This window comes from Sus scrofa, chromosome 2 (assembly GCF_000003025.6).
Source record: "Sus scrofa isolate TJ Tabasco breed Duroc chromosome 2, Sscrofa11.1, whole genome shotgun sequence".
Classification (NCBI taxonomy): Eukaryota; Metazoa; Chordata; class Mammalia; order Artiodactyla; family Suidae; genus Sus; species Sus scrofa.
The window spans coordinates 74,119,547-74,184,835 of NC_010444.4; the positions used below are offsets into that span (position 1 = coordinate 74,119,547).

The window sequence follows — 65,289 nt, forward strand, 5'->3', positions numbered from 1 at the left end:
GCAGACCAATCTCCCGTGCTCGGTGCACTGAGAGAGATCATATGTGTGTACCCATTATCCAGCTGTTTGTATGGAACATTCCAGGCTCCCAGAGGGCTCCAAGGACATCTTTCAAAATGGTAAGTCTGTCCTCTCACCTAAAATCTTAACACGAGTCCCATCACCAAGAAGATCAAACTCATAATAATTAGATTGAGGACAACGGCGAGGTGAGCGCTCACTGTATACCAGGCATTCAGGCTACTCCAAAGAGCCTGTCTGTATGGACTGCCTCTCCCTCCTGACATCCTTTAGATGCAGGAACTCTTTTTTTTTTTTTTTTTTTTTTTCTTTTTAGGGCCAGACCTGAAGCATATGGAAGTTCCCAGGCTAGAGGTTGAATCGGAGCTATAGCTGCCAGCCTACACCACAGCCACAGCAACACTGGATCTGAGCTGCGTCTATGACCTATCCTGTACCTTGCAGCAACACCAGATTCTTAACCCACTGAGCAAGGCCAGGGATCGAACCTACTTCTTCACAGAGAAGACGTCATGTCCTTAACTTGCTGAGTCATGACAGGAATTCCAGGTACTCTTATTATACCCATTTTATAGATGGGGAAGAAAAGGCATGGAGCATTGAGGCCATTTGGGCTAAATTTGAAGCCAGGGCATCTGGCTCCAACCCCACCTCCCGATAGTCATGCGGCTGCTGCTTGTTACACAAGTGTGTGCTTGAATGTCACCTCCTGTGACCACTGGCTCCCACAATCTGAAGTCAGGGGCTCAGGACAGGGGGCCAGAGATGGGGAAAGACAGAGACAGGGTGGGAGTAAAAAGAGCCACAGAGAGCGCAGAGAAAGAGAAACAGAGATAAAGATCATTGGAGGCAGATGGAGACAAACTGATGATGGTCCCAGCGGGTGCTCTGTAAGCGCACAGCCGGGGGACCACTTTTGAGAGTGTGGAATCCCAATATGGATCGGGGCAGGGGAGAAAGCTGCAAGACCCCAAACCCAGGCACACCTGGGCAAACGCGTGGGCAAGGCACTGTGATGCACCAGCGTCTGTGTACATGCGCGTAAGCTGCATGGGTGCAGCTCTCTGGCCCTAGGGCAAATCCTAGCATCCTCCCTCCTCTCCCCTCACCCCCAACTCTGGGTCCCCCAGCTTTTTCCCAGGTCTCTCTGTCTCCTGTCACTGAGTCTCCATCTCTGTGTCTCCCTGGCAGCAGGTGCTGTGGGGGAAAGGATGAGCGTGGGTACAGAAGGCAGCTCCTGGGGGCAGGGTCCCCATGGCAGCAGCTTATGCTTCACACACTCATTCACATCAGAGTTCCCCCCCCCGCCGCTGCCCCACACACAAAATGAATCCCAGAAGGACCACCTACTCCATGGCTGACAGCCACAGCGTATTCCCAATTGGCAGCCCCCACCCCATCTCACCCAAGCGTGGACAGCAGACCCATAAGCAGCTGCTCTGATGCTGGGAAGGGGCCCCAAAAACCTGGTGGAGGAAGAATCATAGGGCCTCTCCAGCCAGGCCCATCTGAGGATGCCCACTCCCAGGTCCCCAGGGAAGGAGGCTGGGGCAGGGGAGCTCAAGAGGAGGTGGGGGAAAGGGGCTCAGGGAGGAGAGGGGACTCAGAGTGGGGAAGGGGGCTCAAGCAGAGGGAGGGGAGATCAGAGAGTGGCTCAGAAAAGGGGAGGGGGCTCTTCAGAGGTGGGGCTCACTGAGGGGAGGGGGGTTGAGGGGCAGTCAGAGAAGGGAGGAGGGGAGTGCGCAGAAGTTGAGGAATCCCCAGAGAGGGGCCTGCAGCAATCCTGGAGGGCTTCCAGGAGGCCTGGCCTGCCTACCTGTGTGAGGGTCTTTCCTACCCCCACCTCTCCACTTGGAGTGGACATCATGAGTGGCCGACGAGGGAAAGCCAGCTACCTGTTCAGGTTCCAGAGGTGGGGGTGGGGGGAGCCAGCCATTGGGGGGTGTGTGTGTGTGTGTGTGTGTGTGTGTGTGTGTGTAGCCCTTCCTTAGGGGTAAAGTGTCTGTGTACCTTACCCCTAAGAGGCCTGTTGCCCCTCTGGATCCCTTAGGCATCTCTGTCTTCCTAATCAGGCCTGGGAGGGGAGGGGACGGACAGATGTGGCTAAGGACAAAACTTTGTCCCTCCTGTGCTTTGCGGGGGTAAGGGGGGCCCAGCTGCCCCCACAGCAGCACGTCTATCCACACAAGTCTCCGTGGGCTTGACAACCCCAGCTCAGGTGCCCCCCACTCCTCTCTCCCCTCCCCCTCCCTTCTTCCTCCGCCCTCCCCCCCATTCCCCTGCAGCCCACTTGGGCCCCCTGCGGTCTTTAATTGGCTTTCGTGGAGCTGAATTCATTGGGACGCTGCACAGCCCTGCGGTGGGGCTGGGCCGAAGCTCTCTCGTCTCCCGCCTGGCTAATTGGGGGGCCGCATTGTGGAGAGCCGGCCCCCCCAGCCGCCTGCACTCCCGCAGACAATGCTGGGAGCCCGCTGTCCTTAAGGATGGGCTGCTGTAATTTGGTCTAATTCAGCCCGGGAGACAGTGATTAGAGCTAATAAACAGACCCCAACCCTGCTTTGTCTCATCAGCCTGCATCCTGCTTCCACCCTTCCCCAGCCAGCGGCTTCTTTCTCTTCCCCGAGCCAGGAAAGGGCAGGAAAACAGAAAGGCCTGCCAAGCCTCAGTTTTACCATCTAGGAAATGGTTATGGCAGTGGCCCCTGCTATAGGAACTGGTGCCTACCTGTTTCCTCTACACTGTGGGGATGGGGGTAGGGGCAGCAGCCTGCTCAAATCATCCTCCTCCCCTCCAGTGTCCTAGAGACACAGCCTTGTTAACCCAGCCACACTCTTCCTGTCTTTCTCTTTACTCCCCGCCCCCCAGTTCAAGGTCAAGGTTTGTGACTCTTGCAAGGGACTGTGGACCTCCTAGATGGGCAGCCCTCCCAGCCCTCCCCTCCCTGTGGGTCAGTCAAGTTAACACATAAATTAACACTGACCCTGACATTAAACCACCCTGGCCTCGCTCAGTGGGTTAAGGATCCAGAGTTGCTATGAGCTGCCGTGTAGGTCCCAGAGGAGCTTGGGTTCCTCATTGCTGTGGCTGTGGTGTGGGCCGACAGCTGCAGCTCTGATTCATCCCCTAGCCTGGGAACTTCCATATGCCGTGGGTACAGCCCTAAAAAGACAAAACAAACAAACAAACAAACAAAAAAACCCTCTTCATGTTTCCCTGAAGCACGGAGGGGGTCACTAGCATATCTGATGTCACACAGCAACTAAGTGGCAAGGCTGAGATTATAACCGAGGCCTCTGGGTCCAATGCTGTGTGGCTAACCACTAGGCAATCATAATTTAGGGGAATGAGCTTGGTTGAGGGGGTGAACTTAGCTTAGGGGATGAACTTTGAGTGAATATGAGAGACTCTTGGGCAAGTTGATCATCCTCAAAGGAAAGAAATTTCTAGAAGAAAGACATGACCTTTTCCTTCCTTCCTTCCTTCATTCACACAATTTATGTCTTTTCCCAAACACCACAGGTAGTGTGCTGTGGACAGACCAGTGGTGGAAATGGTAGACCAAGCTTGGAGAAAAGCAGAAACAGCAAGGTGTTCGAAGGGACAGTCTGAAAACCAAAGTATTTCTTTACCTGAGTGGGGACAGGTCAGAGGACAACTGGGGAGGGGGCCAGGCTGAGCAGGAGGAGAAAGGGCAACGCTGACTCACTCAAGGACCAGGGACCGGAGAGGAGGAACCCTTTCTGTGCATTACTGCTGTGAGCCATTTAAGACTCAGAACAGGAGTTCCCACCGCGGTGCAGCAGAAACTAATCCGACTAGGAACCATGAGGTTGCAGGTTCCATCCCTGGCCTTGTGATCAGGTTAAGGATCCCGAGTTGCCATGAACTGTGGTGTAGGTCTCAGAGGCAGCTCAGATCTAGCATTGCTGTGGCTGTGGCATAGGCTGGCGGCTATAGCTCTGATTCGACTCTTAGCCTGGGAACCTCCATATGCCACAGGTGTGACCCTAAAAAGACAAAAGACAAAAAAAAAAAAAAAGACTCAGAACAACCCCAGGAGGCAGGTGCTATTATAACCCCCATTATTTTTTATTTATTTATTTTTTTTTGCCTGTACCCAAGGCATGCAGGAGTCCCAGGGCCAGGGATTGAACTCACACTGTAGCAGTGGCCGGAACCACAGCAGTGACAATGCTGGATTCTTAACCTGCTGAGCCACCAGGAAACTCTGGCCCTTATTTTATTTAATCCTCCCATTACCTTCCACGAGATATCACTATGCTTATCATCCCCATTTCACAGATGAGGAAGTTGAGGCTCAGAAAGGGAAAGCTACCTGCCCCATGTCACAGAGTGGGGCTGAGTTCATCAGGCTGCCTAAGAGAGAATGAGAGAGAAACCCAGTCCTGGGGAAATTCCAGCAGGCCCCTTGTGTGTGTGTGTGTGTCTGTGTGTCTGTGTGTCTGTGTGTGTCTGTGTGTGTTGGGGGAGAGAGAGTTACATCAGCCATGTCCCATCCCCTCCTACATTTAGCCTTCAGACAGTGCAGGTCTGTTGTGCAGAGCTAAGAATATCCCTCAACTGCAAAGGGCCCTGGAGATGCAGGGAAGTGGGCGGCAGAGATGGAACTAAGAGGTGAGGGGGGAGGCAGATCTCATCCAAGCGGGGCCCCTGCCCCCGCGCCAAGACTCCCCCTCCTGCAGCTTCTGCCAACAGCCCAGGGCTTCTGCTGCTTTTCTCTACCATTCCTGCATGCCCGAGATAAAAATAACAAGCCGACTTTGTCATCATCTCTTGATTGAGAACGCCCTTTTCTACATTTATAGGTTAGTTGTGGAAAGGTTTAGAGATGTGTCTTCCGGAGTCAAAATGCCAGGGTTAAAATGCCCATGCCCCAGCTGGCTTCATTCCTTCTAGCCTCAGTTTCCCTGTCTATAAAACAGAATTAAGATCACACTGCACAGTGTAGTTGTTCGGGTGAAATACATGAGCAGGGCACCCAGCGCCCAGGTGGTCTTTCATTAGTGTTGTCTATTGTTACAGTCGTGGTGATGGTGGTGTGTGCGATAGAATTGTAGGACCCCCTGCCGAATGCCAGGAGTTGTGTGTATGTTGATGAGGAACTCCAGCATGGGCTGCAGACAAAGGCATTATTTTATAAATCAATGGAGATCGCAAAGATAGGGAGTTCCCATTGTGGCTCAGGCGTAAGGAACCCAACTAGCATCCATGAGGAGGTGGGTTCCATCCCTGGCCTCACTCAGTGGGTTACAGATCCTGCTTTGCTGTGGCTGTGATGTGGGCTGGCAGCTCCTCTGATGAGACCCCTGGACGGAGAATTTCCATATGCCACGGACGTGGCCCTAAAAAGACCAAAATAGGCAAACCAAAAAAGATTGCAAAGATAAAGCAGACGGGAGTTCCCAACCACTGAAAACCTCCCCAGGTAATCAATCACAGAATTGATTCATTCAAACACGATTATTGTGGTTCTGACACCAAGGGAATAAACAGTTTAACTTAAAAGTATTTCTCAATAGCAAAAATTCTTTGTGTTGGAATTCCCATCGTGGCGCAGCAGAAACAAATCTGACTAGGAACCGTGAGATTATAGGTTCAATCCCTGGCCTCACTCAGTGGGTTAAGGATCCAGTGTTGCCGTGAGCTGTGGTGTAGATCACAGATGCAGCTCTGGATATGGCGTTGCTGTGGCTGTGGTGTAGGCTGGCAGCCACAACTCCAATTAGACCCCTAGCCTGGGAACCTCCATATGCCGTGGGTGTGGCCCTAAGAAGACAAAAGACAAAAATAAAATTAAAAAATTATTTGTATTGAAATAGCTGTGCTTCAGGAGACCAGAATGGGAATGGAGTGAGTGAGGTTTTTTATGAAATGAATCTCTCTCTCTCTCCCCCCATACTTCTCCACTACACAGCTTCTTATGTAACTTAAATCACCAAGCCTTAGTTTTCCCATCTATAAAATGGGCATGATAGGAATCTTGACTCCCCCAATAAAAGTGGGTTATGATAAAGAAGAAATTAAAAGACCTAGTGCAGGACTCAGCAACCTAACTATTATTATTTAACTACTAGTTAACTGGTAGTTCACTATCAAATTTTTAGTATTGCCTCCACAGCATATGGAAATTCTCGGGCTAGGGGTCGAATCGGAGCTACAGCTGCCGGCCTGCCCCACAGACAGAGCAATGCAGGATCTGAGCCACGTCTGTGACCAAAACTACAGCTCACGGCAATGCCTGATCCCAGACCCACTGTGTTAGGCCAGGGGTTGAACTCACATCCTCATGGAAACTAGGTGGATTCGTTTCTGCTGTGCCACAGCAGGAACTCTGAAAATGCCATATTCCTAACCCAGTGAGCCACCAGGGAACTCCGTCAAGTAATGTTTAACTGAAAAGATGATATCATTCACAGAAGAAATCAACTGTATCAGAAATGACTTATTGCTTTGAAGAGACTGAAAGCAAATATCCTATATTCTTACCATGTTGAATCGGTTTTAATTATGACAATGGCTCATCCAAATTCAGCAGTGCACAAGGGAATGCTGTAAAAAACGAAGCTCTCTCTCACCCTCTGAAAAAGATCCGAAGGTTTTTCTTTTATTTTTAGCTTATCTTGATGACCTTGAATGTCATCTATGTGGAAGGCAGTCTAGTCTAGTTACTACCAGAAACTACCTTTGCCTATTTGATTCTAGCGGTTTCTGAAGCAGGTCTGTTTTCACTTATCTGCCCAAGCAGAAACCCACCTGTCGTTAGCTCTTTTTAACTTTACTTTTTTTGGTCTTTTAAGGGCCAAACCCGTGGCATGTGGAGGTTCCCAGGCTCCACATGCCTGGGATTGAATCGGAGCTGTAGCTGCCGGTCTAGGCCAGAGCCACAGCAACATGGGATCTGAGCCGCATCTGTGAGCTACACCACAGCTCACAGCAACGCCGGATCCTTAACCCACTGAGCAAGGGCAGGGATCAAACCTGCATCCTTATGGATACTAGTCAGATTCGTTTCCACTGAGCCACAGCGGGAACTCCAGCTCTTTTGAACTTTAAATGTTTTTTCCTCATCAACACATCTGCTCTGCTCTCTCCCTAACTCCCCTGAGATCAGGGGGCTCCATTCTTTTAATGAGCTGTAATAGAAAAGAGGTTTGGTATTAGAGCCTTGATTGTACTGTCTCGTAAGCTTCTCTGTATGTTTGGAATGGTTTCCAAAATAGAAGCTCAGGGAGTTCCCGTCGTGGCGCAGTGGTTAACGAATCCGACTAGGAACCATGAGGTTGTGGGTTCGATCCCTGGCCTTGCTCAGTGGGTTAAAGTTGCAGGTTCAATCCCTGGCCTTGCTCAGTGAGTTAAGGCTTTGGCGTTGCCGTGAGCTGTGGTGTAGGTTGCAGACGCGGCTTGGATCCCGAGTTGCTGTGGCTCTGGTATAGGCTGGTGGCTACAGCTCCTATTCAACCCCAAGCCTGGGAACCTCCATATGCCGTGGGAGCGGCCCTAGAAAAGGCAAAACGACAAAAAAAAAAAAAAAAAAAAAAAAGTTCATCTTGTATACAGGGTGAGGAAAAAAAGTCAGTCTTGCCCATGGGTGCTTCACCCAAAGGTCATGGCCAGCCACCCTGCTGCCCAGGGCATAGGATCCTTCCAGCGATATACCAACCCTGTTTGTATATATTTGTATCCTTTCTGGGCTGTGATCATGTATTTATTTATTTAGGTCTTTTTAGGGCCAAACTGGCGGCTTATGGAAGTTCTCTGGCCAGGGTGTCGAATCGGAGCTGCAGCTGCTGGCCTAGGCCACAGCCACAGCAACACCAGATCCAAATTGTGTCTGTCCCAGCTTATGGCAACACCGAATCACTTAACCCACTGAGCAAGGTCAGGAATCAACTAGCATATTCATGGATACTAGTTGGGTTTGTTACCACTGAGCCACATGGGGAACTCCTGGATTGTGATTATGTGATAGATGGTGGCCTAGGACATACCCCTCTCTAAACTGCCCCCACTTAGAACACAAAGGCTAGACACCCTGCCAGCCAGCAACTCTGCCTGCTGAGGCCACCTGTCTGGGGACAAGGACACTTCTGGGGGGGTGACGGGTGGGGGGGTTCCTGAGAGAGGAAAGTGTCTGACTTTGCGATGCTAGAGCTCAGAGTGGTGCCAGAAGGGAGGATGGGGTGGGTGGCAGGCTAGGCTGGGGATCTGGCAGGGGTGGGGTGGGGGGCTTGGAAGACAGTGAGATACCCATCATCTGGACTCCTGCTGACACCTAGTGGAAAGACAGAATGATCGTCATTTTCATCCCATGCCCCTGTGTGAGTTTGTAGCCTCTGCCCTCAGACACAGACTAAGAAAAGGGGAGTAACTTGCTGGGTGTCACACAGCATGTTGGCTGCTTTGAGTGGGTTTGAAGGAAACAAGAAATAATTTTAAAGGAGGGTATTTTCATGTAATTTTTGTTTGCAAATGTGAGTTCTCAGTCTTGATGGGGCTCATGGGGGATAAAACACATTTTCTGAAGTTCTCCGCCTCCCTCAGGAAGCCCACCGGTATTACTCCATTCCTAGTGCCAGGCATTTTCTCTCCTCTGATCAGCTGTTCATTTGCTCAAAATTTCAACAAATCTTTACTGAACCCATAGTGACACATGGGGAACAAAATAAATTCAAACAAATAGCAAAAAACCCTGATCCCTGGAGTTCGTTGGTGGCTCAGTGAGTTAAGGACCTAGTGTTGTCACTGCTTTGGTGCGGGTTCAATCCTTGGCCTGGGAACTTCTGTATGACTTGTGGACAGAAGAGAAACAGGGGGGAAAATCTACAAATGGGATTATTTTAGAGACTGATAAGCCATTGAAAGAACATGGTGAAGTGATACAGTCTGCATGTGTGGGTGCCAAGGTTAGGGGAGATTAAGGTTAGGTGGGCTCAGAGAAGCCCTCTCTAAGGAGGTAACATTGAAACCAAGACTTGGAGGAGAGTGAGCCCTGGACATAACTCAGAGAAGACAGAGGGCACAGCATGTGCAAAGGGCCTGGGGCAGGACCATACCTGGTGTGTTGGAGGAACAGCCAGGAGGCCCACATGTGTGGAGCAGAGTGGATGGGGGTAGGGAGGAGGTGCAGGGCCTTGTGGGCCATGGGGAGGATTTGAGCTTTTACCCCAAAGGAGGTGGGATCCCTGAAGGGCTGTGGTCACAGGAGGGACAGGATCAGATTCAGGTGCTTACAGGTGCAGTGGCTGCCTCAGGAATACCAGGCTGTGGGTGTTGAGAGGATGTAGGTGACTGCTGTGATCCAACTGGGCCATGATGGGGAGGACCAGAGAGATGGCATCAAAGAGGGAAGAAGTGATCAGATTCTGGGTGTGTTTTGAAAGCGGCGCTCATTGGATTTGCTAAGGGATTGCATGTGGGTGGGAGGGCAGGTGCTGGCTGAGCACCTGGAAGGAAGGAGCTGTCTTCTGCTGAGGCAGAAGATGGAGGGAGAGGCGGTTTCTTAGTCTGGGCCACTACTACAAACTGCCATACCTTGTGGCTTATACACAAGGGATATTTATTTCTCACAATTCTGGATGGCTAGACATCCAAGATCAAGCTCATGGCAGATTTGGTCTCTGGTGAGGATGTGCTTTCTGATTCCATGATGTCTTTTGGGTTTTTTTTCTTCTTCTTCCTTTTAGGGCCACACCTGCAGCATATGGAAGTTCTCTGAATTGGTGCTGCAGCTGCTGACCTACACCATAGCCACAGCAATGAAGGATCCAAGCTGCTTCTGCAGCCTACACCATAGCTCACGGCAACGCCAGATCTGTAACCCAATGAGCAAGGCCAGGGGGATCGAACCTGTATACTCATGGATACTGAGCCACAACGGGAACTCCCATACATGATGTCTTCTTGCTGTGCCCCCATTGGAGGAAGGGGCGAGGGACCTTTGGGGGTCTCTCTTCTAAGGGCACCAATCCCATTCATGAGGACTCCACCCTCATGTCTGAATCACCTCCCAAAGGCCTCGCCTCCTAATACATCACACTGAGGGGTAGGTTGAACATATGAACTTTGGGGAGACATAGACAGTCAGTGCTTAGCAAGCAGGGTGGGGAAGATAGGGAGCTCAGTTAGGGCCACAATAAGTGGGAGAGCCCCATGAGCCCTTCAGGTGGAGACTTCCAAGGGCAGTTGGACCCAAGTCTGGTGCTCAGGGGAGGCCTGGGCTAGAGACGGGACTGTAGTCATCATTGGGGTGTAGATGGGGTTAGAGACCTCAGAGTCAGGAGGCCACCGGGAGAGTGGGGAGGGGAAAGGCCTGAGAACCTTGAAAAGTTCCCAGCGGGAGGCAGTGGTTGGATCACATGCTGCCAAGGGGGAGGAGGACAGAGAAGTGACCTCTGGACTTAACATGAAGTCACCAATACATTTTCCCTTTTTATGGCTGAATAATATTCCATTGTCTGGTTGGACCACACTGTATGTAACCATCCATCCATTAGTGGACACTTGGGTTGTTTCCAGATTTGGCTATTGTGAACCCTGCTGCTATGGATGTATGTGTACAGGGTTTTTTTTTTAATATGGATGTATGGTTTCAGTTCTCTTGGGTTGATACCTAGGGGTAGAATTGCAGCCTCAGACAATCCATTTAACCATTTGAGGGACTTCCTGATGGCTTTCCACAGCACCTGCCTCATTTTTCCCTCCTACATGCAAAGTCTGAGGGTTCCAGTTTCTCCACACTCTCCTCAACAGTTGTTATTGTTTTTCTTGATTACGGCTCTTTTAGTGGCGGCAAAGTGGTAGGTCTGGCCAACACTGGGTTCTAAATATTCCTCAGATCAGCTCACTCATGGCCAGCTCCAGGCCGGCCTGACTTCTGCCTCATCATTCCCCTTGCCTGTTCACAGAGTAAGGGGTCAGTAAATACTTATTGTGTGTGGAATAATATACAGTTGTCAAAAAGAATATCACATAAGAATGTTTAATGACAGAGGAAGGTGTGGTCAGCAGAATAATGGCCCCCACAATGTCTACATCCTAACACCTAAAATCTGGGGAGATGCTCCCTTCCATGGCACAAGGGACTTTGCAGGTGGGATTCAGTTAAGGATTTTGAGATGGGAGCTTATTTTGCATTATCTGGGTGGGGTTGATGTATAATCAAAGGAGTCCTCGTGAGAAGAAGGCAAGAAAATCAAAATCAAAGAAGGAAATGTGAAGACAGAACCAGAAGCTGAAGTGATATGCGGCCGTGAGCCAAGGAGTGTGGGCAGCCTTTAGAAGCTGGAAAAGGCCGGGAACCGTTTCTCTTGGATTCCCAAGGATCAAAGCCTCTGGAAGGAATGCAGCCCAGTCAAAACTTTGACTTTAGCTCTCTAGCACCAATTTTTGGACTTCCGACCTCTAGAAGTGAAGATGATAAAATTGTGTTCTTTTCAGCCAATGTTGGTGGTAATTTGTCACAGCAGTAGTAGGAAACTGATACAGAAGATCTTCAAGATAGATTACAGTGTCACAGTGCCCTGCTGAGCTGTGTTGGGACCTGAGGCAAAAGGAAAACTGTCTCCTTCTTAATGTTTTATGTAATTAAAAATTTTTAATCCCCCAAAGCATTTACTGAAAATATTATTGATATTTCTGCTTCCATTAAACACAGAAAAGTAAAAAGCTTGTGAATTTTAATTACCTACTTTTTTTTTCTTTTTTTTTTCTTTTTAGGGCTGCACTTGCGGTATATGAAAGTTCCCAGGCTAGGGGTCCAATCAGAGCTTCAGCTGCCAGCCTCCTGCCACAACCACAGCCATGTTGGATCCGAGCCACAGTGGCAACATACACCACAGCTCATGGCAACACTGGAATCTTAACCCACTGAGCAAGGCCAGGGACCGAACCCTCATCCTCGTGGATCCTAGTTGGGCTTGTTAACCACTGAGCCATGAAGGGAACTCCTAATATATCTACTTTTAAGTGTCAATATTTTCAACAATGTTCTGGGCGGGGGGGGGGGGGGGGGATTGCCATTAAAAATACATAGAGGGCGGTGTTCCTGTGTGGCTCAGCGGTAAAGAATCCGACTGGTAGTCAGTGCTGTGGCTCTGGTTACTGCTATGGAATGGGGTTTGATCCCTGCCCCTGGCCTGGGAACTTCCCCACGACAAATGCTTGACAAACACAAATAAACCAAAAAACAAAACGTAAAAACGGACACATAGGGACATTTTTGCTTTTGCCTCAGATTCCAACATGACTCAGTAAGACCTTGTCAAAACCTGTCCTGATTGAAGATTTTAGTATTTTGTTCGCTATGGGGTTGCTTTTTGCCATTAGCCTGATTTTTTTTTTCTTTTTTTTTTTTAACAGCCGCACCTGCAGAATATGGAAGTTCCTGGGCTAGGGGGTAGAATTCCAGCCACAGGTGCAACCTATACCAGCTACTGCTGGATCCTTAACCCACTGCCCTGGTCTGGGATTGCTTGATATTTTAGAATAGTGCGTTCAAATATCATTCATTTTGATTATTGAAGGTTTTTTTTGGAGCCACCCTAATTTTTGAGGTGAAGTCAGTGTCTCACTCTCTTCACCCTAATACTGACCCTGTAGGGGAAAAAAGCGGACTTTACAGCAATCCAATCCTAATTTTTTTTTAGGGCAGCAGCTGTGCCATATGGAAGTTCCCAGGCTGGGGTGGAATTGGAGCTGCAGCTGCTGCCCTATGCCACAGCCACAGCAATGGCAGATCCGAGCCTCGTCTTTGATCTACACAACAGCTCATGGCAACACAAGATCCTTAACCCACTGAGTGGTGGAGCCAGGGATTGAACCACATCCTCATGGACACTAGTCAGTTTCATTAGTGCTGAGCCACAATGCGGGAGTCCCCTAAATTCTTTTTTTTTCTTTTTTGCTTTTTAGGGCCGCACCCTCGGCATATGGAGGTTCCCAGGCTAGCAGTCAAATTGGAGCTATAGCTGCCGGCCTACACCACAGCCACAGCAATGCACAGGACTCGAGCCATGTCTGCAACCTATAACGCAGCTCACAGCAACACCAGATCCACATAAAAGAGATATTTTTTTAGATTCCACATAAAAGAGATATTATATGACATTTGTCTTTCTGTATCTGGCTTACTTAGTATGATAATCTCTAGTCTACCCATGAAACTGCAAATGGCAGTATTTCATTCTTTTCATGGCTAATATTCCATTGTCTATACATACCGCATTGAATCTGGGCCAGGGATTGAATTTGAGCCACAGCTGCCACCTACTGCAGGATCCTTTAACCCACTATGCTGTCCAGGGATGAAACCTGAGCCTCCGCAGTGACCATGCTGATGCAGTCAGATTTTAACCGACTGCCATGCAGCCAGAACTCGTATACCACTTTTTTTTTTGTTGTTTTTTTTTTGGCTTTTTAGGGCCACATTGATGGCATATGGAAGTTTCCAGGCTAGGGATGGAATTGGAGCTGCAGCTGCTGGCCTACAACACAGACACAGCAAGGCTAGATCCAAGCCGCATCTGTGATCTACATCGCAGCTCACGCACCGCCAGATGCTTAACCCACTGAGCAAGGCCAGGGATCAAACCTGCATTATCATGGATACTTGTGTTCCTACTGCTGAGCCACAACAGGAACTCCCCCACATCTTATTAGTCTAATAGGTTGGTTCTATGTCTTGGCTATTGTACATAGTGCTACTGTGAACATTGGGGTGCATTTATCTTTTCAGATTATGATTTTCTCATGACATATGACCATATGCATGTTTTCAGATTGCAAGATGGTAGCTCTACTTTCAGTTTTTTTGAGGAAATCCCATACTGTTCTCTATAGTGGCTGCACCAGTTTACATTCCCAGCAATAGTAGAGGAGGGCTCCCTTTTCTCCACACCCTCTCCATTATTTATTATTTTTAGGCTTGATCCTAAATTCTTACCATTTCCCTTCCTCCTATCTCTCTTAAAAAAAACAAAAAAGCAAACAAACAAAAAACCAACAAAAAAACGGACTGGCCTAAACTGAGTTAACTTTGGGTTATGAGATGAAAAGTCATTTTCATCATCTTCTACGTCGAGATTTTTTTTTTTTTTTCTTCCCCTTCCAAATTAGTTGTACCTAATGTCCTTTACAGGTCTTTTACAGAAAGACCTTTCTTTCTCGTAGAAAGTGGTTTGGGCTGAAGCAACATAGTTAATATTTGTATATTTGTATACAGGTAAGAGTTTAAATAAAGAATCTATGCATGAGACAAACTAAAGAAACATTGTTTGCCCTCAGGATGGATTTGTGAACAGTTTTTGTCTTGGACTGTTTTAATCGTGTGTGTGTGCGTGCGTGTGTGTGTGTGCGCGCGTGCGAGCGTTGGGAATGGGGGTTATTAGATTTTTTTATTCTGTGTTTTTCCAGCTTCCAACCGCGTCAAGCCGAGGGATGGATATTCAGAAAGAACGAGAATCACCTGGGCTGACAGAACCAAATGTTCATATTGGGAGTATAATGTAACAGGTCCTGTAACGTTGTCTATAATAAGCCCAAAAAAATATGACCCATATTGGTTTCTTTAGCGTAGCGGTTATCACGTTCGCCTAACACATCAAAGGTCCCTTGTTTGATCCCGGGTGGAAACATTCCCTTTATCATTTCTTTATTATAGAATTTTAAAATTTGCTTCAAAATAACTGCAGTAGAAATTCAGGTTCTATGCTCTTTTTTTTATTTCTCTAATCTTTGTAGATATGGGATTTTATAAGTTATTGCAAAGTAATACAAATATTACTACAGAAAGTTTTAAATGGACCGTAAGAGCAGGGAAAAATGGAAAAGCTCCTTAACCATGTGCGTTGGCCGGGAATCGAACCCGGGTCAACTGCTTGGAAGGCAGCTATGCTAACCACTATACCACCAACGCAACGATGGAACACAATTTTCTTAGGTTTCTTTAGTAGAAGTATTACGTTTATTTGGGCGATACCAAGTTACTTGAGGGGGTGTCTTTCTCTTTAATAGCTCTCCCGGCACAGGAAGGAGCAACCCAAGGGACGTTTCACTCCATTGGATGCGGGGGCATGCTGGCGTGTCCCCCCCCAGTGCTCCGGCCTCTTTGGTGCCGGCCGAGCGGTGGCCAATCCCAGGCCGCCGCCTGGGCCGCTCGACTTCCGGGTCAAAGGGGCCTGAGCTGCCGGGTACCCCAGTGTCCGCCGCCTCCGCTGTCCCCCGCGCCCGCCACTTCCGGGGCCGCAGTCCCGGGCATGGAGCCCCGAGCTTGAGGTGCCGCTGGCCCCGGGACACCTTGCCCAGCCCGGCCGCCGCCCTGCACCGGCCCCGAGCCCTGGTGAGCTGCGCCCGCGCGCCCCGTCCGGCCCCGGCCGCGACCCTGAACCCACCATTGACCGGGCCCGCCTGAGCCTCAACCGTGGACTCTCCATTCACCCGCCTACCGGGTGCCCTCTGCCCCGGTCCGCGCACTCTGGCCCCGCCATTGACCAGACTCGCGGTTCCTCCAGTCCCCGCCTCTCTTCATCCCATCTTCCCCGCTCGACCCCTCCGCTTGCCGCGCGACCTCTCAGCCTCTTCTCGGCCCGGCCCGGCCCGACCCGACTTTCTCTCCCATCCCTTTGCTGCCCAGGCCACCTATCTCTGGCTCCTTCCGGGGGTGCCGCACCTGGTAACACCTTCCTTTCCCTGCAGGCTGTGGAGGGCCCCGTCTTCTCCCCCTCCCCATGCAAACACATACTACCTATCTGAGAGCAGAGGCCACCTCCCTGACCTGCGTCCTGACCCCCACCTTTTCACCCCTCCCCAACGCTTGGCCTCCTCACCCGCATCCTCACAAGGTCCAGCCGCCTCTCTCAGCTTCCCTCCCAGGCCTCTCCAGCCACCCACCTTTTCCTACATAGGCTTAGCCCAGTCTTGACACTTTCCCATCCATGTGGCAGCTAAGCCATCAGAAGCGGCTAGTTCCCTTTGATCCAGCTAGTTCCCTTTGACTCTCCACCGCCCCCATCTCCGCCTGCCCGCACTCCAGGAAGTCACTTGCCTTGACCACAGGAACAAATCTTTCCAGGAGCTGGGACTTAAGCCCAAGGGGTGCCCTGTAGTCACCAATCCCTGTAGTGCCCTGCTGAATCCTGGGCGAATTGGGCCCAGTGGCTGGTCATGCATGTAGGGTATGGTTCAGGACATGCAGACAGCACTGCAGGGCTGTGAGGCATCATTAGGATATACTGGGTACAGAGAATCAGGCCCGACCCTTGAGGACTCCTGAATGGAAGGAGAGTGAGTGGTTAGCCAGTCTCTCCATTAAGTTGCCCCGTTAATGGCACATTTACTCTGTTAAGGTCTGTGTCACGTCTGCAGCCGGAATGGAGGCTTTCTGGACCCTTTAGAAGGTCAGTGGTGCTGGGGCGGGGTGGCCAGGAAGGCCAGGTGTGGGCTGGTGGGATTCATTTGCCTGCTCTAGAATACAGCATTTGGCAAGAAGTGGTTTCCTGCAGTCCTGGGGTCACTGCCCTTGGGGACAGTTGGTGGGGAGCCAGCCCAGTGGAGGCAGCTTTGTGTGCTCTTGCTGGAGTTTTCTTTCTCTCCAGCATCCCACTCTAGCTGCCCCTGAAGGACTGGGGGAGAAAAAGGAGGGCCTGCTGATTTCCAGCTGGATTTGGCCGATGTGTGCCTGCACCTCGCACCCCTAACACTGTGCCTGGCACTCAATCTGCAGATGGTGTGAATTCTGGCTCTTAAAAACAACTTTAGTGTAACTTTTTTTTTTTAATGGCCACTGGCCACACATGGAAGTTTCCAGGCCAGGGATTGAATCCAAGCCATAGTAGCAATGCCAGATCCTTAACCCACTGCACCACAGTAGGAACTCCCCCTTGGTGTAATTTTAAGCAACTTTTTTAGATGACAGTGTTAGCTGTCCTGTAGTTTCTGCTTCGTCAGCTGTTTTAGCTGTGCAGTCTCCTTTAACTCTCAGAGTAGCCTTAGGCATAGGCACTGTAGTTCCATTTTATAGGTGGGGAAGTTGAGGCACAGAGAGGTTAGGTGGTTTCTTCAAGGTCACATAACCCAGTAGTGGCAGAGTCAGGATTTGAACCCAGATCTCTCTGACACTAGAGCCCTCAGTTTTCACCACTGGACTGAGAGTGAAATCAGTGCTTCTTTGTGGTGATATTTTGTTTCACTTCTTCCATAAGAACTGTCCTGGGACCAGGCGCTGCTTTATTTTTCTCAGAACATCTGGGCATCTGTCTCACCAAGAAGTTACCAGGGTTCCCTTTGACTTTACACAGCATTCGAGTCAGGACAAGGACTCTTTCATTCCACCTGAGATGTCTAAGGAGTGCTGCCTGTGTGCCGGGGCCACAGTGGGAACAGATAAGCACCTGCCTCTGTGAAGCGGACATCCTGTTGTGGGGGGCTGCTCACCCACCCAGAGAAGGGTTCTCAGCTTCAGCACTAGTGATATTTGAGGCCAGATTATTCTTTGTAGTTGGGGGCCATCCTGCTTACTGTGGGGCACTTAGCAGCATCCCTGGTCTCTACCAGGCAGATGCCTGCCACCTGCCTCCCAGTTGTGACAACCAAAAATGTCCGCTGGGGGCCAGAGCTGGCCTCCATTGAGACTCCCTGGATTAGGGGGTTCCACTAACCCCCAAGAGACTCTATGTTCCATAACCATGTGACCTATAAAGGTCCCAGGATGCTGCACCCATTTAGATACGAACCAGAGGGAGGGAGAGGAGGCAACTCACACCACCCAGGTTCACACCATCTGAACCACTGGGTTTTTTTGTTTGTTTGTTTGTTTGTTTGTTTTGGTATCTAGTGTGAGCCTAAGGATCTAACTCAGGTTTTTTTCCCCAAACAATAAACACAGAGTTCTTCCCCCGGGCACTGCTGACATTGTGGCTGGATCCTCCTCAGGGGTGGGGCCTTTGTGGGCACTGGAGGTGTTTGGTGGCATCCCTGGCCCCACCCACTGGATGCCAGTAGCAACCCCCTCACCCCAACCAAGAATACCTACAGACATCAAGCGTCCTCTGGGATGAGAGGAATCACCTCCATTGAGAACTACTGTCCTACACTGAGTGCTGTGCAGAAAGGCCAGGCATTGCAATAGGGGTGACAAGGTCAAAACTGCGTTGCATGCCAGGAAGGATCCCTGAAGAGGTGATATGGGGATACAAAGGATAAGAGGGACCATGTCATACAAAAAGCAGGGCAGGAGTTCCCGTCATGGCTCAGCGGAAATGAATCTGACTAGTATCTATGAGGACACAGGTTCGATCCCTGGCCTCGCTCAGTGAGTTAAGGATCTGGCATTGCTGTGAGCTGTGGTGTAGGTTGCAGGTGTGGCTTGGATCTGGCGATGCTGTGACATAGGCTGGTGGCTACAGCTCTGACCGGACCCCTTCCTAGCCTGGGAACCTCCATATGCTGCAGGTGTGGCCCTAAAAAAAAAAAGAAAAAACACAAAGGGCAGAGGTGTTCCAGGTAGAGGGACTGTAAGTGCAAAGGCCCTGAGGTGAGAGGGAGTCAGTGTGTAAGGAGAGGTTAAGGCCATTGTGGCTGGAGATCATGGTCAAGGATGGGGGAGAGGTGGGGTCAGGAGGGCCGTCAGGGAGCAACCACAGTAGGGAATTTGGGTTTACTTGATTTCCAGCAAGGGCCTGTGAATGGCATCCCCTGACTCATTTGAAGCTCCCATCGTCTCAGGGCTTTTCCCCTTGGGAGAGTGGCTTGATTTCTGGCAAATGCCTGGCAGCCTTTGGAATTTCAGGGCAGGGCCTGAACCATCTGCCTCATGAGAATGCCCTCGGCTTTGGGAGTGCCCCATGGGCGGGAGGGCTGCCTCGAGGAATGGGAGCAGGGAGCAAGGCCAGGGCTTGCACCCCTACACTGTAAGAGCAGCAGCCCTGCATCTCTCCACCAGCAGGCTCACCCACCCAGAGGTCAGCCGAGTGGTTAATGCGGAAGGTTAAGAAGCTGCGGCTGGACAACGCGAACACAGGACGTTGGAGAAGGTAAGGGGCACACCTTGGGCGCCTTGGGCAGTGGGGACGTTGCATTAGTTCCCAAATTCCCAGTGGAGTCTTAGGTCTGGGCAGGCCCCTTCGCCGTCCTCGTGTTCCTGCATTTCCCCAAGGAGCCATCCTGGCTGTTCTATGTGGGCCAGTGTGGGATTTCTCAGCTGTGGCATTGTTGACATAGGCTGGGTCATTCGATGCTTGTCCTGGCATCATAGGGTATAGAGCAGCACCCCTGGGTGCCAGGAGCGCCCCCCGCCCCCAGTCGTGTCAACCACAAATATCCCCAGACATCACCCAGTGTCCTGTTGTGAAGGGATCAGCCTCAGGTGAGAACCGCTGGCCGGGTGGTTAGGACTGGACGTGGGTTTGGGGTCCAGCAGGCTTGGGCTTGTCTTTTCTTGTAGGTGACATTGGGTGGGCCATTTGGTCTCTGAGCCCACTTTCCGGTCTCCCAAACAGGGACCAGCCCCAAACTCACTTTCCGAGGTTGCAGTGAGGATTACACGTAATTATCCACACAAGGCCCAGGTGCTCATAAATCCCACATGTGGGGCCTGGCGCGAGATGAAGAGGCCACAGGAATTCCTTGATAGAGCTGATCTATCTCACCATCAATTTTCTGATGCTCAGACTGCTTTTAGTGAGCACAAGCAGTCAGGGAGGCGGGAAGAGAATGGAAGACGGTCCTGGTCCTGGAAGACGGGGCTGATGTTATTAAACTCGGTGATTTCCCAGACGCAGGTTCTGAAAACGGGCCGTGTCTCTGCGTTGGGGGATCGTTTAGGGATGGGGCCCAAGTCTCCTTTCTTACATGCTCTAGGTCCTGGGTGTGTACCGCCTGGGCTGCACATGGACTGTTTGAGACTGGTTGTAGGAGCTGGAGGCCAGGTGGTGCCGGGCGGCCCCATGGGGCGGGGGTGGCTGGCCATTTTCGGGGACCCCCGCCTGCAGGGGTGCGGCGAGTTCCTGCCTTTATCACTCCATGGTCGGCCTGAACTCTCCCAGCCTGCAGCCCATGCTGAGGATGTGCACTTCCTTCTTACCTTCTGCCCTGCTTCCCTCATCACCTGCCCCCCTGAGGGTGGGTGGTCCCAGCTCATGAAGCTCCAGCTCAGACAGAGAAATCACAGAATGCCCCCTGACCTTAACAGTGATCGGCCGGCCACTCCCAAGCTGTGGGCTGGCAGTGTCACAGCTGGGAGGCATCCTACCAGTTGGCAGAAGGAAAGTGTAGGTGGACGTGGCCTAAGTGGCTTGGAATCCACTTGCATTTCCCCAGCTGTGTAAACCCTTGACTTAAGAAGCCGAGCCCCAGTTGGCGCCGAGTGAGATGGGCTGGCGCAGGCTGCCTTCAGAAGGGCAGCATTTCGTTCACCTGTTCCTCTCCCTGCGCCTCTCCCTGCCGCTGGCGGGTGGAGAGGCGAGTGGAGGGTTCGGGTATAGCGGCAAGCCTTGGCCTGTCTGGGCTCTCAGGCTGCCTGGCGACATCCAGAAGATTCCTAGAAGTTTCTCCTGATGTTGCATTTCGTTTCTCGTCTCCTGGATCGGATTTTTGCTTCTTGGGCTCTCTGTGCTGATTGGAGGCAAGGTCATTTTTATGGTTCTTTGCTGTGGAAATAAGCCATGAGATTTTATGACTGCTTCTGCCAGGCTCTCAGCTTATGGGCTCCCCTGTGGGAGCCCTGGAGGCCATGGTCTAGTTTTTCTGCCATGAGCACGTGGCTCATGAAGTGTGGCAGCAGACTTGGGCGCGGGGGCGGGGAGCTTGGCGGGTTAGAGGACATCCCCTGGCTTGGTTCTCCAGGCCTCTTCCCAGCAGCTTGTGGGGCCATGGGGCTTCTGCAGTGCTCTGCCGGTCCCGCTGTGGCCACTGCCACCCTAGGGATGAGACACAGCTTTGCGACAGGCCAGGACCTACCTTCGGCAATGTTCCTGTCCTCCCAGGGTTTGCTTTATTTGACCCAAGGGGCCAAAGGCTCTACTGGCTTGTGGTTCTCCATCATCAGAGCCACTGTCAGGGGAGCTGAGAGTGGGCAGCTCTGCCCCCCAGCCTGGCTGGGTTAGAACAGGGGGTGTGGCAGGGAGCCAACCTGGAAAGGAAACTCGGAAAATCAGCCCGCAGCAGTGCTCAGAAGCCATGGGTACCTCCTCCCGTCTTTCTCCCCTTGCCTCTCAGAGTGGGCAGGGGTCCTTTGTCCTGTGGTGGTCACTCTGTGGGGTCTCGGGTTGGCAAGAGGTAAAACCCTCTGGGAGTCTTAAGGCCCCCACGTGAAGAGGGAGCACCAGTGTGTCCATGACTCCTTTGAAGCCGTCCCTCGGCCTCCTCTGTCCCGCCTTGGGGGGGGGGTTTGTAACTGTTTCAACTTCCTTACTAACAAAGGAACACGGACTTGTGCCCCTAAAGCCACTAATCCCGGAGGAGGAGGGATTGCTTTGCCCATTCGGTGCCCTCACAGGAAAGGGGGGCTGGCCTGCTCACGCAGGCTGGCCTCACTTCAGGCCTCCCTAGACAACCCCAGCTCTTCTAGACCTGGGTCAACGTGGCTGTGTTTAGATTTCCCTAAAACAAATATTTGCCTGGCCAAGCCAGTTCAGCCAAGAAGTGCGCCAAGCACTATCAGGGGGAGGGGCGGCGAGGGAGCCATCGCAGTGGTAGCTGCCCCTGGAGTGGGAGGGGAGAGGGGGCTGGCCTCTGGGGAAGGGTATGCCCGCCAGTCCTCTCACCTGGAGTTCCCCATGTCCAGCGGACGTCTGCCTGGGTCTCTGAGCACCTCTGGTGAGGAATGAAAGGTTCCCCCACTGGCCAGCAAGCTGACGGCAGGGGTGATGAGCTTGGCCGACCCATTCCTTAAGCTCCATTCTTGGTGCATGAGCATGTCTCCCAGGGGCCTTCCCCAGAGTCTGGTGCTCTGTGGCTCCCCACGGAAGGCCTCCTGTGTGCCTGGGGCCATGTGACATTCTAGGGATACTGCCCTGAATGGGACAGATGCAGGGGAGACATGGGATCCATGAACAACCACGGTGACGAATGCTCTGAGGGCAGGGGCGACCAGGTGGCATGTGAAAGACGAGTGGAGAGGCAAGTTTTGGTACAGGTGGTCCTCGGATGACCCAGCAGATATTTAAGCTGAGATCTGATTAGAAGTTAGTATAGGAGTTCCCTGGTAGCGCATCAGATTAAGGATCCGGTGTTGTCACTGCTGTGGTACGAGTTTGATCTCTAGCCTGGGAACTTCCACATACCATGGACTTAGCCAAAAAAAAAAAATTCAGTAGAGGTGTGGGGGTGGGTGGGGAGTGTTCCAGGCAAAAGGGACAACACACATCAAGACCCTGGGGTGGGAAGGAGTCTGGCCTGTTTGGGGAGCTGAGAGAAGGCCACTTTGCCAGAGGCCAATTGATGAAGGGAGGTGAGGTTTGAGGGCCCTGCAGAGGTCAGAGGACAGAAAGCACCAAAGGCTGTGATGCTGGTTTTCACTCTAAGACACAGCTACAGCACTTGGGATCCCAGCTGCGTCTGCGACCTACGCCACAGCTCTCGGCAGTGCTGGATCTTTAATCCACTGTGAGGCCAGGGATCAAACCTTTGTCCTCATGGATCCTAGTCAGTTCATTATCATTGAGCTTCTATGGGAACTCCTAGGATTTTTTGTGGATGTGCCGTTGAGTTGGGAGACGGTTGTAGTCATTTGGCTGTGAGGTGACGGTGGCTTAGATCTTAGGGTTTGTGGCTGGAGAGAAGTGGACCAGTTTGAGAAATACTCAGGGGGACAGGGGAGGCTGCCCGGTGGTGGGCCTCAGCTGGGGTCATCAGAGAGTATGATGGCGGGGGCAACTGGTGAGTGGAACTCGGGTATCACCCCCCCTTCTCATCCTTCCTGCCCATCCCTTCCCCCTTCTAGCTTCTCGTTGAATTCCGAGGGGGCAGAGAGGATGGCCACTGGGGCGCCCACGTCCGACCGGGGCGATCGGGGTGACACGGTTGAGATGGAGGACCCAGCCTCCCGATTTCAGGTGCAGAAGCACTCATGGGATGAACTCCGGAACATCATCCACGGCAGCCGCAAGAACTCGGGTCTGATCGTCAACAAGGCTCCACACGACTTCCAGTTTGTGCAGAAGACTGACGAGTCAGGCCCCCACTCCCACCGCCTCTACTACCTGGGTAAGCTCCCCTCGGGCCCTCCAGGTGGCCCTCGAGCAGGGCCATGTTTCTGGTACAGCAGTTCCTCCGTCCTCTAGTCTTGAGAAGTTAGCCAGTCCAGTCAGGTAGAAGTTTCAAAGCCATGGGCCCAGCCCTGCGCAAATTGTCCCATGAGTGACATGTCTTGATGCCACCCGTGGTTGACATCTATTTATAATGAAAGTTAGGAGCAAGGTTCCCAAGGAGGCCAGGTGTGTGGGTAAGTGGAGCAGAGGGCCGCCCTGCCCCATCCGTGTTGCAGCAGTGCTGTGGTTCGAGCCTGGTATGTGGGCCTGAGTCCCTGAGATTGTTTCCAGGCCCTGTCAGCCAGGCCTGCCCCCTGAGTCATTTCCCAGCCACCTGGGCTGGGCTGGGCTGGGCTGGGCCTGGCTAAGAAACAACTTGACTTCTCCCCCTGTTGGAGTTGAAAGTAACTCCAGTAGATGCTTGTAGGGGAAGAAGGATTGAACCATATGTTAAGAAGGATCCTGAGGCTCAAGGAAAGTTGCTATGATTGCATAACTGTGCCCATCGTGGGCTGACAACGGGGGGTGGTTTGCCACAGGCTTGTTCTCCCTGCCCTAGATCCTAGGATAAGCATGGTAATTACTAATCACTTCTGCATCCGTGTGTGTGCGCGCGCGCATGCCTTGTGAGCGGCGCTTTCTACATCATCGGCAGTTAGGCTGCCTTTGTGTTCTCTGCTGGACCGTATGAGGGTCTTCTGGCAGAGATTAGGCCTCATGCAGGCCTGTGGTCTCAGCAGCAGGGCCTGGCTCCCGCTTGGTGGACAGCAAACATCTGTTGAACAAATGAGTGTTCTGGGGCAGGAACAAAAAGGTCTTCTGGGGCAGGAAAGAACGGTGCCAGGTGTGTTCCTTCATGATTGTTGACCCAGGGTAGGTTCTCAACCTCAGCGCTGGGCAGTGGGGGCCAGATGGTCCGCTGTGTATCCTCAACCCGCACCTGGTCAGCCCTCAGTCAGGGCTGGACCAATGGGGGAAGATCATCCCCTACTTGGGACTGACCCCTCGCCAGGGACCATGACAGTGACCGAGATTGATACCAGAGGGCTCTCCCTTTCCCACAGTCCCTTCCCACAGAGACCCACATGAAGCCAGATGGTGGTTTGGCAAGAGGAGTCAGAGAAAGGAATGGTCTAGAAGGGTCGGCAGGTGACAGCCGTCTGTTTTTAGAAGCCTGGCTTTACTGGTGCGCAGCTACGCCCATTGCTTTGCAGACCATCTATGGTTGCTTTGGAGCATAATTGCAACAGAGGTCATATGGCCTGCAAAGCCAAAAATATTTACTGTCTGGCCCCTTGCAGAAACAAGTTTGCCAACTCTAGCCTAGGAGAGATTAGGATGTGCTTCAAGTTTCATTTACCCAAGGGAGCACTGGCTGTTAGGACCGAAAGCAGCCAAAACTCTAAGTCTACGGTGAGCCATTGCCTCCCTTTTTTTTTTTTTCTCTGCATTTCCATAGCTCCTGAGCCCCTTCTCCCAATATAGTCTGTCTTGGGCCATGCACATGCTCAAGTTTAAGCTGCTATCCCGGTGAAGGTATTTGTATGGGTTTCCTGGGACTACTACTGAAACCAGCTTGGTGGTTTAAAAAAACAGAAATGGAAGTTCCCATCGTGGCTCAGTGGTTAACGAATCCAACTAGGAACCATGAGATTGTGGGTTTGTTCCCTGGCCTCACTCAGTGGGTTAAGGATCCATCCAGCGTGGCCATGAGCTGTGGTGTAGGTCGCAGATGCGGCTCGGATCCTGAGTTGCTGTGGCTGTTGTGTAGGCTGGTGGCTACAGCTCCTATTAGACCCCTAGCCTGGGAACCTCCATATGCCACAGGTGCAGCCCTAGAAAAGACAAAAAAACAAAAAGAGAAATACATTCTTTCTCGGTGCCAGAGGCCAAAAGTCTGAGGTGGGTTTCTCTGGGCTGAAATCGAGGCGTCAGCAGGGCCAGTCCTCTCCCAGAGGCTCTAGGGGAGAGTCTGTTCTTTGCCTTTTGTGACTCCTGGTGGCCGACAGGCATTCCTTGGCTATGGCTGCATCACTGCGATCTTTGACACATCACTTCCTCCTCTTCTGTGTGTCTGAAATCTCTCTGTCTCCCTCTTAATAAGGCAAGTGACCATGTTTAGGGCCCACCTAGATGATCCACATGAATCTCCCCCGCTCGAGGTCTTTAACTGGATCCCATCTGCAGAGTCCCTTTGGCCAAGAAGGGAATATAGTCACCAGTTCCAGGAATGAGGACGGGGCATCTCTGGGAGCCCTTGTCAAGCCAACCACAGAGCTGCTGAAAGGGGCCAAAATGCTGCTTTGAGCCACCAAGGGCCCCTGATAGTAAGGACACTGGGGTCGCAGGGAACCCCCACCAGACCTCTTCACCAGCATTGAGAAGCTAGAGCCACAGAGCCCAGGCATCTGCCCTTCTGTATTTCTCTCCATGGATCCACGCTCACTGTCCACCTGCCTTCCACTGCCTCACTCCCAGGCCACATGTCTGGTTCTAGCCACTAGTAAGAACCAACCAGCTTTCTTTAAATTTCTGGGGGAATGAGTGTGATTAGCTCAATATAGGTCAGATGTCCACTCGTCTACTCAGCATTAGCCAGTGTGTAGGCCTGGGGTGGGCGGTCCCTGTGGTCCATAGGAGGCTCCGAGGGCCCACCCCTGTGGGTAGGGGCAGATCGAGACAAGGGCTGTGGACTCACCGAGACCCCAAAACATGCTGAGAACAGCCCAGCCATGCTGCTTCTTTGGGGGGACATTGCTCACCCTTGAGCTGATCTGGCCTGCATCACTCAGCCTTGGGGGTACCCTTTTATTTTTCTGGCCATGCCCATGGCATGTGGAAGTTTCCAGGCCAGGGACTGAACCTGCACCACAGCAGTGACAGTATTGGATCTTTAACCCACTGAGCCACCAAGGAACTCCGCTATTGGGAGTACCTTTGACCTCACTTCATGTCCAAGTTCCTGGGGCAGGTCTCTCTGGAACACGCATGTATTCATAATCTGTCTGTCCTAGCCCAGTGCCAGGAGAATGCTGGCAGCCAGAAACATTTATAGATTGAACAGAAAGGACCTCCGGGGGCAATGCCCACACTGCCGCTCCGAGCACGCCGCCTGCCCTGCTACTTCCCTGGGACCCCTGCCTCCTAGATGGTCCTCCAGGAAGGCTCTTGTGGAGCCCAGTGCAAATGGGATGGAACAGCGAAAGAAATGTGCCTGCTGCTGTCCCCAGAAGACAGGCTCAGGTTCCAAGGCTTGACTGCTCAAGTTCAGTGGGCTCTTCCCCTGCTAATGGGCATCCTGTGTCTGCTGGAGGAGGACACAGGGCCCCAGACAGCACTGGGAGTCTCCTCTGGGGAAAGTGAGACCTTGTGTGTCCTGTGTCGAGGCCAGGGTCACATGCCCCCAGGCCCATCACTAAGGCCATGTGATGTTCGCCCAGGCCTGGGCCACCTGCCATGCTGAAGGGCTTTGGGGTTGGATGCTGTCCCCAGAGATGGAGTGGAGCTGTTAAGAGAAGGTGCGGAGGGACAGTGTCAGCAGAAATCATCGGCCGTGGTCAGCCATCCCAGAGCCTTGCCTTCCGTACCAGGTGCCACTGTCACAGGTGCCGAGGGCAGCTCCTCCAAGGAATGCGTGGGCTTGGACCATTTCTTGTCATTGCTTATTAATGGGTAGTGAGAGGAGGCGACTCTGATGTCCTTGGCAAGGCCACACAATTGGCTTCCTGTTTGGAAGGGTCTTGTCGGCCAGAGAGCTGGCGGACAGAGGCTGGCCAGAGCACACAGCATTCGGTTGAGAACGGCCACCTGCTCCCTCCCAGTGCTCCACCCGGGCCCTCCATGCTGGGCTTTTTTTTTTTTCCCCCCAAATTGAGATGTAATTCACATCCCATAAAATTCCTTCCTTCTCTCTCTCTCCCTCCCTGTCTTTTTACAGCTGCGTCTGCAGCATATGTAAGTTCCTAGGTCAGGGATAGAATCCATGCCACAGGAGTAAACAGAGCTACAGCAGCAATAACACTGGATCCTTAACCCTCTGATCCACCAGGGAACTCCTAAAATTCCCTCTCTTAAAAGTGGACAACACTGGGAGTTCCTATCATGGCTCAGCGGAAACAAATCTGACTAGCATCCATGAGGACGTAGGTTCAATCCCTGGCCTCGCTCAGTGGGTCAAGGATCCGGCATTGCCATGAGCTGTGGGGTAGGTTGCAGACTCGGCTTGGATCCTGCGTTGCTGTGGCTGTGGCGTAGGCTGGCAGCTACAGCTCCGATTCAGCCCCTATCCTGGGAACCTCCATATGCTGCGGGTGCAGCCCTGAAAAAAGAGAAAGACCAAAAAAAAGTGGACAACTCCATGGTTTTTGGTATATTCACAGCATTGTGCGACCATCACCATAGTCTAATTCCAGAACATTTCCACCCTCTGGAAAGAAACAGTGTCCCCATTTGCAGTCACTCTCCAGCCCTTCTTCCCCAGCCCCTGGCAACCACCAACTCGTTTCCTGTTCCTGGATTTGCCTGTTTTGGACATTTCACGTAAATGGAATCACACACCACATGACCTGCCTTGTGAACTTGGAAAGGAGGACGGCCCCATGGACGGCACCTCTGTGCCTCTAACTGGGAATGAGTCCAGCTGCAGCAGCTTAAATGGTCCTTAGAAATCAATCTGTGACTGCTTCTCCCCTGCAAAGTCTAAGTTGGCTTTGCATCTTCATTCTTCTTTTATGGACTATACCCAATAAGCAGACTTTGTCATAGGTGAATACATGAGTGACTTGCCATATTGAGAAGCTACCTATAAGGATAACTGTGTGGAATGGGTGTTATTCATTGAACTCTAGCTAGTTCTGGGGGGGAAGGGGGGTGAGCTTGGGGACCCCAGGGTCCTCCACTCTTAGAAGTGAGAGCGCCTACAAGGAGGTCAGCCTCAGAAAAGAGGCCAGTGTCAAACCAGGGCTCCCTCTTGGAGAAACTTGGGATTAAAAGAGGTCAAAGAGGAATGCCTGCTTTCTGTGACCTACTCTTAGCCACTGCTGTCAGAGGGTTGCATGCTCTGGGGAGTGCTGCCCTGGTACCCTGAGAGAGCTGTTCTGCTCCCCCCTTTAACTTTGTTAACAGCATCCATACCATTATCCATGGAGGCAGAGACACCAGTTGAAAAATAGAGCCTTATTTTATTTGCCATTCTTCTTTTTTTTTTTTTTTTCTGTCTTTTTTTGGGGGGCCGCTCCTGCAGCATATGGAGGTTCCCAGGCTAGGGGTCTAATCAGAGCTGTAGTTGCTGGCTTCCATCACAGCCACAGCCACGCCAGATCTGAGCCGCGTCTGCGACCTACACCACAGCTCACGGAAACACCGGATCTTCAACCCACTGAGCGAGGCCAGGGATCTATCCTGCAACCTCATGGTTCCTAGTCGGATTCGTCTCCACTGTGCCACAAGTGGAACTCCCATTTTTCGCCATTCTCTGTGCTCAGCACTTTGTATTTCTTACCCCACTTAATCCATACAGAATCCTCACTAGGCAGCTACTGTATTTTACAGATAAAGTTAGATTAGATCAGTGGTTCTTGGGGTGATCCCCACCCCCACCCCAGGGGACACTGGACGATGTCTAGGGACATTTGGGGTTGTCACAACTGGCATCCAATAGATGGGGGCCAGGGAGGCTGCTCCACCCCCCACAGCACCTGGGATGGTCCTGTGGAGGATGACCGGCCTGGTGTCAGCAGTGTGGAAGGGAGAGGGGCTGTATCGGATACACACTTCCCAACTTCTGGCCGTGGCTTTGCCCTTCCACCAATCCTAGATTAATTCATGGCCTTTCCAAAAGCCCTTAATAGAGTAGGCCACTGGACTGGAGCTTAACTAGTAGAGAATTGGGGATCACTGTCCCCCATTTTTTTATCCCCTTGTGCACTGTATTTTCAGTAACTGAAGCTAAGATATTCAGCACTAACATCTCAGAGCTGGAAGAGCCTGCTGCTCCTGCTGGCAGGTGTAAACCCAGAGCCCGTGGCTTCTCCAGGGAGGGGTGCGCCTCCAGGATTCTGTAGACGCAAGAGGAACCAGCTGGGCCCAGCGGCTGAGAGCCAGAGTCACGGCCTGGGGCCAGAGTGCCCGAGACCCTCGCTGCAACCCGGACAAAGGCGCCCATTCCGGCTTTCCTCTCTCTCCCACTAGGCATGCCATACGGCAGCCGAGAGAACTCCCTCCTCTACTCCGAGATCCCCAGGAAGGTCCGCAAGGAGGCGCTGCTGCTCCTGTCCTGGAAGCAGATGCTGGATCACTTCCAGGTGAGCTGCAGGTGTCGGGCCCTCCATCAGGCCACAGGTGGCTTCTGTGGGCCCCACACCCCTGAGGGGCCCCAGCCCACTGTCCCACAGAGAAGACCCGGCCCTGGATACCTACGTGATGCCCTCTCTCCTCTCTCACTCCACACCCACGCCAGCTTGTATCAGAAGCACCTCTTCCTTTTAAATGCCTCACCAAAGGCATGGAAGTGACTTGGACCAAGACCCTTTTATGAAAACTTAGCTAATAGTGAATGCTGTCCAAAGGTGCCTCACCTCCCAGGAAGAGAAGGCCGGTGAGCGGTGAGAGTGCCTTTGCACTGGCTTATATTAATTAATTTATTTATCTTGCTTTTTAGGGCTGCCCCCACGGCATATGGAAGTTCCCAGGCTAGGGGTCAAATCAGACCTGTAGGGGCTGGCCTATGCCACAGCCACAACCATACCGGATATGAGCTGCATTTGCGACCTATACCACAGCTCACAGCAACGCTGGATCCTTAACCCACTGAACAAGGCCAGGGATCAAACCTGCATCCTCATGGATGCTAGTCAGATATGTTTCCACTGAACCACGACGGTAACTCCCAACATTGATTAATTTTTGACCATAAATATAATTTGTCCATAGCAGGGGTGCCTTGCCCATGCAGCCACTCACCCTTTTGCCTGTCCCCTGTCCCAGACAGTAACCAAGCCAACCAACTCCCTTGTACATAGCTTTCCTTGCAGCATGGGGCTAGTTTTGATTTGGATTCTGCTCTTTAAAAACACATTTCTTTTGTATCATTTTTTATTAGATTGCACACATTAGTGATCTTGTAAGATATTTGTCTTTCTCTGTCTGACTTAGTATGAAAATCTCTAGGTCCATTCATGTTGCTGGAAATGGCATTATTTCATTCTTTCTTTGGCTGAGTAATATTACATCATGTATATGTACCACATTTTTTTTTTTCTGCTTTTTAGGGCCTCACATGTGGAAGATCCCAGCCTAGGGGTAGAATCGGAGCTGCAATTGCCGGCCTATGCCACAGCAACACAGTATCCAAGCTGCATCTGTGACCTACACCACATTTCATGGCAATGGCACCTCCTTACCCACTGAGAGGGGCCAGGCATCAAACCTGCGTCCTCATGGATACTAGTTGGGCTCGTTACCACTGAGCTACAGTGAGAACTCCAGTGTACCATATGTTTTTTATCCATCCCTCAACTGTACTACAATACAATTTTTTTAAAAAAATTCATTTTTTCGGGCGTTCCCATTGTGGTGAAGCGGAAACGAATCCACTAGTATCCATGAGAATATGGATTCGATCCCTGGTCTTGCTCATAGGGTTAAGGCTCTGGCATTGCCGTGAGCTGTGGTGTAAGTTGCAGATGCAGCTCCGCTCTGGTGTGGCTGTGGCTGTGGTGTAAGCCAGCAGCTATAGCTCTGATTCAGCTCCTAGCCTGCGAACCTGCACATGCCACAGGTGTGGCCCTAAAAAAAAAGCAAAAAAAATTAAAAATGCACTTCTCCCCTTTAACCTTCCTCAGCATGTCTGTATCATCTTCACAATTCTCAGGGCAGCTGCATGGCATTCACCGTAGTTTGCCCACCCCACCCAAGGTCAGGTGTTCCAGTGGTCAGGTGGTCCTGCATTTGCCCCCACCCCTACCCATGCAGAGAGTAGGAAAGCCCAGCAGTGGGTGCGTTCAGAGAGACTGTTCTCCCAGGAAGGGGTTGTGACCAGGACGAGAGGGAGGGGGTCTGTAGGATGGCACTGGGGACAGGTGAGGAGTGTCCCAGTGATGTCCCTCTGGACCCCCTGTCTGGGAGAGATCAGGTGGGGAATGATGGGGCAGAGGGGGAGGAGCTCCCCCTGTGCTGGACTATGGCCAGGGTACTGGGGCCTCTGATGTGGGTGTACCGTCCCCTCTCGTGTCCCCAGGCCACGCCCCACCACGGGGTCTACTCCCGGGAAGAGGAGCTCCTGCGGGAGCGGAAGCGCCTGGGCGTCTTCGGCATCACCTCCTATGATTTCCACAGCGAGAGCGGCCTCTTCCTCTTCCAGGCCAGCAACAGCCTCTTCCACTGTCGGGACGGTGGCAAGAATGGCTTCATGGTGAGCCCTGCTCTCTGGCGGGGGGGGGGGGGGACGACGTGAGGGGGCGGCATCCTGCCCCCCTGAGCCAGGCCTCTCTGTCCCCAGGTGTCCCCCATGAAGCCCCTGGAAATCAAGACCCAGTGTTCTGGGCCCCGGATGGACCCCAAGATCTGCCCCGCCGACCCCGCCTTCTTCTCCTTCATCAACAACAGTGACCTGTGGGTGGCCAACATTGAGACGGGTGAGGAGCAGCGGCTGACCTTCTGTCACAGAGGTGAGGCCAGGCAGAGGACGCCACGCTTCTGGCCCAGGGTGGGTGGGAACCTGCACCCCGTGTGGTCTGTGGGCCAGACCTGGGCCAGCACTTCTGTGGATAGCCGTCACAGACACCAGTCCAGCTTCTAGACAGACCCCTGCCCCTGACTGCACTCCCTGCTGGACCACGGGCATCTCCCCAGACCTTCCCGTGGCCCTCATCTGGCCTCAGAGTCCAGCTGACCGGCGTGTGGTCTTCCTCTGTTTGAATCTGCCGGACCACGGTGCCTGACGTCCCCACCAGATGCTTGTTTGTGCCCCTCTGTTCATCTCAGCCCCTCCTGCCTCTACTCTCCTGTCAGACTCAGAACTCAACTGACCTTGGTTTTCCCTGAGGCCCCTGCTTGCCAGAAGTGACATCACCTTCCTATGGATATCTGCGGAACTGTACCGCTTGTGGCCTCTGACCCCTGCTTCCCGTCCTGCCCCATAGCCCCAGCGCCTCCTCTCTAAACCTGAGCTTCTCAGCCAGGGGCCACTCGGACACTGGCCTTGTGTCAAGACATTTTGAGCGGTCACCGCTGGGTGAGGGTGCTCCAGGCATAGAGTGAGTGGGGACACGGGTGCTGCCTCTCACCCCATAGTGCTCCACAGAGGATGGCCAGCCCAATGTCAGCAGTGCAAGGGGAAGAAGCCCTGCTCTAAACCAGACTCCTCATCTCTCATCCGGCTCTCTCTCCGCCCCCCCCAGGCTTGTCTAGTGTCCTTGATGACCCCAAATCTGCGGGTGTAGCCACCTTTGTCATCCAGGAAGAATTTGACCGCTTCACTGGCTACTGGTGGTGTCCCACAGCCTCCTGGGAAGGTAAGTGTCTTTCCATTTTTAAAAATGCTTCTGCACACACTTTTTTCATTAACAGAGTCACAGTCTACGTGTTCGTCTGCTCTTTGATGTCTTCACTTAAAATAAACCTCGGCATCCTTCCTCTCGACATCCGTGTCAGTCTTTTCAGGCTGCTGTGACAGAATTCCACAGCTAGGGTAGCTTGTGAGCAGCAGGTGTTTATTTCTCACTATTGCAGGGGCTGGAGGTCCAAGACCAAGGCAGATTTGGTGTCTGGTGAGGGCCTCGCCCTGGTTCAGAGGTGCTGTCTTAGCATCCCGTCCTCATGTGGCGAAGGGACAGGGAGCTCTCTGGGGTCCCTATAAAAGGGCACTACTGACCCCCTTCCTGAGGGCTCCACCCTCACAACCGGCTCTCTTCCCAAAGGTCCCGCCTCCAAATACACTACATTGGGGGGGTAGGATCTAACATGTGAATCCTGGGGGGGACACAGACATTCAGTCCATTGTGGTCAACATATAGAGAATCCTTCCATTCTGGGGGGCTTGGCTGTTTCACCGTCGGCTTAGCAAGTCCACGCTGATGGACACTTTGGGGTTTTGGTTCTACTTCAATGTTAGAAATAATACTCCGGGGAACCTTCATATGTTTATCCTGGTGACCTCCTGGGAGTATATGAACGGTTCTCAACCTGGGGTGGTTCTGCTCCTCCAGGGGACACTGGGCCATATCTGGGGACGTCTGTGGTTGTCATGACTGGAGGTATTGACATTGAGGCATTGAGAGGCTTAGGGGCCGGGGATGCTCTTGGCACACCCCACAGGGCCCAGGACTGCCCCCCACCGAGAACGACCCGGCCCCAGGGTGGCAGTGCCAAGTATCGGAGATCCTGCCTTAGAGCAAGTTCCAGCTGTAAGAGAAGCTGAGGCTACATGCATCTTCAAGCTTGATGGATTTTGGCAACAGGTTATGAAAGAAGCCAGATCAGCAGGCCCTTTCGTATCTGTTTCTCTGCCCTGCACATAAGGTGGGGGTGTCTTACCTGCTCCCTGTTCAGTCTGTGTTCAGTCTGCGTTCAGTCTGCCTTCTGAGCCTGGGGAGAGTCATTTCCCCAGGGCATGTGAATAGCGTCAGGCTTTTGGCTGCGTGAGCAGGAGCGGCCCTGAGGCCTCCTTGTTGGCCAGGATCACCCCTCCCTCAACCTCTGCCCTGTGCCAGTCCTCCACGGCTCACAGAGTTCATCCCCAGCCTTCGCGCCTCTGTGTGTGTCAGTGGGGTGTGTGGCCTCGAAAGCCAGGCTCCCAGGTATCAAGCTGTTGCAGCCAAGGGCCATCCACTGTTGCAGCCAAGGGCCACCTCGCCTGCTGTTCACTCCTGCCTTTACATCACTTCGCCTTTTCCTTAAATTGATTTGAAAAGATAATTTTATAGGCCTACCACAAATAGAAGCTAGGCATTAAAACCATGCAGTGGAGGAGTTCCCTGGTAGCTCAGTGGTTTAAGGATCCGGTGTTGTCACTGCCCTGGCACAGGTTCGATCCCTGGCCTGGAAATTTCTGCATGCTGAAGGCACGGCCAAAAAAAAAAATGAGAGAAAGCAGCACCATACGTTGTACCTGGCACGCAGGAAAAGAAGGAGTTGTCGGCATCAGCTGTCTAAGTGCTGCTGGCATTGCCGACACCTAGATGGAATTGGCATGTTTCTGGGGAGGACACCGCCTGCACTCCTCCATCTGCGCCAGGGTCTTCGACCACAACAGCACTGCCTGTGCCCCATGGTCTGTATCTCTGGGGAAAAGGGCTCCCAGTCAGGAGTCAGGGTCCTGGATCAGATCACTCTTACCCTCTGCTTGCCTGAAGCAAGTGACTGTCCCACTTTGGCTTCCTGGTCTGTAAAATGAAGTTTCTCCTCCCCTGCCCTGTAGATGCAGAGGCCAGATCATTCTCTGTGAAGGCCATGATGACTCAGTGTCACTTGAGTTGTGACAACCACAGATGTCTCCGAACATTGCCACATGTCCCCTGGGGGTCCAGAATGGCCCCTGGTTGAGACCCACTGGTCTCGATGGCATCAGGATACAAACTCTGCTATTCTAAGGCAGCGCAGAACCGCCAGTGCTGTGGCCAGGGGATGCTCACCCCTTGTCCTGTCCCCCCTCCTCATCCCACACAGACCATGGCAACCCGAGAGTTTTCACTGGTTGATGAACTTAGGACCCTGGAATGACCTGAGCCCAGTGGACAGGCACGTGAGCCCTCCGTGCCAAATGGGAGCCACAGCACTGCCACTCCCTCACCATGGGCTTCCAGCCCCCCCCACCTCCAGTGCCCCACAGAGTGGGTGTGGAGATGGCAGCCTGCAGGCGGGTGAGCTTGCCCGAGGTCTGCGGATGTGGTTGGTCTGTGGATGTGGTTGGTCTGTCCAGAGTCAGGCAAGGGTACAAGAGGCAGGTGGGGACCTTTATCAGCTGCCAAGGAAGGAACGGCCGTGGATTCTGTCCCCTTGACATTGGTATTGCCAATCTCTATGCCCCTTGCTAAGCTGTCAGCTCCCAGTGATCCGCTTATTTCTCATGACAACTTTCACTTGAATCCCCTCCGAGCCCCAAGTGCAAGTCTGCTTGGCGGCCGTCACCAAGTTCCATGGACGGGGCGGCTCAGACAGACGTTCTCTGGCTCGCAGTCTGGAGGCCAGACCTCCGAGATGGAGGTGTTGGCAGGTTTGGCCTCTGAGGCCCCTCTCCTCGGCTTCCAGACGGCCGCCTGCTTCTCGTATCCTCCAGTGGTGTCTCTCTGCGTGTCTGTCCTAATCTCTTCTTCTAGGCTCACAGACATACTGGACCAGGGCCACCCTCAGGGCCTCATTTCAACCTGCTCACCCCTGTAAAGACCTCTTCTCCAAATGCAGCCCCGTTCTGAAGTCCAGGGGTTCAGGCTGGAATGTAGGGCTTGGCTGGGGTGGCAGCTCAGCCCGTAGCCGCCCCCTGCAGTGCCACCTCTCTCGCCTTGCTCTCGGAGGAGCTCAGTTCTTGTTCCCGTTGTGCAGGGAGGGAAACGGGCCCCGAGAGGAAGTGGGGCAGGCTTCAGGTCTAGAGCTGGGGCTCCTGCCCCCAGGGACTGCTCTCACCTGCGCCCTGCTGTGACAGAGCAGAGGCTCCATGTGGGCCGGGGGGTGTGGGGTGACAGCAGGCACGCCCGGCACCCTCAGCGGCTCCCCTGCCCCCTGCCAGGTTCAGACGGCTGCAAGACGCTGCGAATCCTGTATGAGGAGGTCGACGAGTCTGAGGTGGAGATCATTCACGTGCCCTCTCCTGCGCTAGAGGAGAGGAAGACGGACTCCTACCGATACCCCAGGACAGGTGAGGGCCCAGGACAGATGCGGGTGGCCGAGTGGTGGTCTGAAGCCTCACAGAACACCGTGAGGCACCAAGCAGGATGGGCCCCTAGGACCCAGGCTGGGATGGAGAAGCAGTCTGGGCTCAGAAGCAAGAGCAGGGCCAGTGCCACCCTCAGTGGTGACCAGTGTCCTCCCTCGGGGCCCAGGAGGCAGTAGGAGCTCAGTGGAGGTGCGGGCCCCATCCCAGGGTGCATCACACACTCCCTGCCTTGGGAGAAGACAAAGTCTGCCCAGTGTCTCCAGAGAAGCCAGAGGGAGTTCCCTCATAGCTCAGTGGGTTAAGGTTCTAGCATTGTCACTGCAGCTGCTCAGATCGCTTCTGTGGCCCAGGTTTGATCCCTGGCCTGGGAAATTGCACGTGCTGTGGGCGTGGCCAAATTTTTAAAAAGAGAGGGAGAGAGAAGCCAGAAGTCCAGACTCACCCAAGAAACCTCCCAGTTCTTAAAGTCACTTGAACCATTTAAAAATGCTTAGTGAGGAGTTCCTGTCGTGGCGCAGTGGTTAACGAATCCGACTAGGAACCATGAGGTTGCGGGTTCGGTCCCTGCCCTTGCTCAGTGGGTTAACGATCCGGCGTTGCCGTGAGCTGTGGTGTAGGTTGCAGATGAGGCTCAGATCCCGCGTTGCTGTGGCTCTGGCGTAGGCCGGCAGCTACAGCTCCGATTCGACCCCTAGCCTGGGAACCTCCAAATGCTGCAGGAGCGGCCCAAGAAATAGCAAAAAGACAAAAAAAAAAAAAAAAAAAATGCTTAGTGAGCCACACAAAATACACATGCAGGCCAGATTCCATGTCTTCGGGACCTCTCTGGAAGCATACAAGAGACTCGTTCTTGCTAACCGCAGGCTGTGCCAGGCAGTGCCTTCCCATGGAAACTTCCAGTCCCTGGTGTAAGTGAGGAAGTCTTTTCCCTTCCCTTGTTGCAGAGACGAGAAAACGGAGCCTCCAAGACACTACCTGCCTGGGCGCTAGAGCCATGGGGGCCAGAGTTGGGAGTTGTCATAGAAATAACTGGGGCCTGAACTGAATCCCCTGGAGAGTGTGTTGTGGTGGCCCCAGTTTATAGAGCACCTGCGTCCTCTCAGCTGAGGACCAGTGGTGTCGCTGGGACACTGGCCACCTTCCTGCATCATTGGTGGCTTTTCTGTGGGCATGTGCTGTCTTTGCAGCCAGCTTTCAAGCTCTCGAAAGGCTGGGAGAGGGTGTCTTCCTCATGTCTGCAACTCCCCACGGCCCCCTCATCAGCACAGGTCTGACCTGTGTTCTTAAACAGCAAAGATGTTGCCACATCACCACTGGGACCAAGGTCCGGACCCAAAGTCAGAAAGTCCTGCCTGGGGGACTTTGGGCCCAGGCCAGAGAGACCTTTGGACACCCGATGCCTTCCCCTCCTACATGCCATCTGTGTCACCATCTCGTGAGCATCACCCCGCAGCTGCCACCCCAACACCTGCCGTCAACCCTCTGGGCCACACCCACCAGGTCCACCTTGCTTTGTTTCCACAGGCAGCAAGAATCCCAAGATCGCCTTGAAACTGGCCGAGTTTCAGACTGACAGTCAGGGCAAGGTAAGAGTGGCCAGGGCGCCAACTCCGGGCATGCGGAGAGGAAGGCCAGGATCCGTGTCGGGAGATGGTTGACAGCTGGGCAGCATCAGCAGGCTGCTTGCCATTCCAGGACAGGTTTTTTTTGTGGCCAACTGAACCTGCAGAGGGCACCATCCAGAGCCCCAGCTTCTGGGCCCTGCCGCCTGCCCTCTGAGCCCTGTCCCACCTGCCAACAGGCTATCCTAGCAAAGTACCACCAGGAGGCTTGAGCCACCGAAGTTTATGGCCTCCCAGTTCTGGAGGCTAAAAATCTGAAATCAAGATGTCAACTGGGCTGGTCCTTCTGAGGCCTTGAGGGAAGGATCTATCCCAGGCCGCCCTCCTTGGCTTGTGGATGGCTGCCTTCTCCCTATGTCTCGTTGCAAGACATTCTCTGCCTTTGAGGAGCCTGTGTCCACGTTTCCCCCCTTTTATAGGGACTTTGTCTGGTTGAATTCCCCCCCCCCACCAGTACAACTTTATCTTATCACAACTGCAGGCACCCAGTTTCCAAGTAAGGCCCCGTCCTCAGGGACCAGGAGTGGGGACCCCTACATGTGAGAACATAGTGCCCCTCTAATAGTGGCCACCTCCTCCTGGGCAGCATGTGGCCAGGCCAACTGTGACCCAGGTCTGCCTTTCTTTTAGATCGTGTCGACGCAAGAAAAGGAGCTGGTGCAGCCCTTCAGGACGCTCTTCCCGAAGGTGGAGTACATTGCCAGGGCCGGCTGGACCCGGGATGGCAAGTAGTGAGTGTCTCCCTCACAAAATAGAAGGCATCCTTTTGCAGTCACTTTTTTCATTTTCTTTCTTTCTTTTTGGCTGCACCTGCAGCATGCAGAAATTCCCAGGGCAGGGATCAAGCCCCAGTCACAGCAGTGATGACACCGGATTCTTTAACCACTAGGCCACCAGGGAACTCCTATAATCACTTTCTACCCCTTCTGCCCAGATTAGGGGTCCATGGCTCTAAAAGAGGGCTCCATACCACTGCCCAGGGACCAAATCCAACCCTCTGCCCATTATTCTAAAGCCCACAAGCCAAGAATGGCCTGTACGTTTTGATTGCTCTGATTGTTTGATTGCCACAGCAAGTAGTGGCATGATGTGGGATCCCAGTTCCCAGACCAGGGATTGAACCTGGGCTGCAGTGGTGAGAGGGCTAAATCCTAGCCACTAGACAACCAGGGAGCTCTCTGGCTTGTACCTTTTCAAATGATGTATGTGGTGGCGGGGGGGGATGCGCACAGGATCCACAGGAAACTATTTCATCATTCGTGAAAATGATAGGACATCCCCATGTCCGTGTCCATATATAAAGTTTTATCGGCACACGGCCACACACAGTTTAAGAATCGTCTGTGGCCGCTCGTCCCACATCGGCAAGATTGAGTAGTTTTGGAAGAAATGGTGGCCCACAAAGTGGGCTTCTGGCCCCACTGGCCCCTTTCCTGAGAGCAGAGACTGCCCAGACCAAGGCTCCAGTCTTCGGCAGCCCCTGGGCTCTCACTGGGTCTCACATCCCCACGGTGCTGCTCGGATAGGGTTCTACTTGTCCTGCCTTTATGTTGAGATTGGGCTTTTCCGCCTGTAACCCTGACAGGTCTCCATTAAAAATACATTTAAGTTAAGAAACTCTCAGGAGTTCCCTGGTAGTCTAGCAGATAGGACTCGGCGCTTTCACCCCTGAGGCCTGGGTTCAGTCCTGCTCTGGAAACTGAGGTCTCACATCAGGCTGCTACATGCTGCAGCATGCCGCAGACCAAAAACAAAAAAACAAAAAAAAGGGGAAGGAAGGAGGGAGAAAAGAAGGAAAGAGAGAGAGAAGGAGAGAAAGAGGAAGGAAGAAAAGGAAGGGAGGGAGAAAGAAACTAACTGTCCACTTAGAGCAAAATATGAAACAAAAGATAAAGGTTGAGGATTTGGCAGAAGTTGCCAAAGTTTACAAAACGCTGCTCTAAGACTTAGTGATGGGAGGTGTTTCCAGCTGCGTCCGCACCCCGCACCCCCCGAGCCGTGGGCCAGCCAGGAGGCCTCTGTGTGCGGCAGGGTCGCCTGCTCAGCTGTCAGTGAAGAGGCAACAGAGGAGTGTTCTGGTCATACACAAGTTTGGAAAGGAGGGCATCGGTGCCCCGCTGGCCTCCGCTGGCCCCAGAGGCCTGGATCTTCTCTTGTTTCGCCCTCCAGTGCCTGGGCCATGTTCCTGGACCGGCCCCAGCAGCGGCTCCAGCTTGTCCTCCTGCCCCCGGCCCTGTTCATCCCCACCACCGAGAGTGAGGAGCAGCGGGCAGCCCTCGCCAGAGCCGTGCCCAGGAACGTCCAGCCGTATGTCGTGTATGAGGAGGTCACCGACGTGTGGATCAACGTAAGGGCAGGGGTGTGCATCCCTTGTCCCCGGCCCCAGGTCCCCAGCTGGGCGGGGGCTGGTGACATGGAGAAGCCAGCTCGGGAGCGAGCGCCCCTGGGGTTTGCCCTCCACGCCAGGCTCTCAGAGCCGCCCCTTCCTCAAGGGCCCTGTGTCTGCCTCCCCCACTCCGCTCCCCACCTCCTGACGCGTCCTCTCTCTGCCCGGACAGGTTCACGACATCTTCTATCCCTTCCCCCAACCAGAGGGAGAGGACGAGCTCTGCTTCATCCGCGCCAACGAGTGTAAGACCGGCTTCTGCCACCTGTACAAAGTCACTGCTGTTCTGAAGCCCCACGGCTACGACTGGACCCAGCCCTTCAACCCTGGGGAAGGTGAGCCAGCCTGACTCACGCCTCGCTCAGCAGTCACCACCTGTGGCTCAGTGCACGGTTTGTTCCACGGGTCCCGCCCCACCACCCAGCCTGCTGGTCCCAGAGGGAGCGGTGCTGATGAGTAAGAGGCCAGCCTTTCCCAAAGCCATTCCTGGGCTGGCAGCATCATCACAGCCAGCAGCAGGTTTATTCAGGCAGCGGTATTTATTAAGCATCTACTACATGCCAGGCCCTGTGCACCCCAAGGCCGACCGCCCGTCTTCTGTAAGTAAAGCTTTATTGGCACACAGTCACGCACATGCATTGACGTGTTGTCTGGCTGTTTTCATGTCTTGACGGCAAGCAGTTACAGTGTTTCCCAAGCTGAAAATATTTGCTGTCTGGCTGTTTATGGTAAAAGCTGTTCTACTCTAGTGGAGAAAGAAGGCAGGCATCCAAAGACAGTGGAAGATGCTGTCTCGGGAGTGATGAGCTCTGCGAGGGAAAATGCAGCAGGGTGAAAGGTTAGGGAGAGGGGGCCCTTCTTTCCAAAAGGGAGGCCAGGAGCACGTCTGGATAATGTGCCAGAAAAGAGACCTGGTGGAGGTGGTAGAGGCAGCCATACAGAGCCTCCAAGCTGTGGATACAGCCCGTGCAAAGGCCCTGGGGCAGGAGAAACACTGAGGAGGCCTGTGTGGCTGGAGCAGTTGGGGGCAACAGGGGGGCAGGTGGGCAGCCAGGGGGCAAGGAGGGGACACCCAGGTCAAGCAAGGCCTTGTGGGCCGGGAAGAGGACTAGAGCTTCCACCATTGATCTTACGTTGGTTTTAAGTGTGTCCTGTGGTTGTTCATGGAGCTGAACCTGAAGGTGAGGGGAAGTGACAAGGTCCGGGGTCAGGGAGAAGGGCTGAGATCGGACTCCAGATGTGCTTTGACTGCTGAGCCGACTCGGTTTGCAGGTCGATTGGGCTGGGGGCTGAGGCAGAGAGAGGAAGTGCGTGGACATCTGAAAGGTTTCTGGGAGTCTAGCCTAACACAGAAACACTGAGAGGGATGGTGCGGGAGAGGAAAATGGAGTTGGGCTTTGTGTTCAAGTTGAAGCACCTGATTGGCAGGACTGCTCCACCCAGCTCTGTGGAGCAGGTGGAGCCAAGGTGGGGATGTGGGCGTCATGGCCTTTGGACAGGCTAGGCCGGAAGGGAGTGGCCTGAGTGACAAGCCAGGGATCTTGGAGCTTGGAGCAGTGTCTCTCCACCCACCCGCACTGCTGACATCAGGGCCAGGTTACTTTGTGGGGTGTCCTGGCCACCATCGGGTTGTGGGATATGGAGCAGCATTGCTGACCCCACCCACTCTATGCCAGGTGCCCCCTGGCCCTGACCACCACGGATGTACTCAGCCATTGCTCCTTGTCTCCTGTCATCCAGATGTCCCCAGTGAGTCCCAGGGCTTAGAGGCTATGTCTGCCACGGAGCCTGAGGCTGTCACCAGTGTGGAGACAGTCACTTGAGGGTGGTGTCGGTGGGAGCGCTTGGGGGGCCCAAGGAGCCCGAGGGTTAGGAACTGGCCAAGCCACAAGCTACGGAGGGGTCAGGTGAGCTGGGGACTGAGGAATGACCACCGTCTGGGGTTGACCCTTGGGGTTGACTGTGGCCCATCACAGGCTCACTGAGCTGTCTCAAAGGAGCTTGTCAGTGTTTGCTTTTCAGTTTGTCTGGAAACCACTTCTTGTTGGAGATTTTGCTGGAGAAATCCTCATTCTGTCTCATTTTGTTTCTTTTCCTTTTTTTCTCTCTCTTTTTTTTTTTCTATCTTTTTTAGTTTCTTCCTTTCCTTTCTTTCTTTCTTGGTCTTTTTAGGGCCGCACCTGCAGCATACGGACATTCCCAGGCTAGGGGTGGAATTGGAGCTGCAGCTGCTGGTCTACGCCATAGCCACAGCAATGCCAGATCTGAGCCGTGTCTGTGACCTACACCACAGCTCATGGCAACGCCAGATCCTTAACCCATTGAGTGAGGCCAGGGATCAAACCTGCATCCTCATGGGTACTAGTCAGATTCGTTTCCACTGAGCCACGATGGGAACTCCTTCTTTTCCTTTTTCTTTTCTCATTCTGCCCCCTGACATGGGCCATACTGAGTTCTCATCCTGCCTTGTAGTTGTCGTGTGGAGCTCACAGCAAGCACCCCAGGGTCTCTGGCCTTTGGGTGGGCTGTCCGTTCTCCCTGTGTCCTTCACCACCTCCCTGCCTCAGGCTCCTGCCTGCTGGACAGAGACTGAATGGGCAGGAAGGCGAGGCCCAGCCACTTCCTTGCCGAAGGAATGGGTTCTTTTAGGGTGTCCCAGCCAAGTGGGAGGGTGGTCAGAAGGCAGGGGGGCTGGAAGAGGAGCAGGGATGGAGGAGGAGTGTGTCCCAGTGACACAGGTCACTCCATGGCAAGGGGCCTGTGAGAGAGGAGGAGAGTGGGCCCTGGTGTAGTTTGCGGGACCCTCAGACCAGGAGGAGCGTGGACTTGAGCCCAGAAGGCCGAGGAGACTCAGAGCAAATTGGAGGGAGACAGGGCCAGCAGGCTGAGCCATGGCCCAGGCCTTCTGTGGGCCTCGTGGGGGCAGCAGGAGAACTGAGGGGCACAGAGGTTGTGGACGGGGAACAGGCACGTCACTGGGGCTGGCCCCAGAGTAGAGCTGTGTGAGACTCAGCTCCTACCTGCTTACTCCTCCGAAGGGCATCTTCAGCGTGAGTAGAGAGGGGCCTGTCCAGCCACTGGGAGTGCGGGGAGAGTGGAGCGTCTCTCCCTCCTGAGTCTTCTAGTGTCTAGTCACCTAGATGAGGTCTCTTCCCTGGAAGTTTCTGTCTGTGCACCCTGTGAATGTGTGTAGGACCTGGCTCTCCCCAGGTGACGGGGACAGCAGTTTGCCTTAGACCTGATAGGATGGAAGGAAAGGGTTGGGAGTTCCCGTCACGGTGCAGTGGAAACGAATCCGACTGGGAACCATGAGGTTGCAGGTTCAATCCCTGGTCCTGCTCAGTGGGTTAAGGATCTGGCGTTGCCGTGAGCTGTGGTGTAGTTTGCAGACGAGGCTCGGATCCCGCGTTGCTGTGGCTCTGGTGTAGGCCAGAGGCTACAACTCCGATTAGACCCCTAGCCTAGGAACCTCCATATGCTGCAGGTGTGGCCCTATAAAGACAAAAGACCAAAAAAAAAAAAAAAAAAAAAAAAAGGGTAGCCACTGCTTATAAACTGTCATAATCATTTCTCATACATGTCCATAAATATTCTGTATTGTCATTTACCTGGTAGAAAGTTAAAATTGAGACCTACTCCCAGGAGTTCCCATTGTGGGTCAGTGGATTAAGAACCCAACTAGTATCCGTGAGGATGTGGATTTGATCCCTGGCTTCGTGCAATAGGTTAAAGATCCAGTGTTGCCATGAGCTGCGGTATAGGTCGCAGACGTGGCTCAGATCTGGCATTGCTGTAGCTATGGTGTCAGGCCAGCAGCTGCAGCTCCAATTCAGCCCTTAGCCTGGGAACTTCCATGTACTGCCGGTGCAGCCCTAAAAAAAAAAAAAAAAGATTTATCCTCTCCCAAAAAACCTATGGTAACTCACCTGAGACCTTGCGCCACCCCGCTATTTTATTTTTACTCAGCTTTTATTTTTATTTATTCATTTAGTTTTGCTTTTTAGGGCCGCACCTGTGCCATATGCAAGTTCCCAGGCTAGGGGTTGAATCGGAGCTGTAGCTGTCAGCCTACATACACCACAGCCACAACAACTCCAGATCCCTGACCCACTGAGTGAGGGCAGGGATCAAACCCGCATCCTCATAGATAGTATTTGGATTCATTTCCACTGTACCACAGCAGGAACTCCCACCCCACTATTTTAACGAAGCTCTGGTTCTTCATGGACGCAATGCATCCTAAGGGGTCACAGGTCTAGGGCCTAGAAGGTGGTGGTTTGCCCTTCAGAGTACTAAAATAGGGTTTTAGTTTTTGACAAAATGCGTATCCCTGGTTTTTCTGGGGGAATGCCAGCCCACCATCCACATAGTGGGAACCCCGCTCCCTGGGCCATGGTGTGGCAGGGCCCTGTACCATGCCTGGGGCCCATCACCTGGCTGCTCAGGCTCCTTGGCAAGTTTGTTTTGTGCTTTGAGTCCCCTTCACCACTCCAGGCTCCCTTCACCTCTTTTCCTTTCCTTACTTGCAGATGAATTTAAATGCCCCATCAAGGAGGAGATCGCACTGACCAGTGGTGAATGGGAGGTCTTGGCAAGGCACGGCTCCAAGGTACCAGTGTCTCCATGCATGCTTGTACACACATGTGGGCACAGACGCGCACACACACTCCCGCCGCCCACCCCCACACCCCCCACCACTCCTTCCTGCTCTGCTCACTGAGGGCCACGGGGGCTATGCTTCCCACCAGCTGTAGCCCGGGATCTGAGAGGCAGAGTGGTTTTGAGCAGCCTTTGCTGGATCCTGGTGGATGGGGCCCAGCCGGTTCACAGTGCCCCCTGGAGCATTCGCTTTAGCCTCCTGCTCCCTGAAACTACCTGTCCCCAGGTCAGCAGTGTGCAGGACACTGTCCCACAGCTTCCCGCCAGGGCCCACCCCTGCCTGCCCAGGATGCAGCAGCAGAGCTGAGATGTGGACCTTCCACTCCCTGATGCAAATCTCCTTCATAAAAACATGGTGACCAGAACATCTCCACTGGGGTCCAGGTCTACAAAATTCCATATTTCACAGAGATCCTTTGATCAAATGTCCTGGATCCCCACCTCACACCAGCAGGAAGGCTTCCTGGACCAAAGATTTAGACATAAAGAACTAAACCAGGAGTTCACACTGTGGTGCAGCAGGTTGGGGATCCAGCGTTATCTCTGTACCATCTCCTGTCACTGCTGTGGTGTGGGTATGATCCCTGGCCCGGGAACTTCTGCATGCTGCAGGATGGCCAAAAAAAAAGGAACTAAACCACAGGTGACCAGGAGGAGATGTAGGTGAACTCTTTTATAGTTAAGAGGTGGGGCCTGGGAGGGGGCAGTGTGCTGCCCGGGGCTGCCAGGAGAACGGGGCCGGGCACCCCTGGGCAGGCAGCACAGCCAGGCAGCATGGCTTGGCCTTTCTGGGGGACAGAGGCGGCACCTGTTAGCACATCAACCACGTCTCATCTGACCAGGCAGCCCCAGTTCTAGGTGTGGATATTAGGCCACCCTAGGGCCCACTTGAGAGGTTAACATACAAGTGTGTGTCGCTGCGCTCACAGGGGGAACTAAACGATTAGTAAATGCTCCAGGGGGAGAGAAGCGACATTGCTGTGTCTGGGTTCTGTGGTAACTGTGCCAATTGCACTGTGAGCACAACTGTCCCTACTCAGTGGCTCGGCTGTGGTTGAATCTCGGCGGAGACACCCCTATGCTCCTAGCTGAGCTCAGCACCTCTCTAACTGGGTACTAAGCCTCAGTGTCCTCACCTGTGACATGGGATAATCATATAGTTCTGATCCTCTCATCTTCACAGCACTTTCTCCCTCGGTGCCATGGACACTCGGGGCCAGTTATGGGCACCGTGGGTGTGGATCAGCCTCTCTGGCCCCCACCCCAAGTATGACTACCACAGATGCCCAGAGGCTGCCAGATGTCCCCTGGAGGGCACAATGGCTCTGGGCATGTACTTTTTTTTATTACTGTATTCGAAAAGTACAGTGATAGGAGTTCCTGTCATGGCTCAGTGGAAACGAATGACTAGTATCCATGAGGACGCAGGTTCCATCCCTGGCCTCACTCAGCAGGTTGAGGATCCGGCGTTGCCATAAGCTGTGGTGTAGGTCGCAGATGCAGCTCAAATCCTGCGTTACTATGGCTGTGGCGTAGGCTGGCAGCTATAGCTCTGATTCGACCCCTAGCCTGGGAACCTCCAGATGCCGCAGGTACGGCCCTCAAAAGACAAAAATGAAAAAAGAAAAGTACGTTGATAATGACATCACTTCACTGTTTGTTGTAAAAATTGAATTTTCCTAAATAATCTCTGTCCATCCTCACCCTAGACCTGCGTAACCTCCCCCCACCTCAGAGATGACCACGGTGGGAAATCACTGCACATCTTTCCTGTTTGCACCTGTCTCCATAGGAGCATCATTATTTTAGAGGATTTGTAGGGATTTTTTAGACAGTACAGTTTTATTTGACCACTGAGCATTGTGCCACAATTATGGAAGTAGTCTGGCTTTTGGACATTCAGGGTGTCACCACTTGAGTCTTGAGAACACTTGGAGCATCTTTGTGCCTTCATTTTGTTTGGTTTTGGTTCTTGGCTGCTGTGCACAGCAGCATGTTATGGAATCTCACTTCCCAGGCCAGGGATTGAATCCAGGCCACAGCAGTGAAAGCGGCTAATCTTAACCACTAGACCACCAAGGAACTACCATTTGTGCCTTTTTTTTTTTTTTTGCCTTTTTGCCTTTTTGCCTTTTCTAGGGCTGCTCCCGCAGTATATGGAGGTTCCCAGGCTAGGGGTCGAATCGGAGCTGTAGCCTCCGGCCTACACCAGAGTCACAGCAACGTGAGATCCAAACCGCGTCTGCAAACTATACCACACCTCACGGCAATGCTGGATCCTTACCCCACTGAACAAGGCCAGGGATTGAACCCGCAACCTCATGGTTCCTAGTCGGATTCGTTAACCACTGCGCCACTACGGGAACTCCTGTGCCTTCATTTTGGTTTTGGTTTTGGTTTTTCTTTTTATGGCGGCACCTGTGGCATATGGAACTTCAGGGCCAGAGATCAAATTGGAGCTGCAGCTGCGGCCTGTACCTCAACCACAGCAACACCAGATCCAAACTGCATCTGCAATCTACAGTGCAACTTGCAGCAATGCCAGATCCTTAACCCACTGAGTGAGGCGGGATTGAACCTGCATCCTCCCAGAGACATGGTCAGGTCCTTAACCCACTGAGCCACAATGGGAACTCCTGTGCCTTCACTTTGAATTCACTTCTCAAGGACAATTCCTGGGGGTGTAAATGCCAGTTCAGAGGATGCACCTTTTGGAGTTCCCGTCGTGGCTCAGTGGAAGCAAATCTGACTAGTATCCATGAGGATGCAGGTTCGATCCCTGGCCTCACTTATTGGGTAAAGGATCAAGTGTTGCCGTGAGCTATGGTGTAGGTCGCAGATGTGGCTTGGATCTGAATATTGCTGTGGTGTGGCGTAGGCCAGCAGCTGCAGCTACAGCTCCAATTCGACCCCTAGCCTGGGAACCTCCATATGCCACGGGTGCGGTCCTAAAAAGACAACAAACAAAAGAGGATGTGCCTTTTTTAAGCGTCCATGCTGCATGATCAACTCCAGAAAGGCAGTGCCTGTTCCCATCCCCACAGCAAGGTTCTTTCCTGCTCCTTCTGAAGATGCTGCCTAAGAAGCACCCCAAGGTTGGAAGGAGGTTCCCCCAGGAAACAGGTGGAGTGGGAAGTTGCCATTTCTTAACCCCAAGCACCTGGATCAGAGGAATGGCTGACCCACTGGGGATCAGAGCCAGGGACTGGCAGGTCCAGGACAGCCCTTCCCTCAGCCTCTGTCCCAGCAGTGTGCCCTCAGCAGCCCCCCACCCACGGCTCTGGGCAGGTCCAGAAGGAGCTGTCCAGGCTTGGATTTCAGATTCTAAGTTGCACCAGACAACATGTGGTTAGCTCAGCCCTGTCAGGGTCTGCTTCTGCCCCCACGGAGTCAGAGAAGTATCTCAGATAGTTCTCCAGCCAGCAGGCCAAAGCCAGCTTAGGAAGACCACTGTCCTGTCCACAGAAGGCAGGGCCCTCCCTGGGGGCAGGGAGGGAGGCCTGGGAGGCCATGTCACCAGGAACCCCTGTGCCACCCTCCCCAGATCTGGGTCAATGAGGAGACGAAGCTGGTGTACTTTCAAGGCACGAAGGACACACCCCTGGAGCACCACCTCTACGTGGTCAGCTATGAGACGGCCGGCGAGATCGTACGCCTCACCACGCCCGGCTTCTCACACAGCTGCTCCATGAGCCAGGTGGGCACTCCCCCATGCCCACTCCCTCAGAATATGCTAGAACATGAGGCAGCATTCCAGAACGGGAGCTTGGGGACACCCCAGTCCTGGACATACATCTGGTGGCAGTTCGCTTGCTGCAGAACCAGCAAGGTGGACAGGCTGTGGCATTGGGCAAGTCTGGGCCTGACCCCGAGGCCCACCGGCCACCACCCAAGAACCCCTGACCAGGGGACAGGTTCCTCTTACCCCAGTTTCTGTGGCTGCAAGACAAGGCTGGTGGTACTAGCAGGCTTAGAGGAGGGAGCACACCGCGCAGGGTAAAGATAGCACGTGGTGATGAAGCAGGGGGTGGTGAGGCGGAGGAGCGGAGCAGTCGAGGGGAGGCCAGGTGTGCCGCAGTCTCAGTGCCCCGTCCCACCCGCAGAACTTCGACATGTTCATCAGCCACTACAGCAGTGTGAGCACGCCGCCCTGTGTGCACGTCTACAAGCTGAGTGGCCCCGACGACGACCCCCTGCACAAGCAGCCGCGCTTCTGGGCCAGTATGATGGAGGCGGCCAGTGAGTAGCCCCAGAGCCCCAGGCCCTTGGCCAGGTCCTTCCCATCCAGAGCTTCAGCTTGCCCGTCATGGTTCTGGCACATACCATGCGAGAGGGGGCGCTGCCCCGCAGAGCTCAAGGCCTCTCCCAGGAGCCCCAACTGTCCTGTCAGCCCCACCCTCCAAGACAGTCTAATTCCTGGAGTGCTGGTAAGGACTGAGCACGTCCCAAGTGCAGGAGCCGGCTCTGCCAGATGGAGGGCGTCCCGACACCCGGCATCCTTGTCCTCGGGGGCTGCCATCTCCAAGGGCGCCTGTGCAGAGCAGATGTCCTGAGCTGGGGGTCGGTGTGCGGGGACCTCAGGGAGTCACTTTGCCCGAGAGCCCGGGGGTGGCCAGGACTCTGCTTAGATGACCCTGGATTCGAATTCTGGCTGTGGGACCAAAGGCAAGTCAGTTGGTCTCCCTCAAATGTTTCCTGATCTAAGAATAGTCCCACAGCAGCCCATAGGAAGTAAACCAAACACTCCGCAGAGCACCCAGCTCGGGAATCATTCACTTTAAAACGGATGCCCTTCCCTGACCCGAGCCTGGCCACTGTAGGTTTCCAGAACGTTGTAGGAAATAGGGAGCCCTGGAGTTGGTGGGTGTTTCATGCTCTGGAAAGCAGTTTTTTTTCTTATCATCGCCTCCTGGAACCTAAAAAGATAAAGCAGCCTCCTCCATCTGACAGCTTGGTCCCTGACTCCCCACGTCCCCACAGACGTGATAGAACCTGAACTCTGGCCGTGGTTTCACAGAGGAGGAAACTGAGGGAGGGAAGGTCTCACCAGAGCATCCAAGCAGGGGGGCAGTGCTGGGAGCTCGGTGTCCTGATGCCCAGCCTTGGGCGTGTAGGCAGGCGGATGAGGGCACTATTTTTGCAGAAGCTGGCAAACGCCCCCCCCCCAGCCCCACCCCCACCCCTGGGCCAAAGCTGGTGATACCCAATCCTTTAGGGATCATCTGTGGCTGCTTTAGGGCTGAAGCAGCAGCAGAGTTGAGTACGGTCAGCCCTCCATACCCATACATTCCAAATCGATGAATATGACCAACCATAGATTGAAAATACTCAGGAAAAAACATCACAGAAAGTTCCAAAGAGCAAAACCTGAAGCGTCGTGCACTGCAGCTCTTCACATAGCACTTGCATTGTATTTACACCTGTTCACGTAGCGCTTAATGTTATCTCAGTTGATAACACAGAACCAGGAGTTCCCACTGTGGTGCCATGGGATCCGAGACGTCTCTGCTCTGGGACGCAGGTTCAGTCCCCAGCCTGGCACAGTAGGTTAAGGATCCAGCATTGCCACAGCTGGGGCATAGATTGAAACTGTGGCTCAGATCTAATACCTGGCCGGAGAACTCCATATGCCTTGGAGCAGCCAAAGAAGAACAAAAAAAAAACCCCTAGAGATGACTTAAAGCTTGCAGGAGGATGTGCATAGGTTATATGCAAGTACCACATCATTTTATTTATTTTTAAAATTAAATCTAATTTTGTTTGTTTGTTTGTTTTTTACTGCCACACCTGTGGCATATGGAGGTTCCCAGGCTAGGGGTCAAATTGGAGCTGCAGCTTCCAGCCTATACCACAGCCATGGCAACAGGATCCAAGCCCAGTCTGTGATCTACCCCGTAGCTTGGAGCAACGCCAGATCCTTAACCCACTGAACAAGGCCAGGGATCAAACCTACACCCTCACAGACACTATGTCGGATTCTTAACCTGCTGAGCCACAACTGGAACTCCATCACATTATTTTATATGAGGCACTTGAGCATGTTTGGATTTTGGTATCTGAGGGGCAACCTGGAACCAAGCCTGCAAGGAGACCAAGGGACAACTGTGGTTCCAACCCAGAGACACATACTGTCTCTTCTGCATGCAAAGCCGAAAATATTTACTACCTGGCCTTTTACAGTAAACATTTGTGGACCCATAGCCTACATCACTATTTACTTATTTTCCTTTGCAATTAATTGACATCCTTGGAGTTCCCAGGTGGGTCAGTGGGTTAAGGATCTGGCGTTGCTCCAAGCTACGGGGTAGGTCACTGCTGTGGCACGGGTTCAATCCCCAGCCCAGGAGTTTCTACATGCTATGGGCACAGCAAAAAAAAAAAAAAAAAAGAAAGAAAGAAAGAGCTCTCACTACTGTGCCTGGAAAACCAGTGTTGTCTTTGCAAAAATAAAGGTAACCGTAAAGATCAGCGAGGAGCCCCCACTAAAATTGGCTGCTAATTACATTCTAGGTTGTTACCCTGTAGGAGATGAGTATGCACCAGGGAGCTCTGGAGACGGTTCCGGCCAGACTTCAGCCTGGCATGAGCGGGCACACAGCGTGCAGGGTCACTTCCAGCCCTCAGACTCTGATCTTAACCGTCAGGAAGCATGGAAGATGGCGGGGGGGCTTCCAGTCCACCCTCTGAGTCTGGGCGGGTACAGCGTCGGCCCAGCCTGGGCCCTGCTCAGAGCTGGGCTTCCCGGGCCAGCCTTGGCCCTGGCAGCCACAGCCCCTGTGTCTCCACAGGCTGCCCCCCGGATTACGTGCCTCCAGAAATCTTCCACTTCCACACGCGGTCAGACGTGCGGCTCTACGGCATGATCTACAAGCCGCACGCCGTGCAGCCGGGGAAGAAACACCCCACCGTCCTCTTCGTGTATGGAGGCCCGCAGGTGGGCGATGCCCTGCTCCCCATACCCTCCTCCCTCCACCCAGGCCTCAGGGGGCCCCCCTCCCAGTGCTCCTCCCCAGCCCTCTGACCACATGGGGTTTTTGGGGTCCTTCGCTCTCCTGCCTGTGGGTCTCTGCACACCCTGTCCTCCTACACAGCCTTCCCCTCCCACCACTGATAACTCCTTTGTCCCTCTGGGAAGCCCCCCAGACCCCGTGTGCTCAGCAATGACTCTCACTAAGTTGGTGACAGAAGTGGTCAAGGGCCCTAGGCCCAGTCTTGTGAGAAGGGGACAGGGCCAGGCAGGCAGATTGGCAAGGGGGTGCATCTAAGATCGCAAGTCTCAGCAGGGAGTGGTCTCACCCCCCCCCCAGATGACACTTGGAGATACCTGGAGACATTTGTAGTTGTCACAGCTGGGCTTCTGGCATTTGTCAACACCCTACAGTGACTGGGATGCCCCTCCCCCCAGAAGATGATTGGGCCCCCAACGTTAACAGCCAGAGCAAGGGACTGCATTTGTTTGGTTGTTTTTGTCTTTTTAGGGCCGCACCCTCGGCATATGGAGGTTCCCAAGCTAGAGGTCAAATCAGAGCTGCGGCTGCCGGCCTACGCCATAGCCACAGCAATGCAGGATCCAAGTCACATCTGTGACCTACATCACAGCTCACGGCGATGCTGGATCCTTAACCCACTGAGCAAGGCCAGGGATCAAACCTGCGTCCTCATGCATCCTAGTCGGGTTTGTTACCACTGAGCCACAACGGGAACTCCATGGGACTGATTTAATCAAGTTCCTTGGGGACCAAAACTTCCCACCACCAGCTGGCCTTCCTTCCCCTGTCAGTTCCTGTGTCTGTTTTAGGATAACTGAAGGGTAGAAAGGAGATAGAATGTGGCTGAAGAAATAAGGGAGTAATTCCAGGGAGGGCCTGGGGCAGAGGCCCTGGCTGAGAAGGGAGCCTGACCAGGGCTTCCCTCTCTATAGAGTGTCCCCAGCACAGGGCCTGGTGCACACTGGGCCCTTGTCTGACCTTCCACTCCCCTCTCGTCCAGAGCCCATCCAGAGCCTTCCCAATAGAGCACAGGCCCCATATTTAGGCTGTAAGACCCCACCCAGGGGTCTGTAAGACCTGACCCCATCAGGCCCATGTGGCCCATCCTGCCAGTGGATTTCTCATGCTCACCTCACCCCCACCACTGTGCCCCTAGGTGCAGCTGGTGAATAACTCCTTCAAAGGAATCAAGTATTTGCGGCTCAACACCCTGGCGTCTCTGGGCTACGCTGTGGTCGTGATCGATGGCCGGGGCTCCTGTCAGCGAGGGCTTCGATTTGAAGGGGCCCTGAAAAACCAAATGGTAACATCACTTCCCAGTTCGTTTCAGTGTGGCGAAGGGAGACCTGGGGATAGGGGACGGCTCTGGGGCCCCTTCCTCAAAGACAGTCTTGGCCAGGATGTCATAAGTGGGGTGGCCTTTGGAACCAGAGGGAACATACACTTTGCTGCTCAGCTTTGGGCTGTGCCACATGGGGAGACAGCTATACACCTGTCCTTCTGGGTGCCTGAGGCCCACGTGCAGCCAGACACATCAGTATAAGCCCCATCAGCCGGAAGTCCCAAGGGCTGGGCCCGACAGGCCCTGGTGCTGACCATGAAGGTAGTGATGGTGTGGCGGGGAGGAGGAGGAGGATGTTGATGGTGTGGATGAGGATGAGGTGAGAGGGAGGATGGAGGGGATGAGGAGGATGGGGATGAGGAGGGTGGGGAGGATGGGGATGAGGATGAGGAAGATGGGGATGAGGAGGATGGGGTAAGGATGGAGGGGATGGGGATGATGAGGATGGGGGTGTCAGTGAGGATGGAGATGGTGGTGCTGGTGGTAATGATGGTGGTAATGACACCAGCTGTTCATTGAGCCTCAGCATGTGCCAGGCCCCTGAGAAGAGGACATTCAGCACCTCATTTCCTCCTCACACCCACCGTAGAAATGGTCCTGTGCATGTTAATAGCCGCATTTTGGGGATGAGGAAACCGAGACCCAGAGAGGGGATGTGACTTTCTCAGGGTCAGCCCAGAGATGGCAGGGCAGGGCTGGTGCCAGGCCAGTCTGATCCCCATCCCAGAGAGCAGGTTTGAGTGGGGCTTGGAGAGAAAGGTTGCTTCTAGAGAGAGGCTCTTGATCCGAGAGGGAGAGGGCTCCCTGTGAGGGAAGAGGTGGGACAGCAGGGCATGTGCTTGGGAAGAGGCCACTGAGAGGTGCCTGGCCTCGTCCCCCAGGGCCAGGTGGAGATCGAGGACCAGGTAGAGGGCTTGCAGTTTGTCGCTGAGAAGTACGGCTTCATTGACCTGAGCCGGGTCGCCATCCATGGCTGGTCCTACGGAGGCTTCCTCTCGCTCATGGGGCTGATCCACAAGCCCCAAGTGTTCAAGGTGGGTCCCGCCCCTATCTCTTCCCTCCTCTCTGCCAGCGCCCACCCGCACCCCTTGGAGCCCGCCCCCCCGGGGGAGGCATCTTGGCAGGGGCCTTGCCACGTGGCTGTTTCTCCCCGCAGCAGCCCCACGGGGCCGAGCCCCCCTCCTCATTGCCCGCCACTGCTGACCCCAGGATGGCATCCGGCTGCACAAAACCCCGCCAGCAGCTCTCTGTGGGAGGCTGAGCCCGGGACCCCGGCCTCGGATGGGCAGAGGTGGGGCATGGTGTGAAGAGCGTCGGGGGAGGGGCCCCCAGGCCGGCGGCACTGTCAGGGCACCGCGGGGCGGCGATGAGGAGGAGGAGGCAGGAAGGCAGTGGGCCCAGGGAGGGGCCGATCCCGGCCTGAGCACGCTGGTTCCGCTCACCCAACTTCCCGCGACAATGCGCAGGCCACGGGGGAGACACATCCGAGGGCCCCTCCCCTGCCAGCCCCTCTGTGCATGCCCACTCCTCACGTCATCTGGGGGAGGCCCTGGGACAGCCAGCCAGGCTCAGGCTCCTGGTACTTGAACTCTGTGTGTGTCTCTCTCTCCCCCCACTTTGTCCAGGTGGCCATTGCAGGCGCCCCGGTCACAGTCTGGATGGCCTATGACACAGGGTACACGGAACGCTACATGGATGTCCCAGAGAACAACCAGCTTGGCTATGAGGCGGGTTCTGTGGCCCTGCATGTGGAAAAGCTGCCCAATGAGTAAGGCTCCCGCCCACACCCCTCCTGGGTCACCGTGGGTCACCAGAAGGCTGGCCATCCCTGAAGCTGCGATGCTACTGTGGCCAGGGTGGGCGTGGCTTCTGCACCTGCCTCTCTTCCTGCACCCTGCGTCTCCTCCCGCTGCCCTCCCTCTTCCCTGCTCCTCACAGCAGGTGCCTGGGTTCTCTGGGAGGGAAGAGGGAGGGAAGCCCCCCAGCCCTGCCCCCAGGAAGATGGAAGGAAAGATCAAGAGTTGTGCCGCTTTGGACATGCTGGCTCCCCTCAGCATCTGCACCCCAAGCATGTGGTCTGCTGTAGGCCCTGAGAGTCATTCTTGAACTCGAAGGGCCTGTCTCGTGCGGTTTAGACATTGCGGCTCAGAACACAGGTCCACAGTGGTTGTCACATCTAGACATGTTGGACCAGCTCTGATATCCAATGTCATGTTTTTGGCATTGGCTTCTGATTCTGATTGAAAGATGATGGGGTGACCACTTGCTGGTGTGACTCTGCTGGTCATTGTCCACCCCAGGCCCCATGTCAGGGTTCTAGTCACAGGCTGACCCCACCTGGGCCCTTCTCCCCATGAGGCTGCTCTCTGGTATGGAGTGTGGTCTGGGGCTACCATTGTGCAGCCAAGACCAGAACCCCCTGCTCTGGGCCTGTGCCATCCACTGTGGGAGCTCATAGCCAATGTGGCCATTTCCATTTTCATCTACATACATTCCAGTTCACCGGAACAATAACCAGTGAAACCATCAAGACAGACAGACACTAGTGGTTGTCCGAGGCTGGGAGTGACTGCTCTTGGGCACAGGGGTTTGCTTCAGAGTGATGAAATGTTCCGGAACTGGATAGGGGTGCTGATTGATTGCACAACCTTGTGAATGCACCAGGTGCCCCATGAGTTAATTTTAGGTTGTGTGATTGTCACCCCAGTAAGTTATTTTTATAAATCAAAAATTTTAAAAATAAGGTTCTTCGACTACTCCTGCCGCGTTTCAAGAACTCAGTTAACCAATGTGGTATTGATGATGGCAACCCTGTCAGGTCGGGCAGGTCTAGAACATTCCATCCTCCCTGAGTGCCACAGTTAGCACTGTACCAGAAGCTTCTGAGCTCAGGGCCCACTGCTCCCCTCCTCACCTGGAAGGATATGAGAGGGTCTCCCGGATCCACCAGTCCCACCCCAGCTCTGAGTTCCACCACCATCTGTTGCTGAGCTGCCGCTTGGGTCCTGGGCCTGGTGCCTCACTTAGGGCCAAGCCCAGGCTGTGGTGCAACAACCTCGGAGTGGGAGAAGGGGACCCAGCCCCAGCCCCTCATCCTGACCTTGTCTTCCAGGCCCAACCGCCTCCTCATCCTGCACGGCTTCCTGGATGAGAACGTGCACTTTTTCCACACAAACTTCCTCGTCTCCCAACTCATCCGAGCAGGAAAGCCTTACCAGCTCCAGGTGGGTGGCTTCTCCGAGGAGCCCACAAGGGGGCACCTGTAGCCCCGCCCCCATTCCCACACCTGTCGGCTCCCGCCCCCCCTTTTACCACTGTCTTGCGCTGATTGCTCCCGACCCGCACTGCCCTCTGCTGGCAGCACCCGGGAAATGGGCCTGGTTGAGGGAGGCTGACGTTTCCAAAATTACTGCGCATACACATCTTATTTTAAACCAAGAACTTTGCTTTGGAAGAACTGTACAGAATGCTGAAAGCATGAGGGGCGGTGAAGGGTTTACCGTGGCTGGAGGTCAGAGAAGAATTCCCTGAGGAGGTGACATTTAAGGGTGCTAAAGAGAGGAGTTCCCGTCATGGCTAAGCAGTTAACGAATCTCACTAGCATCCATGAGGACGAAGGTTCATTCTCTGGTCTTGCTCAGTGGGTTAAAGATCCGGTGTTGCTGTGAGCTGTGGTGTAGGCTGCAGATGTGGCTGGGATCCCTTGTTGCTGTGGCTATGGCATAGGCTGGCAGCTGCAGTTCCAGTTGGACCCCTAGCCTGGGAACTCTGTATGTCACCGGTGTGGCCCTAAAAAGCAAAAAAAAGGGGGGGGTACTAAAGAGTGGCTGAGGAGTCAGGTAGCCCTGGGGCAGGTGGTGGCTCTGGAGGACACCAGGCACAGGAAATTAGTGGGAGGGAGCAGTTTCAGGACTGGAGACCAGGGTGGCTGGAGCCAGGGAAAGAGCTGGGGACCAGCGTTGTGCCTCCATTGATGGGCGGGGCTTCAGCAGTGAGGGTGGGCCTTCAGCCGTAAGGGGCGGGGTCTCAGATGAGGCAGGATCTCGTGAGAAGGTGGGGCTTCAGTGGGAAGGGGTGGGCCTGGGGATGGGCGTGGCCTCGGCTGAGGAGAGGTGTGAGGGCTGTGAGCAGCATCCCGCTAGCTGCACTGTAGACAGAGGCCCATGGGGCCAGTAGGACATGAGCCACAGTCACTGGTCCCGGTAGGAAAGGAGTCAGCAGAGGGGAGCAAGAGGCCTGGTGGATTTGGGAGGTGTGCTTGAGATTAGAGGAACAGATTTTATGACATGCTGCCACTGCAGTCTTTCTGCTCCTCGATCCCTGCACACGCTCTGTCCTGTCAGAGAGCCCCATCCTGCCTTTCATCGAAGGGGGAAACTGGGGGTTAGAGGGTGGGAGGAGGGTGGGAGGGACAAGCCTCAAGGTCTGTGGCTAGGCATGCATTTGCCAGATAGGGCAGGAAGGAGGAGGAGCTCCCTATTGGGGTGGAGAGCTGTGGGCGCCTTTAGGCAGCCCCACCCCAACTGCACATGCTCCTCAAAAACAGGACGGAAGCAGCTGCAGATCAGAGCAAAGGAGGCTGGTGGGGTCAGGGTGGAGCCTCACGGGGCCTTTCTGAACCTCGTGACTGGGCTAGCTGCAGCCTCCCCGTGTGGCAGTAAGTGGCAGGCCCTTTAACCTTGGGCTTTGCCTCCTCATCTATCAAATGGGCATGATAACTCCTGTGTCCCAGGGATTGTGAGGGTCAAATGAGTTCTTTGAGGAAAAACATTTAGCACATGGTGGCTCAGAGGCTTGTGCCTCTACTTCTCTAGAGGAAGCTGAAGGTGAGACAAGACGCTCCCTTGGGGGTGGGAGTTGAGGCAGTGATTGGGGGAAACATTTGGACTGGAGCCTGACAGCCCCAGCTTGTTTGTGCATCACATTTGTTGCCACATACCATGTCCAGGCCAGGGTCAGAGAACAGAGTGGGAAGCCAGACAGAACTTCTCCCCACCCTCAGCCCAGGAGGAGGCGGAAGTAACCAGGCACCCAGGACCCAGAGTGGCATGAAGGAGTGGGGGAGCAGGGTCTGTCCCAGGCAGTGCCACTGCCCTGGGTGGAGTAGGAGGGCCCATGAGGCCGTAGGGGCTGCAGGACCCAGGAATCCTGGCCTTAATCTCAGGCTGGCAAGTCCTGAGCTGTGGACAGTATGACCTGGGGACAATGTGATCTGACCAAGATTAATCAAGGCAAGGGTGGAGGAGGAGAGACCTCTGGGCAGTTTGGTGCATTCCTAGGGTGTTGCATTTTTAGAGTCTGGAACAGGTTTTACGCCTGTCCTGGGAGCCGTCAGGGCTCACCCAGGAACTGTTGGGGTGCAGGAGCCCTCACTTCATGGTCAGAGGCAAAAAACCTTCATTATGTCACAGACCACCCAAGGGCCTGGACATCAACTCAGCCAGGTCTCGGGGACTGGGTGATTCCTTGGGCATGGCCCTTAGCGCCAGCATGCTGCGGCCCCTCTCTGGGGATGGTGGTGAGAGGACCCAGAAGACATTTGGCAAAGCCTAGAGGTTTGGGGACTAGAGCAGCAGCACAGCTTCTTAAGGCTTTCAGCGTGCGTGTGCTCTGTGTTTTAGAGACTTTAGCTTTCTGAGGGGTCCATCACAAAGACTCCCAGTGGTCTGAATTTTTCACCCAGTGTTCAAGGGAGGAAATGCAGCTAGGGAGGCCATCATTTGCCCAGAATTACTCAGCACAGTTGGCCGTGGAGGGGGCATTCGAACCTGGCTCCAGCAGTTCCAGAACACATCCTCTTGCCTCTCTGCACCAGCCCCCAGGGTACATGTGGGGTTGGGGGCGGGGGTGGAGGCCCTGGAGGAGGAAGCTCTGAGCTGGAATCAGAGAGAGGCTCAGGGTGCAGGAGTGGATGAGGGTCCCCTGATGCCACCAGCCTTGCCTTCTCTGTTCACTCAGATCTACCCCAACGAGAGACACAGTATCCGCTGCCCGGAGTCCGGCGAGCACTATGAAGTCACACTGCTGCACTTTCTACAGGAATACCTCTGAGCCCCGAGGGCCGGCATGTGCGGGGGCCCGCACAGTCAGAGCACAAGTGGCTTCCCTGCCGGCATCGTGGGGAGGGGTGGGGGGACGACGAAGCGGGAGGGACTGAGTTGCCCCGCAGATCCCGAGCACCGCCTCCTCCCACACCCCCACTGGACCGCCCGCCCACCCCGGAGCTGCCACCTTTGCCCCAATGCCTTTTTTTTCTTTTCTTTTCTTTCTTTTTTTTTTCTTAATGCTCCTGGGGGTTTTTTGCCTGCTGCTTCTTGGTTGCCAGGATGGAGAGATAAGGCTGACATCCTCAAGGCACTTCCTCAAGCCATCCCTCTGCTCCCCATGGTCCAGGAGCTAGAGCCTAAGCTCCACAGGGAGCTGGAGGCCAGAAGAGACTCGGAGAAATCGGGCCTTAGCCCAGGGGCCACCGGCACAGAAGCATGCCATTGCCTTTTCTCCCCCACCCGCCCACTTCATATTTGTGTTCTGTTTGGGGGCAGTTTTTCTTAATTATTTAAAAGATAGGAAGCAAGGGGTGCCTAAATCTAGAATCAGGGTCTGCTGCTGGGCCACGGGGGTTCAATCCAGCCAGCAGTGGGGGGGAGGTCCCCAGCAGGCCGTGAGCAACTTGGGAGTCTGACCGGCAGCCCTCTGGCCCGCCTTTCCCCCAGCTTTCAGGCAGGCTCTGAAATGCGCCCCGCCCCGTTCTCTGCTGGTCAGCGGCTGCTGCCCCCTCCCCAGCCCAGCCATCCAGCCACACATTTCTACCTGGCCAGCACAGACCGGGGCTCCGGGGTTGGGAGTGGAACCCTCCCCGCCTCAGGGTTCTCCTTACTCCTTTTTCCTGCCCCACCAAGAGTTCTGCCAGGGGCGGGTTTGACAAAAACAAAAGACCCTACCACCTCTACATATTATGGAAAGAAAATATTTTTGTCAATTCTTATTCTTTTATAATTATGCGTGTAAGAAGTAGACTTATTAAACGACTCCAGATGGAAGTGTTGCCACCTGCCTGAGGTTCCTTCTAAACCCTGGGGCTGGTGATCAGGGTTCCTGGGAGGTCACTGAGCCAAGGGCATGGTGATCTTTGCACTGGTGGCAAGGCGGTGGCAGGAGTGGGGGGGATGCTGACAGGACTGCTTGCTCAGAGGTGCTGCGAAGGCACAAAAGAGGGGGGCCTCCGTGCTGTGGCTGGAAGATGCCTCGTCCCTCAGCGGATTGACCCAGTAAGGACAGTCCCAGAGGTCCTGAGGTGGCCCATGGGTACCACTGAGGGACCCTGTCCAGGATGTCTTGGCTGGCCTGGCCCTTATTTCTTTTGCACCTCTCCTCATCCAGAGAGTTGACTCAGTGGCTCAAGAATCAGGATGCACTGGTCAGGGAGGGCTGGCTATGCCCATCTTCACGTTTGTCCCAACATTTAAGAGACTAGGAGACCAGAGGCCGTGCCTGTGCGGGGCCTTTGTGGTGCTTGCGTTTCCAACAGCATAATGGGCTCTCCCCATGCCATCACCCTCTCCATCCTTTGGGAGGATCCAGTTTTATTTTGAATGGCTTAAAGGATAAAACAGACTTGAGTACAAAAGGATACATAGAGGGAAAAGATGCCTTTGGAGAGGTACCCCAGTCTCAAATACCTGCCTTCTATTCTGCCCTGTGAATGTGCCATAGTTTATTTTGCCAGGCACTTAACAAGTGATAATATAGATTATTCTGGGCTTTTCATATAAATCATGTCATGAGCCAGACAGTAAATATTTTAGACTTTGTGGTTCAGATGATCTCTTACAACTGCTCAACTCTGGCCCCTCAAAAGCAGCCACAGGCAATATGGAAATGAGTGGGCATGGCTGTGTGCCAATAGAAGGTTATTTACAAAACCATGCAGCTGACCAGATTTGGCCCACAGACTGTAATTGACCAACCTCCAGTATAAAGGATCCTGCAACATAGAGCCTTGTATGTGTTTGGGGCATATATATGAATTGATAGTGTAAATTCCTACAATTATAAAACAATGCCAGATCCTTAACCCACTGAGCCACCAAGGAACTCCTCGAAAGGCACATTCAGTTTGAATTTTTAAGAATATTGCCAGGGGGAGTTCCCATCGTGGCGCAGTGGTTAACGAATCCGACTAGGAACCATGAGGTTGCGGGTTCGGTCCCTGCCCTTGCTCAGTGGGTTAGGGATCCGGCGTTGCCGTGAGCTGTGGTGTAGGTTGCAGACGCGGCTCGGATCCGGCGTTGCTGTGGCTCTGGCGAAGGCCGGTGGCTGCAGCTCCGATTCAACCCCTAGCCTGGGAACCTCCATATGCCGCGGGAGCGGCCCAAGAAATAGCAACAACAACAAAAAAAGACAAAAGACAAAAAAAAAAAAAAAAACAAAAACAAAAAAGAATATTGCCAGGGGAGTTCACGTCGCGGTGCAGTGGTTAACGAATCCGACTAGGAACCATGAGGTTGCGGGTTCGGTCCCTGCTCTTACTCAGTGGGTTAACGATCCGGTGTTGCCGTGAGCTGTGGTGTAGGTTGCAGATGCAGCTCGGATCCCACGTTGCTGTGGCTCTGGCGTAGGCCAGTGGCTACAGCTCCAATTCAACCCCTAGCCTGGGAACCTCCATATGCCGTGGGAGCGGTCCAAGAAATAGCAACAACAACAAAAAAGACAAAAAAAAAAGAATATTGCCAAATTGCCTTCTAAAGAGAATGCCTCAGGGAGTTCCAGCAGGTTAAGGATTCACTGTTGTCACTGCTGTGGCTCAGGTCACTGCTGTGATTCAGGCTCAATCCTTGGCCCCAGAACTTCCAAATGCCATGGGCGCAGCCTAAAAGAGACAGCGCTTCATTGTACACACCTCTTAGCAAAATGTCCTATTTCTCCATCCCTTCAGTACTGCGTGTTATTTTTGCCAATCTTAGGTGTGAAACATGGCTTCTCACTGTAATTCAAACACATTTTTTCCCCCCGCTTTTTAGGGCTGCACCTGCAGCATATGAAAGGTCCCAGGCTAGAGGTCGAATCAGCTGCAGCTGTTGGCCTAAACCACAGCCACAGCAATGCCAGATCCTAAACCCAATGAGCGAGACCAAGGATCAAACCTGCATCTTCATAGATACTAATCAGGTTCCTTACCGCTGAGCCACAAGGGGAACTCCAAACACACATTTTATGTCTGAATATTTTCAAGACACTTGTTTAGGAATTCCTGCTCTGGCACAGTAGGTTAAAGATCCAGTGTTACCACTTGGATTTGATCCCTGGCCCAGGAACTTCCCTATGCTGAGCGTGCAGCCAAAGAAAGAAAATTTTAAAGAGGACACTTGTTTACTAGTAATCGTTTGCCCACTTTTCTTTTGATCTATTGGCTTCATTGATGTGTCAGTACTACATGTGAGGAAATCAGCTCCATGCCATACATGTTGCAAATTGAATCCTGTTGCTGATTTCAAAATGTTTTACGGGTAGGAAGCTCAGCCAAGGAATGTTTAAAATCATCTCAGGAACAAGACAATGTGTTTCCCTCCCTCTGCTGTGAAATAAAGCGAAGAGACAACTAATTACAAGTCACAATGACAGAAAGGGGGCACTGGGGTTGACCTGGGAGGCTTTTCAGCTGGCACCCCGCAACTGTTTCAAGCAGGAACTCTTCATCAGAACTTACTACCCTGGCTTCACTCAGCATCCATGAGCCAAACTTCAGTCAGTTGTATTCCCACCCCGACAAGGAAGCCTGGGAAGGGACATGGGGGGATGGAGGGGAGCAGCTACAAAAGGATAAGTGTCTGCTAGCACAAGGTCAGTCTCAGAGGTGGCAGGTTAGGAGGCCTTTGTTTCTTTCAGGTTGATAGAGGGCCACTTGTTTTCTCCACCACTAGCAGGGGGCTCATCTGCCAGAGGGTCCAGTTGCTGTTTCAGGTCACCTGGGTTCAACCTCAAGTCCTTTCCCAGTAGAACTGTTCATCTCTTTCCTAAATGGCAAGAACCCATGTGACATAAACTCCTGTGTTAAATTGTTTGCAGATATTTTCCCCGTTTGCCATTTGCCTTTCGAACATGTTTAGGTTTTTTTTCTTCAGGGCCACGCCCGCACAACATATTAAAGTTCCCAGGCTAAGGGTCGAATTGGAGCTGTAGCTGCAGGCCTACACCACAGCCACAGCAAAGCTGGATCTGAGTCACGTCTGAGACCTACACCATGCCAGATCCTTAACCCACTGAGTGAGGCCAGGGATCGAACCCACCTCCTCAAAGATACTAGTTAGGTTGTTAACTTGTGAGCCACGGAACTACCTTTTTTTTTTTTTTTTTTGGTCTTTTTGTCTCTTTTTAGGGCTGTGCCCACGGCATATGAAGATTCCCAGGCTAGGGGTTGAATCGGAACTGTAACCACCAGCCTATGCCACAGCCACAGCATGATCCGAACCATGTCTGTGACCTACACCACAGCTCACAGCAGCACCAGATCCTCAATCCACTAAGCGAGGCCAGGGATCGAACTCGAGTCCTCATGGATGCTAGTCAGGTTGATTAACCACTGAGCCCCAACGGGAACTCCATGTGTGTGTGTGTGTGTGTGTATATATATATATATATATATTTTTTCTTTTTTTTTTTTTTTTTAATGGAACTCCCTGGTGGCCTAGGGGGTTAAGGATCCAGCATTGTCACTGCTGTGGCGTGGGTTTGATCCCTGGTCTGGGAACTTCTGTATGCCATAGGCCTGGCCAGAAAAAAAATCAACTTAACTTAGACACATAAGAAGTTGCAAAAATAGTGCAGGGAGTGTCAACCAACACTGGATCCTTTAATCCACTGTACCCGGCCAGGGATTGAACCCGCACCTCCACAGCAACCTGAGCCACTGCAATGAGATTCTTAACCCACTGCACTACAGCGAGAGCTCTCCTGTTTTTTTGTGGGTTTTTTTTTTTTTTTTTTTTTTTTTTTTGTCTTTTGTCTTTTTGCTATTTCTTTGGCCGCTCCTGTGGCATATGGAGGTTCCCAGGCTAGGGGTCGAATCGGAGCTGTAGCTGCCGGCCTACACCAGAGCCGCAGCAACGTGGGATCCGAGCCGCATCTGCAACCTACACCACAGCTTGCGACAACACCGGATCGTTAACCCACTGAGCAAGGGCAGGGACCGAACCCACAACCTCATGGTTCCTAGTCGGATTCGTTAACCACTGCACCACAATGGGAACTCCTTTTTTCCTTTTTTAGGGCCATACCCACACCATATGGAAGTTCCCAGGCTAGGGGTCGAATTGGAACTGCAGCTGCTGGCCTACACACAGCCACAGCAACGCAGTATATTTAACCCACTGAGCAAGGCCAGGGATCAAACCTGCGTCCTCAAGGATACTAGTTGGGTCCATTACCACTGAGCCACAACAGGAACTCCAGCAGTCCTCCAACTTAGGGAGCCAATTCCTAATGGGTCCACAGAAGCCAGTTGCAAGGAGGAAGCCATTCTTAACATAAGCAGGTGCCCCAATTTAGGTCAGGCTGCTGCTGTAGAAAGGCGTGAATTCTGGGGCTAGGGTTACCTGGGAGACAGTCAACCTCCTATAGGATCTTCACAACCAATCTGAAGTTGACCTTCATTCTCTGTGTCTGGGGGGTAGGGAGATTTGTGTTCCTCACAAAGTCAACAGAGCCCAGCGTAGGAGTTACCTGTGACATTTTCTCTCTGTCTTCTGATCTTTCAAGTCAGGAAAGACTAGGACAATCAACTTAATTCTAGACACTCCAGACCTGGCCGCTGATGTTTTCTCAAAATATTAAGCAATTTGGGAAAGAAGGAAGGGAGGGAGGGAAGGAATGAAAGAAGGGAGGAAGGGAGGGAGGGTGGGAAGAAGGAAGAACAAAAGATTTCTCCTATAGTTAAAAGTCTGGGATTTCTTCATTGGCATCTGATGCTAATAACACTAGAATTAGAGTTCTCACTTGTAGGAGCTTCACCTGAATGTCCATCAGCTAATCCCCCTGACAGTTTCTTGAGGTAAGGATTTTTTTTTTTTTTTTGAAATAATTTTAGGCTTAACAGAAAAGTTGCAGGAATAGTGGAGTCCCCTAATGCCCTTCACCCTAATGTGA

General features: G+C 53.4%; 2 protein-coding genes and 1 non-coding gene across 5 annotated transcripts; 1 reads left to right on the plus strand and 2 right to left on the minus strand.

Moving 5' to 3' along the window:
* TRNAG-UCC lies at positions 14,882-14,953 on the minus strand. The gene has a single exon. It is a non-coding gene; the product is annotated as a tRNA-Gly (tRNA).
* On the plus strand, positions 14,974-60,194 carry DPP9 (dipeptidyl peptidase 9). Of its 3 annotated transcripts, none has more exons than XM_021084042.1 (22): positions 14,974-15,376; positions 16,383-16,433; positions 18,980-19,067; positions 22,976-23,238; positions 29,472-29,584; positions 31,519-31,692; positions 31,780-31,948; positions 32,681-32,794; positions 36,004-36,132; positions 37,675-37,736; positions 38,403-38,503; positions 39,942-40,119; positions 40,331-40,493; positions 44,688-44,767; positions 48,362-48,514; positions 48,921-49,056; positions 51,606-51,751; positions 52,963-53,109; positions 54,030-54,182; positions 54,774-54,916; positions 56,261-56,372; positions 59,107-60,194. In XM_021084042.1, the coding sequence occupies exons 3-22, from the start codon at positions 19,012-19,014 to the stop codon at positions 59,197-59,199; spliced, it is 2,685 nt and encodes an 894-aa protein (XP_020939701.1). In that variant the 5' UTR covers positions 14,974-15,376; positions 16,383-16,433; positions 18,980-19,011; the 3' UTR covers positions 59,200-60,194. The 3 variants fall into 3 exon arrangements, with proteins under 3 accessions (XP_020939701.1, XP_020939702.1, XP_020939703.1); XM_021084043.1 differs by having other exon boundaries at positions 15,185-15,376; positions 18,977-19,067; XM_021084044.1 differs by having other exon boundaries at positions 15,186-15,376; positions 23,088-23,238.
* DPP9-AS1 (DPP9 antisense RNA 1) lies at positions 53,562-54,766 on the minus strand. Its single transcript, XM_021084046.1, has 2 exons — positions 54,248-54,766; positions 53,562-53,948 (listed from the first exon to the last, which is right to left on the minus strand). Exons 1-2 carry the CDS (start codon positions 54,630-54,632, stop codon positions 53,755-53,757), a joined length of 579 nt encoding a protein of 192 aa, XP_020939705.1. The 5' UTR covers positions 54,633-54,766; the 3' UTR covers positions 53,562-53,754.

What these genes read in the sequence shown, in the direction of transcription:
- DPP9 (XM_021084042.1), top strand. Translation starts at nt 19,012, where the DNA reads ATGCGGAAGGTTAAGAAGCTGCGGCTGGACAACGCGAACACAGGACGT. An exon ending in AACACAGGACGTTGGAGAAG is followed by an intron (nt 19,068 to 22,975) that starts GTAAGGGGCACA and finishes TCCCCCTTCTAG; the next exon opens with CTTCTCGTTGAATTCCGAGG. An exon ending in AGACTGACAGTCAGGGCAAG is followed by an intron (nt 37,737 to 38,402) that starts GTAAGAGTGGCC and finishes CCTTTCTTTTAG; the next exon opens with ATCGTGTCGACGCAAGAAAA.
- DPP9-AS1 (XM_021084046.1), bottom strand. Translation starts at nt 54,632, where the DNA reads ATGTGTCTCCCCCGTGGCCTGCGCATTGTCGCGGGAAGTTGGGTGAGC. An exon ending in AAGATGCCTCCCCCGGGGGG is followed by an intron (nt 53,949 to 54,247) that starts GCGGGCTCCAAG and finishes CCTCACAGGGAG; the next exon opens with CCCTCTCCCTCTCGGATCAA.